This window comes from Ranitomeya imitator, chromosome 3 (genome assembly GCF_032444005.1).
Source record: "Ranitomeya imitator isolate aRanImi1 chromosome 3, aRanImi1.pri, whole genome shotgun sequence".
Lineage (NCBI taxonomy): Eukaryota > Metazoa > Chordata > Amphibia > Anura > Dendrobatidae > Ranitomeya > Ranitomeya imitator.
In genome coordinates this window covers 399,822,865-399,894,953 of record NC_091284.1, presented here as the reverse complement: position 1 = coordinate 399,894,953, position 72,089 = coordinate 399,822,865, and the positions used below count along the sequence as shown (strand labels likewise).

Here is a 72,089-nt window from a genome sequence, read left to right as displayed (position 1 = left end):
CAACCCTAACCCCAACACACCCCTAACCCTAACCACAACCCTAATTCCAACCCAACTCTAAGGCTATGTGCCAACGTTGCGGATTCGTATGAGATTTTTCAGCATCATTTTTGAAAAATCCGCGGGTAAAAGGCACTGCGTTTTACCTGTGGATTTACCGTGGATTTCCTGTGTTTTTTGTGCGGATTTCACCTGTGGATTCCTATTGAGGAACAGGTGTAAAACGCTGCGGAATCCGCACAAAGAATTGGCATGCTGCGGAAAATACAACGCAGCGTTCCCGCGCGGTATTTTCTGCACCATGGGCACAGCGGATTTGGTTTTCCATATGTTTACATGGTACTGTAAACCTGATGGAACACTGCTGCGGATCCGCAGCGGCCAATCCGCACCGTGTGCACATAGCCTAATTCTAAAGGTATGTGCACACGCTGCGGAAAACGCTGCGGATCCGCAGCAGTTTCCCATGAGTTTACAGTTCAATGTGAACCTATGGGAACCAAAAATCGCTGTACACATGCTGCGGAAAAACTGCACGGAAACGCAGCGGTTTACATTCCGCAGCATGTCACTTCTTTCTGCGGATTCCGCAGCGGTTTTACAACTGCTCCAATAGAAAATCGCAGTTGTAAAACCGCAGTGAAATGCGCAGAAAAACCGCGGTAAATCCACGATAAATCGGCAGCGGTTTACCACTGTGGATTTTTCAAATCCGCTGCGGAAAAATCCGCATAGGACCAGAATACGTGTGCACATACCGAAACCCTAACCCTAGCCCTACCCCTAACCCTACCCCTAACCCTACCCCTAACCCTACCCCTAACCCTACCCCTAACCCTACCCCTACCCCTAGCCCTAACCCTACCCCTAACCCTACCCCTAACCCTAACCCTACCCCTAACCCTACCCCTAACCCTAACCCTAGTTCTTACCCCAACCTTAGTGAAAAAAAAAAAAATTCTTTATTTTTTTTATTGTCCCTATCTATGGGGGTGACAAAGGGGGGGGTCATTTACTATTTTTTTATTTTGATCACTGAGATAGGTTATATCTCAGTGATCAAAATTCACTCTGGAACGAATCTGCCGGCCGGCAGATTCGGCGGGCGCACTGCACATGCGCCCGCCATTTTGGAAGATGGCGGCGCCCAGGAAAGAAGACGGACGGACCTCGGGCGGCCAGGTAAGTATAAGGGGGGGGAGATCAGGGCACGGGGGGGCGTCGGAGCACGGGGGGGGGGGGTGGATCGGATCATGGGGGGGGTGGATCGGAACACGGGAGGGAGGATTGGAGCACGGGGAAGGATTGGAGCACGGGGTGAGGGATCGCTGTGCGGGGGGGGGGTGGATCGGAGCACGGGGGGGATCGCTGTGCGGGGGGGTGATCGGAGTGCGGGGGGGTTTGATTGGAGCGCGGGGGTGGGATTGGTGCACGGGGAAGCGGACAGGAGGACGGGGGAGCGGAGCACAGGACGGAGGGGAGCGGACCACAGATCGGGGGGCTGGGGGGGCGATCGGAGGAGTGGGGTGGGGGCACATTAGTATTTCCAGCCATGGCCGATGATATTGCAGCATCGGCCATGGCTGGATTGTAATATTTCACCAGTTTTTTAGGTGAAATATTACAAATCGCTCTGATTGGCAGTTTCACTTTCAACAGCCAATCAGAGTGATCGTAGCCACGAGGGGGTGAAGCCACCCCCCCTGGGCTAAACTACCACTCCCCCTGTCCCTGCAGATCGGGTGAAATGGGAGTTAACCCTTTCACCCGGCCTGCAGGGACGCGATCTTTCCATGACGCATATGCTGCGTCATGGGTCGGAATGGCACCGACTTTCATGACGCAGCGTATGCGTCAAAGTTCAGGAAGGGGTTAAACATTGCAAAAATTCTTGTGAAACACCTGAAGGGTTAATAAACATCTTGAATGTGGTTTTGAGCACCTTGAGGGGTGCAGTTTTTAGAATGGTGTCACACTTGGGTATTTTCTATCATATAAACCGCTCAAAGTGACTTCAAATGTGATGTGGTCCCTAGAAAAAATGGTGCTGTAAAAATGAGAAATTGCTGGTCAACTTTTAATTATAACTCCCTAACAAAAAAAATTTTGATTCCAAAATTGGGCTGATGTAAAGCAGACATGCGGCAAATGTTGCTTATAAGTATTTTGTGTGACATATCTCTGTGATTTAAAGGCATAAAAATTCAAAGTTGGAAAATTGCGAAATTTCCAAAATGTGCGCCAAATTTCCATTTTTTTTCACAAATAAACGCAGGTAATATCAAATAAATATTACCACTATCATGAAGTACAATATGTCACGAGAAAACAATGTCCGAATCATCAGGATCCGTTGAAGCGTTCCAGAATTATAACCTCCTAAAGGGACAGTGGTTAAAATTGTAAAAATTGGCCTGGTCATTAACGTGCAAACCACCCTTGGGGGGTTAAGGAGTTAATATAATATAAAACAATAATTATTAATAATTGTATGAGTTAATATTGAGCAAAATTAAGTATTACCCACCCACCCCCTACATATAATATCATCCCCCAAATAGTCCCCTTAATCAACAACCTAAAGCCATCTTGACTGGCCCAGCCAGAGCCCTGACCTAAACCCCATTGAGCATCTCTGAAGAGACCTGAAAATGGCTGTCCACCAACGTTCACCATCCAACCTGACGGAACTAGAGGGGATCTGCAAGGAAGAATGGCAGAGCACCCCCAAATCCAGGTGTGAAAAACTTGTTACATCATTCCCAAAAAGACTCATGGATGTACTAGCTCAAAAGGGTTCTTCTACTCAATACTGAGCAAAGGATCTGAATACTTATGACCATGTGATATTTCAGTTTTTATTTTTTAATAACTATGCAAAAATTTCTACATTTTTGTTGTTTTTTTCAGTCAAGATGGGGTGCAGAGTGTCCATTAGTGAGAAAAAAATGAACTTTTTTTAATTTACCAAATGTCTGCAATGAAACAAAAAGTGAAAAATTTAAAGGGGTATGAATTCTTCCCATACAAACTGTAAATATACACAATACAATCAGGGGCAGATTATAATAGGGTCAATCTGGGCGGTAGCCCATGGCCCAGCGGTGTAGGGGGGCCCGGGGCTACCGCTCAGATTGCCCGCCGCCATCAGGGCATTACTGCCCTGACTGGCGTATGGGCCCGGTGGGCAGATGGGGCCCGCATCGGGCCCCATCTCATCTGCTCACCGGGCCCCTACCAGCGCTGTCGCAGTTGAACGCTATTGATGTGCGGGCGCAGTGAATACTGGCACTTATAGTGATAGTATTGTGTTTTGGGTTTTTTTTCTTGTTTTTTTTTTCTTCCTAGCTGAAGGGTAAATTGACTAGATCAATGGATGTTTGACAGGTTATAGTATCACACAGCAACTATTTTTCTGGAATAATCTGGTTCAGGTATATGATGACCCCGTCACATGACCCCATCACATGACCCCGTCACATGACCGGGGGGCCCACAGTGTCTGTACGGCCCAGGGCCCTGGCTACCCTGAATACAATCTAAATATTAGTGGGCTGAGGAGTGTATATACTGCCGTTCAAAAGTTTAGGGTCACTTAGAAATGTCCTTATTTTTTAAAGAAAAGCTAACATTAAATGATTCAGAAATACACTATACATTGTTAATGTAGTAAATGACTATTCTAGCTGCAAACGTCTGGTTTGTAATGCAATATCTTCATAGGTGTATAGAGGCCCATTTCCAACAACCATCACTCCAGTGTTCTTATGGTACTTTGTGTTTGATAACTGTGTAAGAAGGCTAATGGATGGTTAGAATACCCTTGAAAACCCTTGTGCAAGTATGTTAGCACAGTTGAAAACAGTTTGGCTGATTAGAGAAACTATAAACCTGACCTTCCTTTGAGCTAGTTGAGAATCTGGAGCATTAAATTTGTTGGTTCCATTAAAGGGAACCTGTCACCTGAATTTGGCGGGACCAGTTTTGGGTCATATGGGCGGGGTTTTCGGGTGTTTGATTCACCCTTTCCTTACCCGCTGGCTGCATGCTGGCTGCAATATTGGATTGAAGTTCATTCTCTGTCCTCCATAGTACACGCCTGCACAAGGCAAGATTGCTTTGTGCAGGCGTGTACTATGGAGGACAGAGAATGAGCTTCAATCCAATATTGCAGCCAGCATGCAGCTAGCGGGTAAGGAAAGGGTGAATCAAACACCCGAAAACTCCGCCCATATGACCCAAAACCGGTCCCGCCAAATTCAGGTGACAGAGTCCCTTTAAACTCTCAAAATGGCCAGGAGAAAAGAACTTTCATGTGAAACTCGACAGTCTATTCTTTTTCTTAGAAATGAAGGCTATTCCATGCGAGAAATTGCCAAGAAACTGAAGATTTCCTACAACGGTGTGTACTATTCCCATCAGAGGAGAGCACAAACAGGCTCTAACCTGTAGAAAGAGAAGTGGGAGGTCCCGCTGCACAACTGAGCAACAAGACAAGTACATTAGAGCCTGAAGTTTGAGAAATTGACACTTCACAGGTCCTCAACTGGCAGCTTCATTAAAAAGTACATGCAAAACCCCAGTGTCAACGTCTACAGTGAAGAGGCAACTTCGGGATGCTGGCCTTCAGGGCAGAGTGGCAAAGAAAAGAAATGTCTGAGACTGGCTAATAAAAGGAAAAAGATTAATATGGGCAAAAGAAGACAGACATTGAACAGAGGAAGATTGGAAAAAAGTGTTATGGACAGACGAATCCAAGTTTGAGGTGTTTGGATCACACAGAAGATCTTTTGTGTGACACAGAACAACTGAAATGATGCTGTAAGAGTACCTGACGCCATCTGTCAAGCATGGTGGAGCTAATGTGATGGTCTGGGGTTGCTTTGGTGCTGGTAAAGTGGGAGATTTGTACAAGGTAAAAGGGATTTTGAATAAGGAAGGCTATCACTCCATTTTGCAGCGCCGTGCCATACCCTGTGGACAGTGCTTGATTGGAGCCAATTTCATCCTACAACAGGACAATGACCCAAAGCACACCTCCAAATTATGCAAGAACTATTTTGGGAAGAAGCAGGCAGCTGGTATTCTATCTGTAATGGAGTGGCCAGCGCAGTCACCAGATCTCAACCCCATTGAGCTGTTGTGGTAGCAGCTTGACCATATGGTACGCAAAAAGTGCCCATCAAGCCAAACCAACTTGTGGGAGGGGCTTCTGGAAGCATGGGGTAAAATTTCCCCAGATTACCTCAGCAAATTAACTACTAGAATGCCAAAGGTCTGCAACGCTGGAATTGCTGCAAAGGGAGCATTCTTTGACGAAAGCAAAGTTTGAAGGAGAAAATTATTATTTCAAATAAAAATCTTTTTTTCAAACCTTGTCAATGTCTGGACTAGATTTTCAATTAATTTGGCAACATGCCCCCACATAGCCCCAACATACAATATTAGACCCACACAACCCTGTCCATACAGTTTGGATCGCCCTACCTTGTAGGGCAGTGGGGTACTCGGTATCGGGCCCTTCGGTTCTCAAGGGGGATGTCACGGTGGCTGATCCGGTCCGTGGCCCTAGGGGACGTCCGTTGATAAATGGGGGGAAAAGTCTTTAACGGGATAATGTTCGTGAAGCCACCTGTGGTATCCGGTCAGGGTGACCGACGCTGCTTAGGGGTCCGCTGGGGTGATGTTATGGCAGCTAGATGGTATACCTTCCCACAGGTGAAGTGTATGCCCAGGGCTTCCCAGAGTGTAGATGGTGAATGGTGGATGTTGTAAGGCGCAGTGAATAACGAGGACACAAGGTTGCAGTCTCTTTACCTTTACTGAAGGCTTCAGCGTCCACAGTCCAGAGCACCAGATCACAGGATAGGCAGAGTCCGGCCAGTCTGAAGGCAAATCCAGAGTCCCCTTATCCAGGTGGAAATCAGTAGCCTTCCTCTAGCGCCTGAGTGTTGTAGTCCCTCCCTGCTGAGCTTCTCGGTGAGGTCCTCACAACTGATGTTGGTGTTCTAGATGTTCTGTCTCTTTCTCTCTCTGTCCCCCAGATGGTATGGCTAGGACACACCCGTATGACTGATGGCCTGATGCTTTTTACAGGGACCCTACGACGCCCCAGCCCCCACAAGTTGCCACCGTGCTCCTGGGTATGGGTCGGGCAACTAATATGGAACTAGCTGTCCTGCCAGTCTCTGAAGAAAGGCTTGGAGACGATTGCTCCCTCGGTGTTCTGGCTACCGGCTTTTGTGCCTCAGAAGGAGGCAGCTTTTACAGGGCAGAACTCCTTCTGGTTTTCTCTCCTTTTGCTATGACTTCGTTTCTCACTCTCAGCAACGCAATTCCCTTCGTGTCCTTTCTTAGGATGCTGCCGCACGTGGGGCAGGTGCAGCTCCGTGGCCTTCTATCTAGGCCTCTGACAGGATACCACCACTGTCAGGGACCTCTCTGTCTGCAATGGTTTGATGTTCCTCCTTTTCCCTGTCTGCCTGACAGGTGCTGCCTGGGTGAAGCCCAGTCAGCTTCTGACTTGGTCAATCCCCAGCCAGCTTCTGCCTGGGTCAATGCCCATTCAGCTTCTGCCTCACTTCCTATCCAAGCCACCAGTTTTACCCAATTGTGGGGAGTGCCCTAATAGATGGGAGCATAGCTCCCCCTGGTGGAATGGAGTGTGAAGTGTGTTGTGTGGTTTGTGATACCTGGTAAGGTGATCTCCTTTATTGACATCAGACATAACATCACTCCCTCTGGTGGAAGAATGACATTACTGCAACAACCAGGACCCTGGGGCGCTGCAGTATGAATCCACACAGCCCACTACATACGAGTCGACACACAGCTCCTTACATACAGTATGAGCCCCCACATACCTACCTATATATAGTACAGTATAAGCCCTAACATACAGTAGCTCCCTATATACAGTATGAGCCCTCATATAGCTACCTAAATACAGTACGAGCATTGACATAGCTCCCTATATACACATAGCTTCATACAGTATGAGCCACTATATAGACTCCTATATATAATATGAACCCCTATATAGCCCACTATATGTAGTATGAGCCCCCACAGCCTCCTATATAAAAGTATGAGCCAATACATAGCCTTCTATATGCAGTATGAGCCCGCACATAGCTTCCTATATACAATATGAGCCCACACATAGCCCCCTATACAGTATGAGCCCACACATAGCTTCCTATATACAGTGTGAGCCCGCACATGACCTCCTATATACAGTATGAGCCTGCACATAACATCCCATACAGTATGAGCCCATACATGGCCTCCTATATACAGTATGAACCCGCAAATAGCCTCCTATATACAGTATGAGCCCATACATAGCTTTCTACATATAGTATGAGCCCACCCATAGGCTGCTTTATACAGTATGAGCCCGTACATAGCCTCCTATATACAATATGAGCCCACACATAGCCTCCTATCTACAGTATGAGCCAGGGCCAGACTGGGACTAAAATTCAGCCCTGGCATTTGAAGTCACACAGGCCCACTTGTCACATGGTGACTGTATAATATCTTTGTACACTTGTAGGTTACAAGAAGTGAGGGGAGTGTAACACGACTATATAACATATAATTACAGCTGTATCCAGCATTACAGCTCAGCCCCCATAGAATGTAATGCAGCCAGTCCCCATAGAATGTAATGCAGCACAGCCCCATAGAATGTAATGCAGCACAGCCCCATAGAATGTAATGTAGCCAGTCCCCATAGAATGTAATGCAGCCAGCCCCCATAGAATGTAATGCAGCCAGTCCCCATAGAATGTAATGCAGCCAGCCCCCATAGAATGTAATGCAGCCAGCCCCCATAGAATGTAATGCAGCCAGTCCCCATAGAATGTAATGCAGCCAGCCCCATAGAATGTAATGCAGCCAGCCCCCATAGAATGTAATACAGCCAGTCCCCATAGAATGTAATGCAGCACAGCCCCATAGAATGTAATGCAGCCCAGCCCCATAGAATGTAATGCAGCCAGCCCCCATAGAATGTAATGCAGCACAGGCCCCATAGAATGTAATGCAGCCAGCCCCCATAGAATGTAATGCAGCCAGCCCCCATAGAATGTAATGCAGCCAGCCCCCATAGAATGTAATGCAGCCAGCCCCCATAGAATGTAATGCAGCCAGTCCCCATAGAATGTAATGCAGCCAGCCCCCATAGAATGTAATGCAGCCAGTCCCCATAGAATGTAATGCAGCCCAGCCCCATAGAATGTAATGCAGCCCAGCCCCATAGAATGTAATGCAGCCAGCCCCCATAGAATGTAATGCAGCCAGTCCCCATAGAATGTAATGCAGCCAGCCCCATAGAATGTAATGCAGCCAGCCCCCATAGAATGTAATGCAGCCAGTCCCCATGGAATGTAATGCAGCACAGCCCCATAAAATGTAATGCAGCCCAGCCCCATAGAATGTAATGCAGCCAGCCCCCATAGAATGTAATGCAGCACAGGCCCCATAGAATGTAATGCAGCCAGCCCCCATAGAATGTAATGCAGCACAGCCCCATAGAATGTAATGCAGCCAGGTCAGCCCCCATAGAATGTAATGCAGCACAGACCCCATAGAATGTAATGCAGCCAGTCGCCATAGAATGTAATGCAGCACAGCCACCATACAATATAATGCAGCGCTGCCCAGCCCCATAGAATGTAATGCAGCCATGCCATGTAATAATAATAAAAAAAAAACACTGACTCTACTCACCTTTCCTCTTGCCCCGTGCTGCTCCTGGCTCCGGTCTCAGCAGCTGCAGTCTGCCCGCCCGGTCACACAGCAGGTGCGCGATAATATGACGTCATCGCGCACCCGCAGTGTAAGCGGCAGACAGAGCAGGGAATGATGGGAGAGGGAGAGGGAGCGACATCAGACTCTCTCTCCCCATCATTGCATTCAACTGTACCAGCGTCTATGACGCCGGTATAGTTGAATGCGGGGCCGGGAGTGTGCCGACAGCGGGGGGAGTGTGCCGACAGCGGCACACTCGAGCGGCCCACTACTGCCATTGGCCCTTCTGGCATTTGCCAGAACTGCCCGATGGCCAGTCCGGCCCTGGCATGAGCCCTCATATAGCCTCCTATATACATTGTGAGCCCGCACATAGCCTCCTCTATACAGTATGAGCCCGCACATAGCCTCCTATATACAGTGTGAGCACGCACATAGCCTCCTATATACAGTATGAGCCTGCACATAGCCCCTTATACATTATGAGCCCATACACAGCTTCCTATATACAGTATGAATCCGCACAAAGCCTCCTATATACAGTATGAGCCTCACATATCCTTCTGTATGCAGTATGCGCCACCATATAGACTCCTATATATACTATTAGCCCCAATATACAGTATGAGCCCACACATATCCTCCTGTATAAAGTATGAGCCCCTATATGCCCTCCTATATATAGTATGAGCCTCCATATAGCCCCTACTGTATATACAGTATGAGCCAGCACATAGCATCCTGTATACAATGTGAGCCCCATATAGCGCACTATATACAGTATGAGCTCACACATAGCCTACTGTATACAGTGTGAGTCAGCACATAGCCTCCTATATATAGTATGAGCCCCCATATAGGCTCCTAGACAGTGGGGAAAAAAGTATTTAGCCAGCCACCAATAGTGCATGTTCTACCTAAAAAGATGAGAGAGGCCTGTAAGTGACATAATAGGTAGACCACAACTATGAGAGTCAAAACTGATAAAACAAATCCAGATATTCACCTTGTCTGATTTGGCAAGATTTATTTTGCAAATTATGGTGGAAAATAAGTATTTGGTTAACAAAAGTTCATCTCAATATTTTGTTATATATCCTTTGTTGGCAATGACAGAGGTCAAATGTTTTCTGGAAGTCTTCACAAGGTTGGCACCCACTGTTTGTGGTATGTTGGCCCATTCCTCCTACAGTCCCCACTAAGCGGTCAGCGCTCCTCCATTCCCTACTAAGCGGTCAGTGTTCCTGCAGTCCCCACTAAGCGGTCAGCGCTCCTACAGTTCCCACTGAGTGGTCAGCGCTCCTACAGTCTCCACTAAGAGATCAGCACTCCTACAGTCCCCACTAAGCGGTCCGCGCTCCTACAGTCCCCACTAAGCGGTCCGCGCTCCTACAGTCCCCACTAAGTGATCAGCGCTCCTACAGTCCCCACTCCCAGTAAATGGTCAGAGCTCCAACATTCCCCACTAAGCAGTCCGCGCTCCTATAGTCCCCAGTAAGCGGTCAGCGCTCCTACATTCTCCACTAAGCGGTTTGTGCTCCTACAGTCCCCACTAAGCGGTCAACGCTCCTACAGTCCCCAGTAAGCAGTCCGCGCTCCTACAGTCCCCAGTAAGCGGTCAGAGCTTCTACAGTCCCCAGTAAGCAGTCCGCGCTCCTACAGTCCCCAGTAAGCGGTCAAAGCTCCTACATTCCCCACTAAGCGGTCTGTGCTCCTACAGTCCCCACTAAGCAGTCAGAGCTCCTACAGTCCCCTCTAAGCGGTCAGAGCTCCTACAGTCACCACTAAGCGGTCAGCGCTCCTACAGTCCCCAGTAAGCAGTCAGAGCTCCTACATTCCCCACTAAGCGGTCAGCGCTCCTACAGTCCCCACTAAGCAGTCAGCGCTCCTCCATTCCCCACTAAGCGGTCAGCACTCCTACAGTCCCAACTAAGCGGTCAGCGCTCCTACTGTCCCCACTAGGCGGTCAGAGCTCCTACATTCCCCACTAAGCGGTCAGCGACCCTATAGTCCCCACTAAGCGGTCAGAGCTCCTAGAGTCCCCACTAAGCGGTCAGCACTCCTCGATTCTCCACTAAGCGGTCAGCGCTCCTACAGTCCCCACTAAGTGGTCAGAGCTCTTCCATTCCCCACTAAGTGGTCCACGCTCCTACATTCCCCACTAAGCGGTCAGCGCTCCTACAGTCCCCACTAAGCGGTCAGAGCTCCTACATTCCTCACTAAGCGGTGATCGCACCTACAGTCCTCAATAAGCGGTCAGCGCACCTACAATCCCCACTAAGCGGTCTGTGCTCCTACAGTCCTAACTAAGCGGTCAGCCTCCTATATATATTATGAGCCCCCATATAGCCTCCTAGACAGTGGGGAAAAAAGTATTTAGCCAGCCACCAATAGTGCATGTTCTACCTAAAAAGATGAGAGAGGCCTGTAAGTGACATAATAGGTAGACCACAACTATGAGAGTCAAAACTGATAAAACAAATCCAGATATTCACCTTGTCTGATTTGGCAAGATTTATTTTGCAAATTATGGTGGAAAATAAGTATTTGGTTAACAAAAGTTCATCTCAATATTTTGTTATGTATCCTTTGTTGGCAATGACAGAGGTCAAATGTTTTCTGGAAGTCTTCACAAGGTTGGCACCCACTGTTTGTGGTATGTTGGCCCATTCCTCCTACAGTCCCCACTAAGCGGTCAGCGCTCCTCCATTCCCTACTAAGCGGTCAGTGTTCCTGCAGTCCCCACTAAGCGGTCAGCGCTCCTACAGTTCCCACTGAGTGGTCAGCGCTCCTACAGTCTCCACTAAGAGATCAGCACTCCTACAGTCCCCACTAAGCGGTCCGCGCTCCTACAGTCCCCACTAAGCGGTCCGCGCTCCTACAGTCCCCACTAAGCGATCAGCGCTCCTACAGACCCCACTCCCAGTAAATGGTCAGAGCTCCAACATTCCCCACTAAGCAGTCCGCGCTCCTATAGTCCCCAGTAAGCGGTCAGCGCTCCTACATTCTCCACTAAGCGGTTTGTGCTCCTACAGTCCCCACTAAGCGGTCAACGCTCCTACAGTCCCCAGTAAGCAGTCCGCGCTCCTACAGTCCCCAGTAAGCGGTCAGAGCTTCTACAGTCCCCAGTAAGCAGTCCGCGCTCCTACAGTCCCCAGTAAGCGGTCAAAGCTCCTACATTCCCCACTAAGCGGTCTGTGCTCCTACAGTCCCCACTAAGCAGTCAGAGCTCCTACAGTCCCCTCTAAGCGGTCAGAGCTCCTACAGTCACCACTAAGCGGTCAGCGCTCCTACAGTCCCCAGTAAGCAGTCAGAGCTCCTACATTCCCCACTAAGCGGTCAGCGCTCCTACAGTCCCCACTAAGCAGTCAGCGCTCCTCCATTCCCCACTAAGCGGTCCGCACTCCTACAGTCCCAACTAAGCGGTCAGCGCTCCTACTGTCCCCACTAGGCGGTCAGAGCTCCTACATTCCCCACTAAGCGGTCAGCGACCCTATAGTCCCCACTAAGCGGTCAGAGCTCCTAGAGTCCCCACTAAGCGGTCAGCACTCCTCGATTCTCCACTAAGCGGTCAGCGCTCCTACAGTCCCCACTAAGTGGTCAGAGCTCTTCCATTCCCCACTAAGTGGTCCACGCTCCTACATTCCCCACTAAGCGGTCAGCGCTCCTACAGTCCCCACTAAGCGGTCAGAGCTCCTACATTCCTCACTAAGCGGTGATCGCACCTACAGTCCTCAATAAGCGGTCAGCGCACCTACAGTCCCCACTAAGCGGTCTGTGCTCCTACAGTCCTAACTAAGCGGTCAGAGCTCCTACATTCCCCACTAAGCGGTCAGAGCTCCTACAGTCCCAACTAAGCGGTCAGCGCTCCTACAGTCCCAACTAAGCGGTCAGCGCTCCTACAGTCCCAACTAAGCGGTCAGCGCTCCTACAGTCCCAACTAAGCGGTCAGCGCACCTACAGTCCCCACTAAGCGGTCAGAGCTCCTAGAATACCCACTAAGCGGTCAGCGCTCCTCCATTGTCCCACTAAGCGGTCAGCAATCCTACAGTCCCCACTAAGCGGTCAGAGCTCCTCCATTCCCCACTAAGCGGTCAGAGCTCCTACATTCCCCACTAAGTGGTCAGAGCTCCTCCATTCCCCACTAAGCGGTCAGCGCTCCTCCATTCCCCACTAAGCGGTCAGAGCTCCTCCATTCCCCACTAAGCGGTCAGAGCTCCTACATTCCCCACTAAGCGGTCAGCGCTCCTCCATTGTCCCACTAAGCGGTCAGCAATCCTACAGTCCCCACTAAGCGGTCAGAGCTCCTCCATTCCCCACTAAGCGGTCAGAGCTCCTACATTCCCCACTAAGTGGTCAGAGCTCCTCCATTCCCCACTAAGCGGTCAGAGCTCCTCCATTCCCCACTAAGCGGTCAGAGCTCCTCCATTCCCCACTAAGCGGTCAGAGCTCCTACATTCCCCACTAAGCGGTCAGAGCTCCTACATTCCCCACTAAACGGTCAGAGCTCCTCCATTCCCCACTAAGCGGTCAGAGCTCCTACATTCCCCACTAAGCGGTCAGAGCTCCTACAGTCACCACTAAGCGGTCAGAGCTCCTACAGTCCCCACTAAGCGGTCAGAGCTCCTCCATTCCCCACTAAGCGGTCAGCGCTCCTCCATTCCCCACTAAGCGGTCAGCGCTCCTCCATTCCCCACTAAGCGGTCAGAGCTCCTCCATTCCCCACTAAGCGGTCAGAGCTCCTACATTCCCCACTAAGCGGTCAGAGCTCCTACATTCCCCACTAAGCGGTCAGAGCTCCTACATTCCCCACTAAGCGGTCAGAGCTCCTCCATTCCCCACTAAGCGGTCAGAGCTCCTCCATTCCCCACTAAGCGGTCAGAGCTCCTCCATTCCCCACTAAGCGGTCAGAGCTCCTCCATTCCCCACTAAGCGGTCAGAGCTCCTCCATTCCCCACTAAGCGGTCAGAGCTCCTACAGTCACCACTAAGCGGTCAGAGCTCCTACATTCCCCACTAAGCGGTCAGAGCTCCTACATTCCCCACTAAGCGGTCAGAGCTCCTCCATTCCCCACTAAGCGGTCAGAGCTCCTCCATTCCCCACTAAGCGGTCAGCGCTCCTACAGTCACCACTAAGCGGTCAGAGCTCCTACAGTCCCCACTAAGCGGTCAGAGCTCCTCCATTCCCCACTAAGCGGTCAGCGCTCCTCCATTCCCCACTAAGCGGTCAGAGCTCCTCCATTCCCCACTAAGCGGTCAGAGCTCCTCCATTCCCCACTAAGCGGTCAGAGCTCCTCCATTCCCCACTAAGCGGTCAGAGCTCCTACATTCCCCACTAAGCGGTCAGCGCTCCTCCATTGTCCCACTAAGCGGTCAGCAATCCTACAGTCCCCACTAAGCGGTCAGAGCTCCTCCATTCCCCACTAAGCGGTCAGAGCTCCTACATTCCCCACTAAGTGGTCAGAGCTCCTCCATTCCCCACTAAGCGGTCAGAGCTCCTCCATTCCCCACTAAGCGGTCAGAGCTCCTCCATTCCCCACTAAGCGGTCAGAGCTCCTACATTCCCCACTAAGCGGTCAGAGCTCCTACATTCCCCACTAAACGGTCAGAGCTCCTCCATTCCCCACTAAGCGGTCAGAGCTCCTACATTCCCCACTAAGCGGTCAGAGCTCCTACAGTCACCACTAAGCGGTCAGAGCTCCTACAGTCCCCACTAAGCGGTCAGAGCTCCTCCATTCCCCACTAAGCGGTCAGCGCTCCTCCATTCCCCACTAAGCGGTCAGCGCTCCTCCATTCCCCACTAAGCGGTCAGAGCTCCTCCATTCCCCACTAAGCGGTCAGAGCTCCTACATTCCCCACTAAGCGGTCAGAGCTCCTACATTCCCCACTAAGCGGTCAGAGCTCCTACATTCCCCACTAAGCGGTCAGAGCTCCTCCATTCCCCACTAAGCGGTCAGAGCTCCTCCATTCCCCACTAAGCGGTCAGAGCTCCTCCATTCCCCACTAAGCGGTCAGAGCTCCTCCATTCCCCACTAAGCGGTCAGAGCTCCTCCATTCCCCACTAAGCGGTCAGAGCTCCTACAGTCACCACTAAGCGGTCAGAGCTCCTCCATTCCCCACTAAGCGGTCAGAGCTCCTCCATTCCCCACTAAGCGGTCAGAGCTCCTCCATTCCCCACTAAGCGGTCAGAGCTCTTACATTCCCCACTAAGCGGTCAGCACTCCTCCATTCCCCACTAAGCGGTCAGAGCTCCTACATTCACCACTAAGCGGTCAGAGCTCCTACATTCCCCACTAAGCGGTCAGAGCTCCTACATTCCCCACTAAGCGGTCAGAGCTCCTCCATTCCCCACTAAGCGGTCAGAGCTCCTCCATTCCCCACTAAGCGGTCAGAGCTCCTCCATTCCCCACTAAGCGGTCAGAGCTCCTCCATTCCCCACTAAGCGGTCAGAGCTCCTACAGTCACCACTAAGCGGTCAGCGCTCCTCCATTCCCCACTAAGCGGTCAGAGCTCCTCCATTCCCCACTAAGCGGTCAGAGCTCCTCCATTCCCCACTAAGCGGTCAGAGCTCCTCCATTCCCCACTAAGCGGTCAGAGCTCCTCCATTCCCCACTAAGCGGTCAGAGCTCTTACATTCCCCACTAAGCGGTCAGCGCTCCTACATTCCCCACTAAGCGGTCAGAGCTCCTACATTCCCCACTAAGCGGTCAGCGCTCCTACATTCCCCACTAAGCGGTCAGAGCTCCTACAGTTCCCACTAAGGCTACTTTCACACTAGTGTCGGTACGGGGCCATCACCATGCGTCGGCCTGACGCAAACTGTGAAAAAATGAACAACGGGGGCAGCGGATGCAGTTTTACAACGCATCCGCTGCCCCATTGTAAGGTCTGGGGAGGAGGGGGCGGAGTTCCGGCCGTGCATGCGCGGTCGGAAATGGCGGACTCGACACAAAAAAACGTTACATGTAAAGTTTTTTTGTGCCGACGGTGCGCCAAAACACGACGCATCCGTCGCATGACGGATGCGACGTGTGGTGATACGTCGTAATGCGTCGCTATTGAAAGTATATGGAGAAAAAAACGCATCCTGCAGGCAACTTTGCAGGATGTGCTTTTACTCCAAAACGATGCATTGCGACGTACGTCAAAAAACGCTAGTGTGAAAGTAGCCTAAGAGGTTCGTGGTCCTACAGTCCCCAGTAAGGTCAGAGCCCCTCCATTCCACCCAGTGCTGTCATATCACTTTTTACAACATACACATCCGCCAGTAAGCTGCTAAGGCACTTCAGCTTTCTGCACATGCTCCGTGACCGTACTAGGGCGTGGTTTTGAGGCTCCATTTGACAATATGACAGCACGTATTTCCCACTGCCCTTCTTTCGCGCATGGCTCTTGTATCGCGCAGGGCGTCGTATTCGCAAGCTGTACAGGACGACAGGGCGCGCAGGCGCAGTCCATACCCGGACTCTGATCACTTCCTGGTTTGTAGCTCTCGGTGCCCGTACCATGACAGAGGGCTCCGCGGAGCCTCCCCCCTGCCCCGGGGCCCGGCGCCGACGGCTTCTCCTGTCTTTGCCCAGTGTGTTCCCCGGACGGACTAGAGCAGTTCCCGAGCCTTCGGTCCCCTCTCCACCCCCGTCTCCACCTCCTCCACCGGCAGTACCGGCCTGTCCTCCCCACCCCCCGTCTTCCCCAGGAGGACAGGACTCGCTCCTCGAGTGCCCGTTATGTCTGGTCCGTCAGCCGCCCGAGGAGCTGCCCGAGCTACTGAGCTGCCGACACCGCTCCTGCCTGCGCTGTTTGCGGCAGTACCTCCGCATCGAGATTACCGAGAGCCGGGTGAACCTGCGGTGCCCGGAGTGCGCGGAGCGGCTCAGCCCCCAGCATGTGCGGGCCATCCTGAGGGACCCCCAGCTCACCCGCAAGTACGAGGAGTTCCTGCTGCGCCGCTGCCTGGCTGCTGACCCGGACTGCAGGTGGTGTCCTGCCCCCGACTGCGGGTGAGCCTGCCTTTATGGTGGTCCTGCTGGGGTGTGTGTGTGTATTATGGTGGTCCTGCTGGGATGTGTGTGTGTATTATGGTGGTCCTGCTGGGATGTGTGTGTGTATTATGGTGGTCCTGCTGGGGTGTGTGTGTGTATTATGGTGGTCCTGCTGGGGTGTGTGTGTGTATTATGGTGGTCCCGCTGGGGTGTGTGTGTGTATTATGGTGGTCCCGCTGGGGTGTGTGTGTGTGTATTATGGTGGTCCCGCTGGGGTGTGTGTGTATTATGATGGTCCTGCTGGGGTGTGTGTGTGTATTATGGTGGTCCTGCTGGGGTGTGTGTGTGTATTATGGTGGTCCTGCTGGGGTGTGTCTGTATTATGGTGGTCCTGCTGGGGTGTGTCTGTATTATGGTGGTCCTGCTGGGGTGTGTGTGTGTATTATGGTGGTCCTGCTGGGGTGTGTGTGTGTATTATGGTGGTCCTGCTGGGGTGTGTGTGTATTATGATGGTCCTGCTGGGGTGTGTGTGTGTATTATGATGGTCCTGCTGGGGTGTGTGTGTGTATTATGGTGGTCCCGCTGGGGTGTGTGTGTGTATTATGGTGGTCCCGCTGGGGTGTGTGTGTGTATTATGGTGGTCCTGCTGGGGTGTGTGTGTGTATTATGGTGGTCCTGCTGGGATGTGTGTGTGTATTATGGTGGTCCTGCTGGGGTGTGTGTGTGTGTATTATGGTGGTCCTGCTGGGGTGTGTGTGTGTATTATGGTGGTCCTGCTGGGGTGTGTGTGTGTATTATGGTGGTCCTGCTGGGATGTGTGTGTGTATTATGGTGGTCCTGCTGGGGTGTGTGTGTGTATTATGGTGGTCCTGCTGGGGTGTGTGTGTGTATTATGGTGGTCCTGCTGGGGTGTGTGTGTGTATTATGGTGGTCCCGCTGGGGTGTGTGTGTGTATTATGGTGGTCCCGCTGGGGTGTGTGTGTGTATTATGGTGGTCCTGCTGGGGTGTGTGTGTATTATGGTGGTCCTGCTGGGGTGTGTGTGTGTATTATGGTGGTCCTGCTGGGGTGTGTGTGTGTATTATGGTGGTCCTGCTGGGGTGTGTGTGTGTATTATGGTGGTCCCGCTGGGGTGTGTGTGTGTATTATGGTGGTCCCGCTGGGGTGTGTGTGTGTATTATGGTGGTCCCGCTGGGGTGTGTCTGTATTATGGTGGTCCTGCTGGGGTGTGTGTCTGTATTATGGTGGTCCTGCTGGGGTGTGTGTGTGTATTATGGTGGTCCTGCTGGGGTGTGTGTGTGTATTATGGTGGTCCTGCTGGGGTGTGTGTGTGTATTATGGTGGTCCTGCTGGGATGTGTGTGTGTATTATGGTGGTCCTGCTGGGGTGTGTGTGTGTATTATGGTGGTCCTGCTGGGGTGTGTGTGTGTATTATGGTGGTCCTGCTGGGGTGTGTGTGTGTATTATGGTGGTCCTGCTGGGGTGTGTGTGTGTATTATGGTGGTCCTGCTGGGGTGTGTGTGTGTATTATGGTGGTCCTGCTGGGGTGTGTGTGTGTATTATGGTGGTCCTGCTGGGGTGTGTGTGTGTATTATGGTGGTCCTGCTGGGGTGTGTGTGTATTATGGTGGTCCCGCTGGGGTGTGTGTGTGTATTATGGTGGTCCTGCTGGGGTGTGTCTGTATTATGGTGGTCCTGCTGGGGTGTGTGTCTGTATTATGGTGGTCCTGCTGGGGTGTGTGTGTGTATTATGGTGGTCCCGCTGGGGTGTGTGTCTGTATTATGGTGGTCCTGCTGGGGTGTGTGTGTGTATTATGGTGGTCCTGCTGGGGTGTGTCTGTATTATGGTGGTCCTGCTGGGGTGTGTGTGTGTATTATGGTGGTCCTGCTGGGGTGTGTGTGTGTATTATGGTGGTCCTGCTGGGGTGTGTGTGTGTATTATGGTGGTCCCGCTGGGGTGTGTGTCTGTATTATGGTGGTCCCGCTGGGGTGTGTGTCTGTATTATGGTGGTCCTGCTGGGGTGTGTGTGTGTATTATGGTGGTCCTGCTGGGGTGTGTGTGTGTATTATGGTGGTCCCGCTGGGGTGTGTCTGAAATATGGTGGTCCTGCTGGGGTGTGTGTGTGTATTATGGTGGTCCTGCTGGGGTGTGTGTGTGTATTATGGTGGTCCTGCTGGGGTGTGTGTGTGTGTGTGTATTATGGTGGTCCTGCTGGGGTGTGTGTGTGTATTATGGTGGTCCTGCTGGGGTGTGTGTGTGTATTATGGTGGTCCTGCTGGGGTGTGTGTGTGTGTATTATGGTGGTCCTGCTGGGGTGTGTGTGTCTGTATTATGGTGGTCCTGCTGGGGTGTGTGTCTGTATTATGGTGGTCCTGCTGGGGTGTGTGTCTGTATTATGGTGGTCCTGCTGGGGTGTGTGTCTGTATTATGGTGGTCCCGCTGGGGTGTGTCTGTATTATGGTGGTCCCGCTGGGGGGTGTGTCTGTATTATGGTGGTCCCGCTGGGGGGTGTGTGTGTATTATGGTGGTCCCGCTGGGGGGTGTGTGTGTATTATGGTGGCCCACCATCAGGAATTGCTGCAGGTTTGACGCTGTGTATTTATGCAGCACCATACCTGCTCCATCCAGATGTTACAGCATAGTGGTTGGTATTTCTAGAAATCCTGTGCCCACTATGCATGTGCACCTGTGGATCACCCACGGACACTGACATGTGGCTCGTCTTTCAGGACCGCAGCATGTCAATTTCTCTTTCAGAGACACTAGTGTCCGCAACAGAAATGACCTCAATAGAATGTACTGGACGCGGTAAATGGTTCCGAGATCACATACAGATTTACCTGCGTTCACTAGAAGGCAACACTTTGGATACAACGAACATACAGTGCGTTCAAAACGCTGCCAGTTCTGGAATGTGGCACATAGCTTTAGCACTGGTCCCGCTAGATCGAGATCTAAAATTTCATCCGCATCTTGCTTTTCTCAACCTGTGGTGTGTTACTTTATTTTTTTAAGATTAACACTATTGAGAGCCAAATGCCTGCGCCATTAAAAACACAAACGTTTGATCAAAATGCATTGAAAAAATGCATGTATTTTTTACTGCGGGTTTTCTATTCTAGCCCCAATTTATTTTTTTTTGTTTACACACAAATATTTTTTTCCCTAGCATAAAATGAGCAGAGCATTGGCAAACTTATGCATACACTTACGTGTGTTTTTTTTTATGCGTGCTAGTCATGCCACTCTCCTCCCTTGAATAATGCAAAAAAAAACAAAAAACGCAATAAATACCTACCGTATATAGTTAAGCTCTAAAAAAGCTTGAAAAATCCATGTAATCTTTCAACTTTTTTTATGCGTTTTTTTGAAGACCCCTGTTAATTTCAATGTGTAAACAACACAGAAAATATACTGAAAGAATTCACAGCAGCTTACATGTTTTTCTTGGCTTTTTCAAAATGTAATATGGGCATGAGACTTCACCCATTCTCTCACTTATTTTACTGCCAGTGCTGCTCTAAAATTCAGCGTTTTTACAAATGTATGTGGAAAAAATGCGTTGAATATGCAACATGTGAACAAACCCTTAACCCTTTAGTGGCCACCCATGTCTTTTTACTGACCTTACATATCAGACAATCACATCTCCCGGCTAATGAAAATGCAGCCATTGTTGACTGTACACTATATCTGACAGCTTTGATTGATTGTTGGCACCGACCATGGCTTTTGAACCCCTTTAGATGCTGCTATCAACATTCACTATAGCATCTAAATGGTTGAGCGTGTGGGGTTCCCTCTTTAACTTTATTGGCACCCAGAGATCTTGAGTGGGGTCCTGATGTTTGCGATGGCAATTCACAGCCAAATAACAGCCTTGGAGTCTGATGGGTATAGCGATCTGTTCAGAAGTTAGCGACATTTAGGTGGTCAAAGTAACATTGTTCCTTCCTGTCATGTCACTTTGCATTAATTCCTGAAAAGCCCCCATCTGGTTAAAGGGAACCTGTCACCCCCAAAATCAAAGGTGAGCTAAGCCCACCGGCATCAGGGGCTTATCTACAGTATTCTGCAATGCTGTAGATAAGCCCCGATGTATCCTGAAAGATGAGAAAAAGAGGTTAGATTATACTCACCAGGGGCCGTCTGATCCGATGGGTGTCGCGGTCCAGTCCGGGGCCTCCCATCTTCATCAGATGACGTCCTCTTCTTGTCTTCACGCTGCGGCTCCGGCGCAGGCGTACTTTGTCTGTCCTGTTGCGGCAGAGCAAAGTACTGCAGTGCGCAGGTGCTGGGCCTCTCTGACCTTTCCTGGCACCTGCGCACTGCAGTACTTTGCTCTGCCCTCAACAGGGCAGACAAAGCACACCTGCGCCGGAGCCGCAAAATGAAGACCAGAAGAGGACGTCATCGTAAGAAGATGGGAGGCCCCCGACCGCGACGCCCATCGGATCAGACTGCAGCGGGACCGCCCCTGGGTGAGTATATTCTAATCTTTTTCTCATCTTTTAGGATACATCGGGGGCTTATCTACAGCATTACAGAATGCTGTAGATAAGCCCCTGATGCCGGTGGGCTTACCTCACCTTCGATTTTGGGGGTGACAGGTTCCCTTTAATAAAGTAACTGACAACAGTTTTAAATACGTTGAGGGGTGCAGTTTTTAACCCCTTCATGACCTTGGGATTTTCCGTTTTTCCGTGTTCGTTTTTCGCTCCCCTCCTTCCCAGAGCCATAACTTTTTATTTTTTCCGTCAATATGGCCATGTGAGGGCTTATTTTTTGCGGGACAAGTTGTACTTTTGAACGACTTCATTGGTGCGGTGAAATTGCAAAAAAAAAAAAAGTGCAATCCCATGCGTGTTTTTTGTTTAAAATAAGAAAAATGTCCAGCTTCACCGAATCCATGAAGATAACATTTCTTTATTCACAAACTTGTAACATAGAGGGTACAAACTTCAGCACAAACCATGTGGGTGTGAATCTCAACGCCTTTCTGGAGAATAAGCTCCCTTAATCTTGACATTCGGTGAAGCTGGACATTTTTCTTCTTTTGGACTTTATACGTTTGGACACAGTGGGTCCGTGCTCTCGAAGCTCAACTAATGCATCACGAGTAAGCTGGTTTATTTTTCTTTTCTTTAAAGTGTTTTTTGTTTGGCTTTTTTGCTTGCTTCACTAAATACTAAAACTGACCTGCCATTATGAATCTCCAGGTCATTTCGAGTTCATAGACACCAAAAATGTCTAGGTTATTTTCTCTTCGCCACGACAGCACCCACTTGAGAGAGGGGATCCGCCCCCAGGAACAGGAAACCCTATGGAGAGAATAAAAGGGGCGGTCCCCCTCGCTCCCACAGTTGGTTTCCTGTTCCTACGGGAGACACCTGGAGAGAAGAGGATTCCCAGCCTGGATGCCGCTTGCGCAGTTTACCTTAGAGGGACGGCAAGGGCTCCAGAGCTGGAAGCGGCGTCGGGGGTTCTATGGCAGCTTCCCCCCTCTGCCGGCAGGTACCGTGAGGCCAGGATCGGGGAGTCGCCTGGCTCACGGAAGAATCATCCAGCGCACCTGCAGGGACCGGACCGCTGGGTAAGACCCTGTGTCGCCATCTTCGGGAGGCGCACAGGCAGCGTGTGGCCCATGGTTTCTCCCCCGGAAGTATTGCTACAACTTCCGGGGTGACATAGGAGGAGGACGGCGCCTGCGCGATTGCTGGGTGGAGGCGCAGGCGCGCACAGCAGAGCCGCAACCCGGATGTAGTGGTCACTTCCGGGTGCGGCAGGAAGAGGATGGCGGCCCCCAGCTACAAAAGGACGCCGGCGCTGATACCCGGCGTCCATCATGGCATCTCCCCAGGACACAGCGTTGCCTTCAGCTGAAGTCACCGCTATTACTCCTGGAAGCCGGACTAGCAGCAGCCGCAGATCATCCTCCAAGAGCACCAGGGAAAAGAGATCGGATCGGTCAGCTCCTCCATCTGTGCCTCCGTCTCCTCCTCTCCAGCCGGTATTATGACTAAAGCTTCAGGGGTGAGTGTTTGTCTACCCTATTTAAGCTGATTACAGTCCCCTCTTTTATCTAATTTCTTAGGTTAAAAGAACAGGGAAATCTAAACATAAGCAATGTGCCTTATGCTCTCAGCTGCTCCCGGACACCTATTTAAAAAAGTTGTGCCATTCATGCATCGAATCCACCTTACGTGAGGAGTCTTCTGTAAGGTCGGAAGATATACGTAGCATGATTAGGGAGGAATTACGAGCCTTTAGAAGCTCGGATAAAGTTCCTGAGAGTAGGAAAAAATATAGTTCTCCTAGATCTGAACAGTCATCTGAGGTGGAGGATAAGGATTCGGACGATTCCCAAGAGGTTATATCCTCGGAAGGTGAACAGGATACATGTTTCCCTACAGACAGTATTGACAATCTAGTTAGATCAATACGTAATACTATGGGTATGGAAGATACTATAGCCCCCAAGACACCACAGGACGTGATGTTTGCCGGCCTGTCTGAGAAAAAGAGACGTCTGAGAAAAAGAGACCTTCCTTTCCTGTTATCCCAGCGATAAAGGACTTGGTCAAAAAGGAGTGGGAAAGCCAGGGGCAAAAAGGGTTGCCGTCTTCCTCAAAACGTCGCTATCCCTTTAACGATGATGATTTCTCCAAATGGTCGAAAGCCCCAAAAGTGGATGCGGCGGTGGCATCCACTTCTAGGAAATCTCTACTACCTGTAGAAGATTCTGGATCCTTGCAAGACCCACTTGATCGGAAAGCGGATTGCCTTTTAAAAAGAACTTGGGAATCTTGTACAGGAGCTTTAAAACCGGCTATCTCAGCCACATGTACGGCAAGGTCCATGTTGGTCTGGTTGAATGACCTTGAAGAAGGCTTGAAAGGTGGCCTTTCCCGCAATAAAATCATATCATCTATTCCGTTGATTAAAGGAGCTACGGCCTTTCTAGCTGATGCTTCAGCTGATTCCATCCGCTTGGCAGCCAAATCAGCAGGTCTGACCAACGCGGCATGCCGCGCCTTGTGGTTAAAAGGGTGGAAAGGAGATCCACAAACGAAATCGAAGTTATGTGGTCTGCCATGCCAAGGTGAGTACCTATTTGGTAGTTAGATGAAATCCTTACCAAAGCGGGTGAGAGGAAGAAAGGGTTCCCCAATAACACTTACCTTCCATCCTATAGGAGAGCGTTCCGAAAGCCCATGTTCAATAGAAGACGGGACTATAAAAACCAGGACCGTTTGGCAAATAAAGACTTTAAACAAAAAGGAGCCTTCTTCGGAAAACGCCCTTTCAAACCTGAGGATAGACCCCGTTAGGACAGATCTACCCGTTGGTGGTAGGTTGTCCTTCTTCTCCATACAGTGGCTGACAATAACCTCTAATCCATGGGCAACTAGCCTCATTACCACGGGCCTAAAATTAAAATTTTCCCAAGTCCCCCCGGACTCATTTTGTCTGACTTCCTTAAAGTCAACATCACAACAAGAAGCCTTGGAGCAGGAAATAATAACTCTCCTGTCCAAAGGAGTTTTGGTGGAAGTCCCCTGTCATCAAAAGGGAAGGGGATTTTATTCCCCTTTATTTTTGATTTCAAAACCTGATGGGTCATATAGAACAATAATTAACCTTAAGAGGCTAAACGTCTTCTTAGAGAATCAAACTTTTAAAATGGAATCTATTCGGTCAACTATTAAGCTTCTATTTCCCCATTGCTTCATGGTTGTTCTTGACCTTAAAGATGCATATTATCATCTTCCAATCTTCAGTGAACATCAAAAATATCTACGGGTGGCAGTTATGGTCAAAGGTCAGGTTCAGCACTATCAATACACAGCAATGCCCTTTGGTCTATCAATAGCCCCTAGAGTTTTCACAAAACTAATGTCAGAGGTAATGTCATATTTGAGGTTAAAAGACACCCTCATAATACCATATTTAGACGACCTACTGATAGTCGGGAACTCTTTCTCAATGTCATCAACGTTTAACTGATTAAATTTCGTCCCTACAGGGGTTAGGGTGGTTAGTAAATTGGGAAAAATCAAGATTGTCCCCCACAACTAGGCAAAAATTTTTAGGAATTATTCTAGATTCTGCAAATCAAATGTGCTTTCTTCCTGAGTCAAAACAAATAACAATCATAAACAAAGTACAATCAGTGATTAACCACCCTCTAATTTCCCTAAGAGAAGGTATGTCCCTTCTCGGTTCATTCACTTCCTGTATTCCAGCTGTTCCGTGGGCCCAATTCCATAGCAGGAGATTACAATATACAATTCTTCGTGAGGAAGAAAGATTACATGGCCGACTGGATAGTCGTATTCCCTTACCATCAGATGTAATACAATCTCTCACTTGGTGGTTGAATCTGGATCATTTTACCAGTGGGGTTCCCTGGGTGGTTAAACCATCAAAAACTATCTTCACTGATGCCAGTCCTAGTGGTTGGGGAGCACACTTAGAAGATCAAATAGTGCAAGGTCTGTGGTCTCCTAGAGAATCGGATGGTTCTTCTAATAAGAAAGAACTAAAAGCTATCTATCATGCCATATCTGAATTTCTTCCGCAGCTACACGGAACGCATACAAGAGTCTTTTCAGACAACATGACAGCGGTAGCATACATAAACCACCAAGGAGGAACAAGATCAGAAGCACTCATGTCTATAGCCAACGACATTCTAGCCATAGCAGAGGAGCATCTTCTGTCCCTGTCAGCACTGCATGTGAGGGGAATCGACAATTCGAGAGCAGATTTCCTCAGTCGCCACACTCTCCACCACGGAGAATGGGTTCTAAGTCGTCGTATCTTTTGCATGATAGTAAAAAAATGGGGCACTCCCGAGATAGATCTCTTTGCGACAAGACAAAACAGGCAAGTAAAAAAGTTTGCATCATTGTTCCGATCCGACAATCCAGATATCTTCGACGCCCTTCAAGTGCCATGGGTATTCAAGAAGGCATATGCCTTTCCCCCGCTGATATTACTTCCGACAGTGATCAGGAAGATAAGAGAGGACAGAGCAAACGTGATCTTAATAGCTCCATTTTGGCCCAAGAGGCCATGGTTTTCCTGGCTGAGAGCCATGTCAATCTCAGACCCGTGGATCCTCCCGGAGGATCGGGATCTTCTCTTCCAGGGCCCCTTCAACCACCCTCAGGTGAAGGGTCTTCGATTAACAGCCTGGAATTTGAGAGGCAGCTGCTAAACATGAGAGGATTCTCAAATAAAGTGATTGACACTCTGCTATTAAGTAGGAAAAAATCCACTACCTCCATCTACGTAAGAGTGTGGAAAAAATATTTAAACCTCTACCCAACGGCCCTATCAAATGAAATTCATATTCCCATGATTCTAGAATTTCTTCAAAAAGGGCGCGATCTAGGTCTGGCGGTCAGTACCTTAAAAGTGCACATTTCTGCGCTAGGGGCTTTATATGGTCACGATATCGCAGGTAATAAATGGGTAGCCAGATTTATTGCAGCATGCCAGAGGTCAGAGACAGTTCGAACTCCCCATGTACCACCTTGGGATGTTAATTTAGTTCTCGAAGCTCTTAGACCATCCTTTTGAGCCTCTACATTCAGCTCACATAAAATGTCTCCCTCAAGACAGCTCTTCTCGTCGCCTTAGTGTCAGCAAGAAGAGTAAGTGACATACAGGCACTATCGATAGATCCTCCCTTTATGTCAGTCTTCCCAGACAGAGTTGTCCTTAAAACAGACCCTTCATACTTACCCAAAGTATGCACTAAATTTCACAGAACACAAGAAATTTACCTTCCCTCCTTCTATGATAACCCTACAAGTCAGGAAGAACAAAAATACCACACATTAGATGTGAGGAGAGCCATATTAGCCTATTTGGATAGGACTAGCGCCTGGAGGAAGAGCAGGGCTCTCTTTGTTTCGTTCCAGGGTCATAGAAAAGGAGCTGGAATTACGAAGGGTACTTTATCTCGGTGGATTCGAGATGCAATATGTCTGGCCTATTCATCCAAAGGGGAGAATCCGCCTGAGACCGTAAGAGCACATTCCACCCGGGCGATTGCATCATCCTGGGCTGAACGAGCGGAGGTTCCGTTAGAACAGATATGTAAGGCCGCAACCTGGTCTTCACCTACTACCTTCTATAATCACTATAGATTAGATCTATCTGCCTCATCTGACTTGTCCTTCGGTAGATCAGTCCTTAACACTGTGATCCCTCCCAAATGACTATCTCTGAAAGTCTCTCAAGTGGGTGCTGTCGTGGCGAAGAGAAAACACCGGATTACGTACCGGTAATGCTCTTTTATAGAGCCACGACAGCACCCCTTCACTTCCCACCCTTATAGGTTTTTATTTAGAAGCACGGTTAAGGGTGTTTGGTTCTTATAGTTAGCCATGTTTAAGTTAACTAATTATAAATGATGATATTGAATGACCTACTAAAGTCTGGTGGGCGGTTCCTCGCAATCTCTGTAAACCCAACTGTGGGAGCGAGGGGGACCGCCCCTTTTATTCTCTCCATAGGGTTTCCTGTTCCTGGGGGCGGATCCCCTCTCTCAAGTGGGTGCTGTCGTGGCTCTATAAAAGAGCATTACCGGTACGTAATCCGGTGTTTTTTTTATCTAAGTGGTGAAAAAAAAAGTTCCCAACTTTGCTTAAAAAAACAAAACAAAACAAAAAAACGTCATTTTCCGATACCCGTAGCGTCTCCATTTTTCGTGATCTAGGGTCGGGCGAGAGCTTACTTTGTGTGCAGAGCTGACGTTTTTAAGGATACCATTTTGGTGCAGATACGATCTTTTGATCCCCCGTTATTGCATTTTAACCCCTCTCTGACCTTAGACGTGCTATCCCGTCGAGGTGCCCTGGGCCTATCTGACCCTCGACGGGATAGTACCTCATAGCGATCGACCGCGCTCACGGGGGAAGCGCGGCCGATCGCCGCCGGGTGTCAGCTGCCTATCGCAGCTGACATCCGGCACAATGTGCCAGGAGCGGTCACGGACCGCCCCCGGCACATTAACCCCGGCACACCACAATCAAACATGATCACGGTGTGCCAGCGGTATAGGGAAGCATCGCGCAGGGAGGGGGCTCCCTGCGGGCTTCCCTGAGACCCCCGCAGCAACGCAATGTGATCGCGTTGCTGCGAGGGTCTCCCTACCTTCCTCCCTGCTCCAGGCCCGGATCCAAGATGGCCGCGGCATCCGGGTCCTGCAGGCTCAGAACAGGCGCTTGGTAAGCCTGCAGCACTGTAAGTCAGATCGTTGATCTGACAGAGTGCTGTGCAAACTGTCAGATCACCGGTCTGTGATGTCCCCCCCTGGGACAAAGTTAAAAAGTTTAAAAAATTTTTTCCAAATGTGTAAAAAAAAAAAAAATATATATATATATATATATATATATATATATATATATATATATATATATATATATATATATATATATATATATAATCCCATAAATACATTTCTTTATCTAAATTAAAAAAACACAAAAGTACACACATTTAGTATCGCCGCGTCCGTAACGACCCCTCCTATAAAACTATATCACTAGTTAACCCCTTCAGTGAACACCCTAAAAAAAAAAGAGGCAAAAAACAACGCTTTATTATCATACCGCCGAACAAAAAGTGGAATAACACGAGATCAAAAAGACAGATATAAATAACCATGGTACCGCTGAAAACTTCATCTTAACCCGCAAAAAACGAGCCGCCATACAGCATCATCAGCGAAAAAATAAAAACGTTATAGTCCTCAGAATAAAGCGATGCAAAAATATTTTTTTCTATAAAATAGTTATCGTATAAATGCGCCAAAACATAAAAAAATGATATAAATGAGGTATTGCTGTAATCGTACTGACCCGAAGAATAAAACTGCTTTATCCATTTTACCAAACGCGGAACGGTATAAACGCCCCCCCCCAAAAGAAATTCATGAATAGCTGGTTTTCAGTCATTCTGCCTCACAAAAATCGGAATAAAAAGCGATCAAAATAATGTCACGTGCCCAAAAATGTTTTCAATAAAAACGTCAACTCGTCCCGCAAAAAACAAGACCTCACATGACTCGGTGGACTCAAATATGGAAAAATTATAGCTCTCAAAATGTGGTAATGCAAAAAAATATTTTTTGCAATGAAAAGCGTCTTTCAGTGTGTGACGGCTGCCAATCATAAAAATCCGCTAAAAAACTTGCTATAAAAGTAGATCAAACCCCCCTTCATCACCCCCTTAGGGAAAAATAAAAATTTTTTAAAAAATGTATTTATTTCCATTTTCCCGTTAGGGTTATGGTTAGGGTTGGGGCTAAAGTTAGGGTTTCAGTTATAATTGGGGGGTTTCCACTGTTTAGGGACATAAGGGGCTCTCCAAACGCGACATGGCGTCCGATCTCAATTCCAGCCAATTCTGTGTTGAAAAAGTAAAACGGTGCTCCTTCCCTTCCGAGCTCTCCCGTGCGCCCAAACAGGGGTTTACCCCAACATATGGGGTATCAGCGTACTCAGGAGAAATTGTACAACAACTTTTGGCGTCCAATTCCTCCTGTTACCCTCGGCAAAATACAAAACTGGGGGCTAAAAAATAATTTATGTGGGAAAAAATTTTTGTTTTATTTTTACGGCTCTGCATTATAAACTTCTGTGAAGCCCTTAGTGGGTCAAAGTGCTCACAACACATCCAGATAAGTTCCCTAGCAGGTCTACTTTCTAAAATGGTGTCACTTGTGGGGGGTTTCAATGTTTAGGCACATCAGTGGCTCTCCAAATGCAACATGGCGTCCCATCTCAATTCCTGTCAATTTTGCATTGAAAAGTCAAACGGCGCTCCTTCCCTTCCGAGCTTTCCCATGCGCCCAAACAGTGGTTTACCCCCACATATGGGGTATCGGTGTACTCAGGAGAAATTGTACACAACTTTTGGGGTCCATTTTCCCCTGTTACCCTTGATAAAATAAAACAAATTGGAGCTGAAGTAATTTTTTTTGTGAAAAAAAAGTTAAATGTTCATTTTTATTTAAACATTCCAAAAATTCCTGTGAAACACCTGAAGGGTTAATAAACTTCGTGAATGTGGTTTTGAGCACCTTGAGGGGTGCAGTTTTTAGAATGGTGTCACACTTGGGTATTTTCTATCATATAGACCCCTCAAAATGATTTCAAATGAGATGTGGTCCCTAAAAAAAAATGGTGTTGTAAAAGAGAAATTGCTGGTCAACTTTTAACCCTTATAACTCCCTAACAAAAAAAAATTTGGGTTCCAAAATTGTGCTGATGTAAAGTAGACATGTGGGATATGTTACTTATTAAGTATTTTGTGTGACATATCTCCGTGATTTAATTTCAAAGTTGGAAAATTGCGAAATTTTCCAAATTTTTGCCAAATTTCCGTTTTTTTCACAAATAAACGCAGGTAATATCAAAGAAATGTTACCATTACATTAAGTACAATATGTCACGAGAAAATGTCAGAATCACCAGGATCCGTTGAAGCGTTCCAGAGTTATAACCTCATAAAGGGACAGTGGTCAGAATTGTAAAAATTGGCCTGGTCATTGACGTGCAAACCACCCTTGGGGGTAAAGGGGTTAATGTAATGTCGCAGTGACCGAAAATGCGTAATTTTGGCGTTTTAAATTTTTTTTCTCTCGCTACGCCGTTTAGCGATCAGGTTAATCCTTTTTTTTTATTGATAGATCGGGCGATTCTGAAGTCGGCGATACCAAATATGTGTAGGTTTGATTTTATTTTTATTGTTTTATTTTGAATGGGGTGAAAGGGGGGTGATTTTAACTTTTATATTTTCTTTATTTCAGATTTTTTTTAAAACATTTTTTTTTTTTTACTTTTGTCATGCTTCAATAGCCTCCATGGGAGGCTAGAAGCTGGCATGGCCTGATCGGCTCTGCTACATAGCAACGATCATTAGATCGCTCCTATGTAGCTGAATTACAGGCTTCTTATGAGCGCCGACCACAGGGTGGTGCTCACAGCAAGCCGGCATCAGTAATCATAGAGGTCTCAAGGAGACCTCTAGTTGCTATGCTGACGCATCGCTGACCCTCGATCATGTGACGGGGGTCGGCGATGAGCGCATTTCCAGCCGCGTGGCCAGAAGCGGTAGTTAAATGCAGCTGACAGCGTTTGACAGCGGCATTTAACTAGTTAATAGCGGCAGGTGGATCGCGATTCCACTCACCGCTATTGTGCGCACATGTCAGCTGTTCAAAACAGCTGACATGTCGCGGCTTTGATGTGGGCTCAGCGCCGGAGCCCGCATCAAAGCAGGGGATCTGACCTCTGACGTACTGTCCCATCCGAGGCCAGAAAGGGGTTAAAATGGTCTCACTTTTGGTGATTTTACGACATGTAGGTCCGCCAAAGTCACTTCAAAAGTGAATAGGTCCCTAAAAAAAAAAGTACCTATTGTAAATTTCCTTGAAAAAATGAAAAATTGCTGCAACAGTTTTAAGCCTTCTATCATCCTAACAAAATAAAGGATATTTTAAAAAGTGTGCTGATGTAAAGCAGACATGAGGGAAATGTTGTTCAGTTACTATTTTATGTGGTATGACTGTCTGGATTAAAGGGATAATCGTTCAAAGTTTGAAAATTGCTAATTTTCGTAATTTTTTTGACAAATTTCTGATATGTTTACAAATGACTGCAGAAAAGATTGACATAAATTTACTATTAACATAAAGTACAACTTGTCACGAAAAAATTGTCAAAATCAATGAGATCTGTTGAAGTGTTCTACAGTGATTACCACATAAAATAACACTGGTAAGATTTGAAAAATTTGGCCCGGTCACTAAGGGGTTAAGGGTACGTGCCCACGATCTGGAGTTGCTCTTTACTTGTGCAGTGTCAAACCTGCAGCTTCCAGATGTTACAGTGTAGTGGATGGGATTTCAAAAAATCCCATGCCCACACAGACGCCTGCGGAGATGGACATGAGGGGCGTCTCTCCAGATCGCAGCATGTCTATTTATCTTGTGGAGATGCGAGTCTCTGTAAGAGAAATAACATCAACCTGACACTGTAGGTTACTGTGCGCCATCCTGCTGACAGGTTCCCTTTAAGTAGACCCCTCCGGTACTTCATCTCGCTGTAACTACACAAGAGCATCCTGTGTTGCTAAGCAGTGGACTGAACAGATTTAGAATGCCTCTTGGCAAATGGCAGCGCTCGGAGACCTTCACTGGGGAGCTTCCAGTGGGAGGATTTCTATTACAAGTGTAGAAGTGGTGATGACATACATATTGCCTTTAATATCTCAAACATTGTTTATTACGAGCGGCTAGAAATAAAGATCACAATTGTTAAAGGGGTTATTCCAGAATTTATTATTTCTTCAAGCTCCCTGTTGTCTTATAACCCCTCTAATGTAATCTGGTCATGCCCTCAGATCCACACTGACTAATTTCTTATAACTTTCTGGATCTAGCTAGGGTGGCGTTTGGGTTGGCCATGTGTTGGGGTTAGGGCTGTGCTAGGGTTGGAGTGAGAATTGGGGGGGTTCCACTGTTTAGGTACATCAGGGGTTCTTCAAACGTAACATGGTGCCGCCATTGATTCCAGCCAATTCTGAGTTCAAAAAGTCAAAACGGTGCTCCCCTCCTTCTAATCCCTGCCATGAGCCCAAACATTGGCTTTCCCCACATACGGGGCATCGGCGTACTCAGGAAAATTTGAACAACAAATTTTGTGGTCCACTTTCTCCTGATACCCTTGTGAAAATAAGTGTTTGGGTCCAAATTAAATTTTTGGTGAAAAAGTAAAATGTTCATTTCTTGCTTTTTCCTCATTGCTTTAGTTCTCGTAAAGCAACTGGAGGGTTATTAACTTGAATGCGGTTTTGTGCACCATGAGGGGTGTTGTTTTTACAATCGTGTCACTTTTGGGTGTTTTTTGTCATATTGACCCCCCCCCCCCCCCCCCCCCCCCCAACTCCAAAAGTGAGGTGGTCCCTAAAAAAAAAAAAAAAAAAATTGTAAATTTTGTTGGAATAATGAGGAATCGCTGGTCAACTTTTAACCCTTATAACGTCCTAACAAAAAGAATTGTTTCCGAAATTGTCCTGATGTAAAGTAGACATGTGGGAAATGTTGTTTTGTGTGACACGACTCTGATTTAAGGGTACAAAAATTAAGTTTGAAAACTGCAAAAATGTTGCAGAATTTGTTTTTTTTTTTTTTAAATAAACTCAAGTCTTATGGAAGAAATTTTACCACTAGATCATGAAGTACAGTATGTCGCGAAAAAACAGTCTCAGAATCTGTTGGATACGTTCAAGCGTTCCAGAGCTATAGCCTCATAAAGACAGTGGTCAGAATTGTTAAAATTGTCCTGGTCATTAAGGGGTTAAACAGTGTTTCCTGTTTCAGCACATCACAATTGATGTGTGTGAAGGGGCTGGTTGATTTCTCATTTCAACAGTTAAGCCAGACTCCTCATGTCTATGCATCACCTGTGACTCAAGGGGGCTGACTTGGCTATTAAAACGAGTCTGCCAGCCCCCTTCACACACCACTTATCATTTGCAGACCTACAAAGCTCTATCTTGACTACAAGCAAGAAGTAGAGTTGCTGCAATTAATAAAAAATGAAGTACGTAGAGCGAGGGAGTGCCATGCAGTACGGGTTTCATGACCATTGTCATAAGTGGAGTTATACAGATCAAAGGCTCAGGGTACAGGATCGCTGCCTGCACCTCACCTCTGTCAACCGCTAATTAAAGTAGGTTATCTGATGTCGAAGAGCAGATATAGAGTATGTATACCGAGTAATTTACCGGTTAGCTGTCAATGTTGCATAACCATCTGGGCCAGCAGATGTGTCCCTTTACGTCTCCACTGGAGCACAGGTGTCAAATGCTGGGGCATCATTGCTTTCACATTAAGGCTGTGCACACGTTGCGGATTAGCCTTAGGAATTTCTGGTGCGGATTCTGCCTCTCCAGACAGAAAACGCAGCTGCGGGTTTTGTGCGGATCCGTAGCGTTTTTGCTGCGGTTTTTCTGCGTTTTTTTGCGATTTGCTGTGTTTTTTACCCCTGCGGATTTCTATAATGGAATGGGTACAAAAACGCAGATTCGCAAAAAAAGTGACATGCTACTTCTTTTAAACCGCAGCGTTTCCACGGCGGATTTTTCCCTTCACCATGACAGCACCGCACGTGAGAGATGGCATCCGCCCCCAGGAACAGGAAACCTGTAGCAGAGATATAAGAATGGGGCGGCCCCTCTCTCCTCAGTTTGGTTTCCTGTTCCTGCAGGTGGACGCCTGTCGCAGAGCTCCTACCTCCGGAGGGATGTCCCTCTGATGAGTCCGGTCCGGAGGCCGAGGTCCGCGGGGGGGCCAGCCGTACTCGGCAGCATCGCGTGCGGTGCTGTCCGGTGTCAGGCTGCTGGGTCCGCGCCTTCCCCTTCCCTCGCTGGACTCCCCGGCGACCGCTCTGTGCAGGAGGCCGGTCCGGGGATAATGGGGCGTGTCCTCCACTGACGCTGGCGCCGAAGTGAAGGGGGACGGCTTCCGGTCGCACAGGAAGTGACGTCACACGCCGAAGGAGCCGGTGTGCTGGACACTTCCGGACGGAAGCTGATCCAGTGGCGCGCACACCGCTCCTCTATAAAATACAGCAGCAAAGAGGAGTCGCTGGTCCTACTCTTCAAGCGATTGCGGGAGATGACCGAACCAGCGGTAGATCCGGAGCTGCTGATGCCTGCACCCAGAATGTCGGAAGACACTCAAGCTGCAGCGGTACCCAGGGTCCTGGAGGGGTGAGTGCCTTTGTAAGGCAAACCACACACACACTGATACCCTGTACACTGTGTCTTATAGGAAGGAAAAGCCACCTCCAAGCAAAAAAATAGGGCCTGCCCACTATGTAAAGAAAAGCTCCCTAGGCTATACAGCAAAAAAATCTGCCAGCCCTGTATCGACAAAACAGTTGCGGAGGAATCTTCTTCCCTATTACAAAACATTAAAACAATTATACGGGAGGAAGTTAAAACTACAGTTAAAGAACAGTTGAAACATCATACAAAGGAGACCCCCCCCTCCCCCAACAAGTGAACAAGGGTCGGATATAGATTCAGGGGATGAGCCGGGAGCCTTAACCCCCTCTGAGGCCTCAGATTTAGACTCTTCAGATGAGGAGTATGGCCACCCATGTTTTCAGTCGGAGGACATTGGCAAGCTGCTTAAACTTGTCAGAACGACTATGGGGGTAGAGACCCCTAGAGAACCACGGACAATCCAAGACACCATGTTTAGCAATTTGGAGGAAAAGAAGCGGAAGTTTTTTCCCTTCCATGATAACATAATCAAATTAATAAAACGTGAGTGGAAAAAGCCTAAAAAAGATGTCCATCCCTCAGGCTTTAAAGCGCAAATACCCCTTTGATGAGGAAGTCTGTGATGAGTGGGATAAGGCTCCTAAGCTAGATGCAGCCATCGCTAGCACCTCTAAAGGGGTTGCGTTACCATTTGAAGACATGGGAGCCCTGAGGGACCCCCTCGACAAGAAAGCAGATGCTTTTCTAAAGTCGGCTTGGGAGGCAGCGACATGGTCTTTTAAACCCGGGGTTGCGGCCACTTGCACGGCACGTGCTATGATCAAGTGGTTAGAGGAGTTAAGTGACCAAATCAAAAACAAATGCCCGAGAGAGAGACTTCTAGAAGCATTGCCCTCTCTACAAGGCGCCGCGAGATTCCTAGCAGACGCCTCAATACATTCGGTTAGAAGTGCCGCACGTGTATGTGCGTTGTCCAATTCAGGAAGGAGAACATTATGGCTGAAAAATTGGACGGCTGACTTCCAATCAAAGGTCAAACTCTGTGGAGTACCCTGTGAAGGGCAATACCTTTTTGGCAAAGCCCTAGATGAAATCCTTGAAAAAGCGTCGGACAAAAAGAAGCGGTTTCCACCTCCTTCCTTTCCCAGGCGCCGATGGGATGCCTCTCGATCGTCCTTTCGTGGATCTGGATATAGAGGGACCCGCGGCCGATCAGATGACAGGTCTAGTCGAGGCAGACCCTGGAGGGAGCGGAAAGAAAGGGGATTCCTTTTCAACAAACCTCCCCCCAAGCCTGATCCCAAAAGTCAGTGACGCCAGCATTCCGGTGGGGGGAAGACTCCGGCGGTTTGTCCATCACTGGGCAGCGCTGCCGGCTTCTCAATGGGTAACAAATTTGTTATCAGAGGGTCTAAAGTTCAAGTTCTCCAACCTCCCACCAAATCGTGTAAAAATGACCCAGGTGGCAGGAAAAAATCAGGCCATATTAGAAAGAGAAATTCATCTGCTCATGCAAAAAGAGGTGTTAGTAAAAGTACCCCATCAAGAGATAGGCAAAGGGTTCTACAGCACTTTATTTCTAACGCCAAAACCAGACGTCTCGCAAAGAGTAATATTCAACCTAAAGGCCATAAACCATTATATTCAAATAGACAAATTCAAGATGGAAACTTTGAAGACTGCAGTGAAAGTACTCGACCCAAACTGTTACATGGTAGTGATCGATCTTACAGATGCTTACTACCATGTGCCAATCGCTGTCCAACACCAACAATATCTAAGATTAGTGGTAAATCTGGAAAAAAACCCTGTCCATCTACAATATCAGTGTCTTCCTTTTGGGGTAGCCATAGCGCCCCGTATATTCACAAAAATTATTTCCGAAGTAGCATCTTTTGTCAGAAAAGAAGACATAATGTTGGTACCCTATTTGGACGATTTCTTGATAATAGCAAAAAACAAAGAAAGTTGCGAAAAAGCGGCCGCAAGAGTACTAGAGGTGCTGACCAGTTTAGGATGGATGATAAACCGGAAAAAATCAAGACTTGTCCCAACGCAAACTCAAGAATTCCTCGGAATCGTGTTAGATTCAGTCAAGCAGGAGTGTGTCCTCCCACAGAGGAAAGTTCAATCTATTCAACAGAGTACAGTCATTCCAACTGCAACAGACTATCTCTCTGAGGAATGCAATGTCGCTCTTAGGAGTCCTAACGGCAACAATCCCAGCAACGCGATGGGCACAAAGCCACACACGAGAGTTACAATGGCAGATACTAGTCGAACAAGAAAGAAATCCATACAATCTGAATCGGAAAATTCTTCTATCACCAAAGGTTCAAAACTCATTAGAGTGGTGGCTGAAAAGAGAAAATCTAACCAAAGCAGTGCCATGGTCAGTACGGGATCCAGTAGTCATTACTACCGATGCGAGTCCGTGGGGTTGGGGGGCACACTTAGAAGATCAGGTCCTACAGGGTCAATGGGAGAGCCCAATGACAACAGCGTCCTCCAATCTGAAGGAATTATCTGCGGTAAGGCTAGCATTTCTTCATATAGGAGAAAGGATTCTAGGAAGACATGTGGTGGTGTTGTCCGACAACAACACAACGATAGCTTATATAAACCACCAAGGGGGCACAAGATCAACATCCCTTATGGCAGAGGCCAAAGAACTTTTTATATGGGCCGAAAACAACCTTCTTGCACTAACCGGAACATACTTAAAAGGGTCAGAAAATCAAGTAGCCGACTACTTGAGCCGTCACACGTTACATCAGGGGGAGTGGTCCCTGAACCAGCGAGTATTTGGGAAAATATGTGCCAGCTGGGGCGTTCCAGACATAGACTTGTTCGCCACAAAAGAAAATCGGAAGGTGAAGAGGTTCTATTCTCTGAACCCGAGAGAACACCCGGAGGGGGTAGACGCGTTCCTTTATCGGTGGAACTTCCATCTAGCATACGCATTCCCCCCAATACCATTAATCCCGACAGTCCTCAGAAAAATTCGGGAAGACAAAGCACGAGTGATCCTCATAGCTCCTTTTTGGCCGAAAAGAGCATGGTTCACGTGGCTCAGGCGCATGTCTATCTCGGACCCGTGGATCTTTCCGGATGCCCCGGATCTCCTACACCAGGGGCCAGTTCAACATCCCCAAGTTCACAGGTTGCATCTCACCGCATGGAACTTGAAAGGGGACTTCTGTTAGCAAAAGGATTCTCAAACCCTTTGGTGACCACATTGCTCGCTAGCAGGAAAAAGGTCACCTCAGACAAATACCAAAAATCTGGCAAAAATTCCTAGATTTCTCGGGGCGACCATTGTCTAACTCGAGTCAACAAGTCCCGGTAAAAGAAATTCTTGAATTTCTCCAAAAAGGGTTGGAAAAAGGTCTGTCTACTAGCACCTTAAAGGTGCAAGTCTCTGCCCTGGGTGCACTGTTTGATCATAAACTTGCTGACCACCCTTGGGTCTATAGGTTCATTCGAGCCTCCTTTACTTCCAGACCCTCAAAATTATTACCTAAGGTGGCTCCCTGGGATTTGAATTTAGTTTTGAAGGCTCTAACAGTTTCCCCCTTTGAACCTCTTGATTCTATATCAATAAAATCCTTGACTCTAAAAACGGTTCTCCTAGTTGCCTTAACGTCAGCCCGCCGTACTTGTGAGCTGCAAGCTATGTCGGTGAACCCTCCTTACACTACTTTCCATGATGACAAAGTGGTTATTAAAACCGACCCTGCCTTTCTTCCGAAGGTCAACTCAAAATTTCATAGAGACCAGGAAATTATTCTGCCCTCTTTCTGTGCCCAACCAAAATCCCAGGGGGAGCAAACCTTCCATTGTCTCGATGTCAGACGCTGCCTCCTTCAATACTTAGAGGCCACAAAATCTTGGCGTCAGTCATCGGCCCTTTTTGTCTCCTTTCAGGGGACAAACGGGAAAAAAGGCCTCAAAGGCAACTATTGCACGGTGGTTGCGTACGGCTATTTCACTTTCATATTCTTTTTCGGGTCAAGTTCCCCCACAGGGTGTTACGGCTCACTCCACACGTGCTATTGCCACTTCCTGGGCGGAAAGGGCAAACGCCTCGGTAGAACAGATTTGTAGAGCGGCAGTATGGTCCTCACCCTCTACCTTCTTCCGACATTATAGGTTAGACTTAGGTCTATCAGACTTGTCTTTTGGGAGAAAGGTGTTGTCTGCTGTCGTCCCACCCTAGGAATCTTCTATTTCTTCCTCTCACGTGCGGTGCTGTCATGGTGAAGGGAAAAATGATAATTACTTACGGGTAATTTGATTTTCCAGAACCATGACAGCGCCGCATTAATTCCCGCCCTATCTTGGTGATGGTTGTGTGATTCACAAAAAAAAAAAAAAAAAAAGCTTATTGTATATAAGTAAATGTATATATGCAAAACATGTGTGTAGACCGAAACTAACGAAAGATTATACGGATGTAAATATGATACGTAACTGTGTACTAACAAAGCGGTCATCTTCTATACTCTGGAAACAAACTGAGGAGAGAGGGGCCGCCCCATTCTTATATCTCTGCTACAGGTTTCCTGTTCCTGGGGGCGGATGCCATCTCTCACGTGCGGCGCTGTCATGGTTCTGGAAAATCAAATTACCCGTAAGTAATTATCATTTTCCGCAACGTGTGCACGGCTTTTTTTTTTCTCATTGTTTTACATTGTACTGTAAATCAATTGCTGATCTGCAGCGTTTCTGCACTGCAAAAAACGCTGCGGATCCGCAGAGAATCCGCAACGTGTGCACATACCCTTAGCTGTGTATGTACACAGGACAAGGTAAAACAATATTTTAAGAAGTTTTGATTTTATTTTAATTAGAATCTTAGTTTTATAGAATCTATGAATGGACAGCATATTTGTATCTGTGGGTAAGACTGCAAAAGTTTTGGTAGCTGACAACCCACAAGAATGCAATATCTCCCTGAATTGTCGCTATATCATATGCATGTGTGATATGTATAGCATGCTTGAAAGATGTTCATTAAAATGACTGCAGTATTGTTTCTCTAAGGCTACTTTCACACTAGCGGTTTTTGACGTACGTCGCAATGCGTTGTTTTGGAGTAAAAATGCATCCTGCAAAGTTGCCCGCAAGATGCGTTTTTTTTTTCTCCATAGACTTTCATTAGCGACGCATTGCGACGTATCGCCACACATTGCTTCCGTCGTGTGACGGATGCAACGTGTTTTGGCGCACCGTTGGCCCAAAAAACGTTACATGTAATGTTTTTTTTTGTGCGTCGAGTCCGCCTTTTCTGACCGCGCATGCGCGGCCGGAACTCTGCCCCCTCCTCCCCGGACCGTACAATGGGGCAGCGGATGCGTTGTAAAATTGCATCCGCTGCCCCGTTGTTAGTTTTTTTTTTTTTTTTCTCGCAGTTTGCGTCGGTACGCTGGGCCGACGCATGGCAACGGCCCGGACCGACGCTAGTGTGAAAGTAGCCTAAGAGGTTCCTGGTTGGAAATATGACCCAGAGCAGAAATGAGGGCTAAATCTGGATTAGAATCGAACCTAGTCATCCGTTCCCCCCTCTTAACTCAACAGAGTGAGGGGTCTGGTGAGACCCTTTATAACATATCATCTAAGGAATATTCATGTCACATCCCAGGAGAAGCAACAAGTATTTCAGATCTGTTCATATTTCCTGTGGTGGTGTCCTCCACCACAAGCTTTCACAGATCCAATTAATTAGACATATCTATATGTTTGTCCCTTTTTAATTTATGCTGTTTTTCTGTATATGTCTTTTTATGATTTCACCTTTTGTAACCTTTTTTAAGCACTGTACATCATTCTGTTTGTATATTAAACCCAAAATAAGTTTCCCTTTTTGCTCTAACATACTTGCAATTTTGAGTAGAGAAAACAGCTTGGTTGTATTACCTTGTAGCTAGAGTCCAAGTAGTTAATCGTTCAGGAGCTTGGGAGGACTAGGGGTGCTTATCGACCAGTGTGTTGTCCGTGGAGACATCTCGCTGGACTGGTAAAATGGCGAGTGGCAGTGTAAAGCATGGCGTGGATGTGAGGGCCGTATGTGGGGAGCACTTGGCTTATTGTGATAGGTGAGTGGCGAGCGGAGACCCCCATCATGGTCGCATCCGAGGCACGTGCGTCATAAGCAAGTGGTGGTGACATCCATGTATTGTCTTGTTTCAGGTATGCAGTTATTGCCTATGGCTGTGCCAGCTGCCCCAGACTGGTTTGTGAGAGAGAAGGTTGCCAAACAGAATTTTGTTATCACTGCAAACATGTGTGGCACCCAAATCAAACCTGCGACATGGCACGCCAGCAGCGGGCGCCTTCATTTGGGGTGCGCAGGAAGCACCCATCTGGGATCAGCTATGGTCAGGAATCTGGTTCAGGTATGTATTTCTCTGATTTATCTGGAACATATTGTTTAGGCAAGATGTGAAGTTTATAGGAACATGTAAAGCTGGAAGTTATGGTTGAACCTTCTATTCTGACCTTACGACAAACTGCCAAATATTGCCTCTTCCCAGCCGATGACATGAAATCATGCCCTCGATGTAGTGCGTACATCATAAAGATGAATGATGGGAGCTGTAATCACATGACCTGCGCTGTGTGTGGCTGTGAGTTCTGCTGGCTCTGTATGAAGGAGATCTCTGATCTACACTACCTCAGGTAATCCGTTTAAGTTATGAAGCTCTCAGGAGCTTAATTTTAGTTGATCGCATTGAAATCTCATTAAAATTATTCTCTTACAGCCCCTCAGGTTGTACATTTTGGGGTAAAAAGCCATGGAGCAGGAAGAAGAAAATTATTTGGCAATTGGGAACTCTGATTGGTGCTCCCGTTGGCATTTCCCTGATTGCTGGTATTGCCATTCCGGCTATGGTCATAGGGATTCCAGTTTACGTGGGAAGAAAGGTTTGTTTGCTTTTCCTCATAGTAATAGTGTGTACATTTACCAGGATCCTTGCTGTCTTTTATTTGCCTCACATTTTCATCATTAGATTTACTGATGCAAATGCTTTAATAAGGAAATGTTTTCTCAAGAATGAACTGTGAGACTTATTTATCAAGTGTCTGGGAAAGAGCCAATCGGGGCTCATTCTTCATTTCTTATCAGTAGAAGCTGTGTTGTGATTATTGTCGACAGCAACCAAGGACATGTTTTCTGTTTTAATGTACATTCAGGTTGGCCTCTTAACGGAACAGATTAGACATGCAGAATCTATGTGCAACACAGATCAGTTGTATAGCTGATGCAAAGTGGCACCATTGATTGATTTATAATGTGGTCTTTCTGGATTTCAATTTGTGTCTGAGCAGAATATGCTCTTTTCTAAAAACACAGACCTCATAATTAATGGGGTGCTTCTGCACAAGTTTGTATTAGTTATGCATCATACCAATTTTTACAATACTTCCTTTAAATGGAACAAACATGTGGAGACAGAAATGTGAACTTAAGTGTTCTCAGAGAATGGGATTAAATTGACCAACATCACATATTTCATACTGATGAAGTAGGAGGGGGAAAAAAAAATCTGAAGTTACCATATTTTTTTCGGACTATAAAACACACTTTTTTTTCTCTCAAAATGTGGAGGAAAATGAGGGGTTTCATCTTATAGTCCAGATGTACTCTGTCTGTGGTAGGGAGGTGGGCGAGCGGCAGCGATGGAGCAGCAGGTCACAGGAGGCAGTAGACTGCAGCTCACTGCAAAAGGTAAATGAATATTCACTGTGTTCCATGCCCATGGGCGAGGAAGGCCGTGAATATTAAGGTCTGTTTAATAGCATCCCGGTATGATTGACCTCCATCCCCATCTTGGTATGCAGGGCCCCATCAGAAAAAACATTAAAAAAACACAAAATCATTACACTTACCGTCCTCCGCTCCCTCGCAGCGTCTTTTTCCGAAGCCAGAAGCTGCTTTATGCTTGTAAACATTGCATAGCAGATACGTCATGCACTGCTTACAAGCCGAAGGACACCTGCTGGAATACTCACTGCTCCCCATACCGGGACAATGTGCGTGGATGGCAGTGAGTATTCATTGCTCTTTAGTAGCGTGCACAGTATTAGCCGCAGGCTACTGCAGTTGCCGGCGGTCACTTGTCCCCCCTACTCAAGGGAATGATTATTCAGTGCTCAACACTCCCATAGGCATGGAATGCAGTGAATATTCATTCCCTTTAGTAGCAGCACACGTGACCAGACGGAGTCCAATTACATTTTCAATATTGGCAGCATCTCTGAATTTCTGCTGATATTCACTGTAATCATAAAAACATTCCTACCCCCTTCTTTTCATGGCACAACCTTTATTTTGAGACTAATTCTATTCTCACTTTGCTATTCATGAGACTTAAACTATATATTCTTGAATATTCCCTGTGTAAATATCTGAAATATGTGATTCAGATGGAGCCCCTAATGGAAGATTCCCGATAATGAGGCAGATGGAGACACAGTGGATGCCATCTGGCCTATGATCCAGCGGCGTTCATCTTTTTAGGCGTGCATAAGGCTATGTGCACACAATGCGGATTTGCTGCGGATACGCAGCGGATTTTACCACGCAGAAACGCTGCAGATCCGCACTGTGATGTACAGTATAACGTTAGTCTATGGAAAAAAAAAAGCTGTGCGGAATTGCTGCGATTTCAAAGAAGTGCATGTCACTTCTTTTGTGCGGATCTGCAGCGGTTCTGCACCCCTCCATGTTAAAAATTCCACAGTGGCCCAAAACCGCTGAAAATCCGCATCAATTCCGCATAAAAACTGCACAAAATCCGCATAAAACCGCGGCAAATCCGTGGCTGCGGATTCGGCCAGGAGATGCGGATTTTGTGCAGAAAATTCTGCACCTCTTTTCCTACGTGTGCACATACCCTAAAAGTGCAATCAGCCACAATTTTCTACACTTCTGAAAAAGACGCCTCTGCACAGACGGAGTCCAGAGTAACTCTGCTGCCTCCATTATAGTGAATGGATCCCGTGTGATTCCAAATATGTAAAATATTCCCAACAAAAGCTTCAACTCAGTCCACAAAAAAAAAAGTAAGTCCCCACTTGGGACCGTCACCTGTTAACGGAAATATAGGGGGCTTCCACGTTACTGGTAGCGCAAAGGCTCTGGAAAAGCACTATGGTTCCCCGCTCCCCTACCCCGAAATAAAATCCAGCAAATTCTGCGCTCTCAAATCCGCCCTCCCCCCTTTCTCAGCCCCAGTGTGCCTAAACCACATTATTTCTCATTTTTCCAACAAAATTTACAAAACCAAATTATTTTTTTTAGGGACCACATCAAATTTGCAGTGACTTTGGATAGCCTATATATGACTGAAAATACCCCAAAGAGACACCATCTTAAAAACTGCACCCCCTCAACACCACATTCAAGATGCTTATTAAACCTTTATATATTTTACAGGAATTAAAGCAATATTGCTCTAGCCCCAAATTTAGCATTTTCAAAAGGATATCCGGAGAAACTGCACAACAAACTGTGCGGTCCTTTTTCTCCTGAGTACACTGCTACCCCATATGTGGTGGAAAACTACTATTGGATGCATACTTTTGAATAGTAACATAGTAACATAGTTAGTAAGGCCGAAAAAAGACATTTGTCCATCCAGTTCAGCCTATATTCCATCATAATAAATCCCCAGATCTACGTCCTTCTACAGAACCTAATAATTGTATGATACAATATTGTTCTGCTCCAGGAAGACATCCAGGCCTCTCTTGAACCCCTCGACTGAGTTCGCCATCACCACCTCCTCAGGCAAGCAATTCCAGATTCTCACTGCCCTAACAGTAAAGAATCCTCTTCTATGTTGGTGGAAAAACCTTCTCTCCTCCAGACGCAAAGAATGCCCCCTTGTGCCCGTCCCCTTCCTTGGTATAAACAGATCCTCAGCGAGATATTTGTATTGTCCCCTTATATACTTGGTTATTAGATCGCCCCTCAGTCGTCTTTTTTCTAGACAAAATAATCCTAATTTCACTAATCTATCTGGGTATTGTAGTTCTCCCATCCCCTTTATTAATTTTGTTGCCCTCCTTTGTACTCTCTCTAGTTCCATTATATCCTTCCTGAGCACCGGTGCCCAAAACTGGACACAGTACTCCATGTGCGGTCTAACTAGGGATTTGTACAGAGGCAGTATAATGCTCTCATCATGTGTATCCAGACCTCTTTTAATGCACCCCATGATCCTGTTTGCCTTGGCAGCTGCTGCCTGGCACTGGCTGCTCCAGGTAAGTTTATCATTAACTAGGATCCCCAAGTCCTTCTCCCTGTCAGATTTACCCAGTGGTTTCCCATTCAGTGTGTAATGGTGATATTGATTCCTTCTTCCCATGTGTATAACCTTACATTTATCATTGTTAAACCTCATCTGCCACCTTTCAGCCCAAGTTTCCAACTTATCCAGATCCATCTGTAGCAGAATACTATCTTCTCTTGTATTAACTGCTTTACATAATTTTGTATCATCTGCAAATATCGATATTTTACTGTGTAAACCTTCTACCAGATCATTAATGAATATGTTGAAGAGAACAGGTCCCAATACCGACCCCTGCGGTACCCCACTGGTCACAGCGACCCAATTAGAGACTATACCATTTATAACCACCCTCTGCTTTCTATCACTAAGCCAGTTACTAACCCATTTACACACATTTTCCCCCAGACCAAGCATTCTCATTTTGTGTACCAACCTCTTGTGCGGCACGGTATCAAACGCTTTGGAAAAATCGAGATATACCACATCCAATGACTCACCGTGGTCCAGCCTATAGCTTACCTCTTCATAAAAACTGATTAGATTGGTTTGACAGGAGCGATTTCTCATAAACCCATGCTGATATGGAGTTAAACAGTTATTCTCATTGAGATAATCCAGAATAACATCCCTCAGAAACCCTTCAAATATTTTACCAACAATAGAGGTTAGACTTACTGGCCTATAATTTCCAGGTTCACTTTTAGAGCCCTTTTTGAATATTGGCACCACATTTGCTATGCGCCAGTCCTGCAGAACAGACCCTGTCGCTATAGAGTCACTAAATATAAGAAATAATGGTTTATCTATTACATTACTTAGTTCTCTTAGTACTCGTGGGTGTATGCCATCCGGACCCGGAGATTTATCTATTTTAATCTTATTTAGCCGGTTTCGCACCTCTTCTTGGGTTAGATTGGTGACCCTTAATATAGGGTTTTCATTGTTTCTTGGGATTTCACCTAGCATTTCATTTTCCACTGTGAATACCATGGAGAAGAAGGTGTTTAATATGTTAGCTTTTTCCTCGTCATCTACAACCATTCTTTCCTCACTATTTTTTAAAGGGCCTACATTTTCAGTTTTTATTCTTTTACTATTGATATAGTTGAAGAACAGTTTGGGATTAGTTTTACTCTCCTTAGCAATGTGCTTCTCTGTTTCCTTTTTGGCAGCTTTAATTAGTTTTTTAGATAAAGTATTTTTCTCCCTATAGTTTTTTAGAGCTTCAATGGTGCCATCCTGCTTTAGTAGTGCAAATGCTTTCTTTTTACTGTTAATTGCCTGTCTTACCTCTTTGTTTAGCCACATTGGGTTTTTCCTATTTCTAGTCCTTTTATTCCCACAAGGTATAAACCGCTTACAGTGCCTATTTAGGATGTTACATTTGGAGAGCCTCTAATGTCCCTAAATAGTAGAAATCCATCCCCCCTCCCCCAAAAGGGAGGCAATTTTGGAAACTAAAACCTGCAAGAAATTTATCTATAGGTGTTGTGCTTCACAGAATTTTATAACTTTGAGCTGTCAAAATGAAAAAATGCTTCTCTCGCAAAAATTTTGCTATAGCCCCGAATTTAGCCCGGGTTAGGGCTAGGGTTAGGGGTAGGGTTAGGGTTTCGGTATGTGCACACGTATTCTGGCCCTCTGCGGATTTTTCCGCTGCGGATTTGATAAATCCGCAGTGCTAAACCGCTGCGGATTTATGGCGGATTTACCACGTTTTTTTCTGCGCATTTCACTGCGGTTTTACAACTGCGATTTTCTATTGGAGCAGTTGTAAAACCGCTGTGGAATCCGCAGAAAGAAGCGACATGCTGCGGAATGTAAACCGCTGCATTTCCGTGCAGTTTTTCTGCAGCATGTGTACAGCGATTTTTGTTTTCCATAGGTTTACATTGAACTGTAAACTCATGGGAAACTGCTGCGGATCCGCAGCGTTTTCCGCAGCGTGTGCACATACCTTTAGAATTAAGCCATGTGCACACGGTGCAGATTTGGCTGCGGATCCGCAGTGGATTGGCCGCTGCGGATTCGCAGCAGTGTTCCATCAGGTTTACAGTACCATGTAAACCTATGGAAAACCAAATCCGCTGTGCCCATGGTGCGGAAAATACCACGCGGAAATGCTGCGTTGTATTTTCCGCAGCATGTCAATTCTTTGTGCGGATTCCGCGGCGTTTTACACCTGTTCCTCAATAGGAATCCGCAGGTGAAATCCGCACAAAAAACACTGGAAATCCACGGTAAATCCGCAGGTAAAACGCAGTGCCTTTTACCCGTGGATTTTTCAAAAATGGTGCTGAAAAATCTCACACGAATCCGCAACGTGGGCACATAGCCTTAGGGTTAGGGTTGGAATTAGGGTTGTGGTTAGGGTTAGGGGTGTGTTGGGGTTAGGGTTGTGGTTAGGGGTGTGTTGGGGTTAGGGTTGTGATTAGGGTTACAGCTACAGTTGGGATAAGGGTTAGGGGTGTGTTGGAGTTAGAATTGAGGGGTTTCCACTGTTTAGGCACATCAGGGGTCTCCAAACGCAACATGGCGCCACCATTGATTCCAGCCAATCTTGTATTCAAAAAGTCAAATGGTGCTCCCTCACTTCCGAGCCCCGACGTGTGCCCAAACAGTGGTTTACCCCCACATATGGGGTACCAGCATACTCAGGACAAACTGCGCAACAATTACTGGGGTCCAATTTCTCCTGTTACCCTTGTGAAAATAAAAAAATGCTTGCTAAAACATCATTTTTGAGGAAAGAAAAATGATTTTTTATTTTCACGGCTCTGCGTTGTAAACGTCTGTGAAGCATTTGGGGGTTCAAAGTGCTCACCACATATCTAGATAAGTTCCTTGGGGGGTCTAGTTTCTAAAATGGGGTCACTTGTGGGGGGTTTCTACTGTTTAGGCACACCAGGGGCTCTGCAAATGCAACGTGACACCCGCAGACCATTCCATCAAAGTCTGCATTTCAAAAGTCACTACTTCACTTCTGAGCCCCGACGTGTGCCCAAACAGTAGTTTACCCCCCACATATGGGGTATCAGCGTACTCAGGACAAACTGGACAACAACATTTGGGGTCCAATTTTTCCTAATACCCTTGGCAAAATAGGAAATTCCAGGCTAAAAAATCATTTTTGAAAAAAGAAAAATTATTTTTTATTTTCATGGCTCTGCGTTATAAACTTCTGTGAAGCAGCTGGGGGTTTAAAGTGCTCAATATGCATCTAGATAAGTTCCTTGGGGGGTCTAGTTTCCAAAATGGGGTCACTTGTGGGGGAGCTCCAATGTTTAGGCACACAGGGGCTCTCCAAACGCAACATGGTGTCCGCTAACAATTGGAGCTAATTTTCCATTCAAAAAGTCAAATGGCGCGCCTTCCCTTCTGAGCCCTGCCGTGTGCCCAAACAGTGGTTTACCCCCACATGTGAGGTATCGGTGTACTCAGGAGAAATTGCCCAACAAATGTTAGGATCCATTTTATCCTGTTGCCCATGTGAAAATGAAAAAAATGAGGCTAAAAGAATTTTTGTGTGAAAAAAAGTACTTTTTCATTTTTACGGATCAATTTGTGAAGCACCTGGGGGTTCAAAGTGCTCACTATGCATCTAGATAAGTTCCTTGGGGGGTCTAGTTTCCAAAATGGGGTCACTTGTGGGGGAGCTCCAATTTTTAGGCACACGGGGGCTCTCCAAACGTGGCATGGTGTCCGCTAAAGAGTGGAGCCAATTTTTCCTTCAAAAAGTCAAATGGCGCTCCTTCCCTTCCAAGCCCTGCCGTGCGCCCAAACAGTGGTTTACCCCCACATATGAGGTATCAGCGTACTCAGGACAAATTGGACAACAACTTTCGTGGTTCAGTTTCTCCTTTTACCATTGTGAAATCAAAAAAAATGTTGCTAAAATATAATTTTTGTGACTAAAAAGTTAAATGTTCATTTTTTCCTTCCATGTTGCTTCTGCTGCTGTGAAGCACCTGAAGGGTTAATAAACTTCTTGAATGTGGTTTTGAGTACCTTGAGGGGTGCAGTTTTTAGAATGGTGTCACTTTTGGGTATTTTCAGCCATATAGACCCCGTAAACTGACTTCAAATGTGAGGTGGTCCCTAAAAAAAATGGTTTTGTAAATTTCGTTGTAAAAATAAGAAATCGCTGGTCAAATTTTAACCCTTATAACTTCCTAGCAAAAAATTTTGTTTCCAAAATTGTGCTGATGTAAAGTATACATGTGGGAAATGTTATTTATTAACTATTTTGTGTCACATACCTCTCTGGTTTAACAGAATAAAAATTCAAAATGTGAAAATTGCGAAATTTTCAAAATTTTCGCCAAATTTCCGTTTTTATCACAAATAAACGCAGAATTTATTGACCTAAATTTACCACTAACATGAAGCCCAATATGTCACTAACATGAAGCCCAATATGTCACGAAAAAACAATCTCAGAACCGCTAGGATCCGTTGAAGCGTTCCTGAGTTATTACCTCATAAAGGGACACTGGTCAGAATTGCAAAAAACGGCAAGGTCTTTAAGGTCAAAATAGGCTGGGTCATGAAGGGGTTAACAACGTTAAAAATGAGCCCTCAACCAACTCAAAATCACGAAAAATGGAGATGCTACAGGTGTCGGAAAATGGCGCTATTTTTTTAAATTTTTTAATTTTTTTTTTATTATACATGTTTGGTGTCTATGAACTCGTAATGACCTGGAGAATCATAATGGTAGGTCAGTTGTTTCATTTAGTGAACCTAGTAAAAAAAGCCAAACAATAAACAACTGTGGTATTGCACTTTTGCAATTTCACTGCACTTTGAATTTTTTTTCCTGTTTTTGAGTACAAGACATGGTAAAACCAATGGTGTCATTCAAAATTACAACTCGTCATGCAAAAAACAAGCCCTGACATGGCCATATTGATGTAAAAATAAAAAAGTTATGACTCTTCGAAGTAGGGGAGCAAAAAATTAAAATGCAAAACCAAAAATACCTCTGGTCTTTGAAGGGTTAATGTACCCCCTCTATGGGACTTTAATTTTCATTACTTTGATCACTGGTATAATGCATGGCCATGTACCAGCACTGCAGTGCATTATACCTGTCAGTATTACACTGACAAAAGCCTCTTAGGCTATGCTCCTGTGTAAGCAGGCCACCGTCGCTGACAGACTAGGAGGTCTCTCCTAGCATCCCAAATGCTGCGATGGATAATGGTCATGACATTTAGGGGATTAAACAGCTCTGAGCAGTGTGGGCACAGCTCCTGTGCCACGCATGATTGACGTGATGCAGCTGTACAGCAAAGGTCTGGAACCCCTACCCGACCATGACATATGGATATGTCAAAAGTTATGAATGGGGTTAATGTATCTTTTGAGACCTATACCCTTTGCCTGAGTGATTAGCCAATTTATTCTTGCCCATGTGTTTTCTATATATAGGTTTTTCATCAAGGGTGTATGGCACCTCCTGTTTTCTGGCTACTACTAGTTTTTCACACTTTCATAACTACAGGCTATATCTACAACAAAGAGTCCTATGGGTAATGTCCCCTTGTAAAGATCTTAAAAATTAGCAGCAAATAAAAAGGCTGATATTTCTGGAACTACCGTATATGGTGGATTTAATAAAATAAAAAAATAAAAGCAATGGAATACTCAAGGGAGCAGCAAGGATAAAATAAGCGTGAAAACTGGTCCCTTTTTGACCTGGTGACCATTCCTATGTAAGTTCTGCTCCTGTTGCTAGTGACCAAGTTCGGTTTTATGTCCAGGCTTCATTACAGACTTGTCCCAACAGCAATAGCAGGCTCAAGTGAGGCGGTAGAGTCCCTTAAGAACATATCCTCCATATTATAGTAGTTTTCTCTTTTTGTTGCATTCCCACAATGAGCAATAGGGCTCGCAGTCATCTGTGTTTAAAGCATCGCTCCGATGTCGATCCAGAAAAGCAGGACGAGTGCCATGCGATTTTTCTCACATGACATGCATTTTTTTTCTCTGCAACTATTATGCTACAATCCTTTTATTAGAAGCATATGCAGTGTTTTATGCTACAGAATGGTAACATATCTGTAAAAATCGAATGCCATATGAATGGTCGGTGTGCCATCATTTTTTTTTTTTTTTTCTTCCTTTGAGTTGCATTGGGGAGTCTCGTTCGATATTCGCAGCTACTGGCAGCATATTGGGATATTTCTTTTTTTCTCAGCTTAGAAAAAAAATAGCAGATAAGCACTAAATCAGTGAATAACACTAGTCGAATGCTGTACTCGTCTGATTTTATATGCAGATAAGTATGAGCTTTTTGATGCAGAAAATCTGCGACCGCAAAAATGCATCAATTATGTAAATTGGGTTACTTGCATCATTTTTCATTGCATTTTTAGTGCATCTTTTAATGTATTTTTTTATTGTGCTTTTGATGCAGTGGTTTTTGTCTTTTTAGTCACACATTAAATATAGCTGCTTGGATTTTAATACCTCCTGGTATAACATTAAGACTTTATTGATGGTCATGTGCAGATTATATGTGGTTTTTACCCACGGATTTACTGTATCTACTGTACTGTATGTACAATTCTGTGGGTAAATCTGCAACAAATCTCAGCATCTTCGCAAAAGGAAAATAACATGTTATGGATTTAAAACACACCGCAGGTCCGTTTATGCTGCATAAAATGTAAAAGGCTGCCATGGACTTCAGCAGTGCCGATCCTGTTTTTACAACATAATGCACTGCCGAACACTATTTTGTGAAACACAAAAGGTTATTTCACCCAACCAACAAGCTTTTTTTTAATGTTTCTGTGAGCATGTTAATCAGGTAACATGCACTCATAGGTAAGCTCATTCACGATAATTGTTTAGTGAAAAGGGGCCTTTAAAGCCATGTAGATCTGAATGCGCACTAATTTCTGCTATTGGCTTAATCACTTGCTGCCTGTACTTTATTACGGTTTCTATCAGCAGGTGCACTTATCTGGATGAGAGCTATATGCTAAATACATTGCTTTCTCCTGTTTAAAATGATTCCGATTCCTGTTTAATAGCTATTGCTAGGATATGCATTCGCTTTTCAGGATGCTAAAAATCCCCAACTGACAGTAATCCATGTTCATGATCAGTGAGATCCACTGCTGTGAGCATCTCCAATTTTGAGAATGAGACTTTGGATAATGAAACTCGTGCTCTGCAGACCCCTGTCATGAATGGGCAGAGGTGCTCATGTTCCATCTTCGTTCCTTTCATTGTCTATAGGACTCGCAGATATGGCTGCACACTTTACTCTGCTTTCTCCAGTAATACCGTAGTCTGGGCATGTGCACCTTGGCCACATTCAAGTCAAGATGGGAGTTCGGCAGAGACTACTCCTTCTCAAGATCACTGAGGGACTTCTCCACTATTGTATGGATGAAGAAAACTCGCTTATAGGAATAACCCTTTTAATGAATGTCTGAAATAAATAGGTCTTTGCCACAATCGCATTTCTTTTTTTCTCTTTTTTTTTCTTTCTATTTATGGTAATTCGTAGTAGTAGTAACAACATTCACAGAAGGAGACTTGCGTATCTCACCTTTTTACCTGTGACTTCTCTACAGATTCATGGCCGCTTTGAGAACAAAAAAACCTCTAAACACAAGAAAAATTTGGCTGTGACTGGAGGAGTTATCTTATCTGTAATTGCATCTCCAGTGGTGGCAGCAGTCAGTGTTGGTAAGTATAAGTGACCAGGAAAAGTAATTTCAGCCATGTATTATTATGGTTCTGACTTGTGTCCCTGTTCTGTATGTCTTTAGGGATTGGTGTTCCCATCATGCTAGCGTATGTGTATGGAGTAGTGCCAGTTTCATTATGCCGCGGTGGAGGATGTGGCGTTAGCACCGCTAATGGCAAAGGGGTCAAAATTGACTTTGAAGAAGATGGACCAATTACAGGTAATTTGGCATTGTACTTGTGAGATGTGTACTTTAAATCGGACGTCTTTAGGTGACTGTTTATGGCGTGTAAACGGATTTGTTGGGCATGTTATATATGTGCTGATGCTTATTTTCTGTTTTTAGTGGCAGATGCTTGGCGGGCACTGAAAAACCCAAGTATTGGGGAAAGCAGTATGGAGGGCCTTACTAGCGTCCTGAGCACTAGTGGAAGCCCAACAGACGGCCTTAGTGTTCTGCAAGGAAACTACAGTGAAACTGCTAGCTTCGCAGCTCTCTCTGGGGGTACTTTAACTGGTGGGACATTAACTGGTGGCATGCTCAGTGGAGGAAGAGCCAAGTACTGCAGGTACTTGTTAATGTATATTTTAGGAAAGCACTTTGGATAAATGAGGCATCAAGCATTTCACAAACTGGAACAAGGAAACTTTTTGCAGTTATCAACCAATAACATTGCATCTTTTTTCCCAGAACAGTTAAGAGATGAGCAAGGAGGGTTTTTCCTGATGTATTCTTGTTAAATTACACCCGTGTCCTTAACCCCTTCAGGACCTGGCAACACTTCCAGGACTTAGTAACTTTTTTCTTCGCTCCACTTTTTCCAGGACACATACCTAATATTTTTTTTTCACCACACAATGTACTTAATTGCGGTTAAAAAGATGCAAAGTGAGGTGAACTTGGGGCAATCCCTCCGTAGACTTTAGCATTTAGTTTTTACAACTTTTTTTCTATGATAAAATTTACCTAATTGTATTATTCTACAGGTCAGTACGATTACGGGGATGACGAACCTGCATGGTTTTTTTTTTTTGTTTTGTTTTTTTACAATTTAACTACATGTGGGGGGGGGGGAGGGGGTTGTGGGGGGACGGTTGCCAACATTTTCTGGGACTTCTAAAGTGTTTACTTCTACGTAGTGCAGTATATAGTGAAAATCTTGTTCTCCTTTAAAGTTCAAATGAGTACCAAGGTGGCAGCAACGGGGCCTTCAGTAGGCCCCCAGCTGTCATTCATTAATTTTTTTTAGTCAATTACCGTATATACTCGAGTATAAGCCGACCAGAGTATAAGCCGACCCCCCTAATTTTGCCACAAAAAACTGGGAAAACTTATTGACTCGAGTATAAGCCTAGGGTGGAAATGCAGCATTTACCGGTGAATTTCAAAAATAAAAATAGATCATTATTTCCCCATAGCTGTGCCATATAGTGCTCTGCACAGTTCATATTGCCCCATAGATGCTGCACAGATGCCCCATACAGTGCTCTGCACCGTTCATATTGCCCCATAGATGCTGCACAGATGCCCCACAGTGCTCTGCACCCTTCATATTGCCCCATAGATGCTGCACAGATGCCCCATACAGTGCTCTGCACCGTTCATATTGCCCCATAGATGCTGCACAGATGCCCCATATAGTGCTCTGCACCGTTCATATTGCCCCATAGATGCTGCACAGATGCCCCATATAGTGCTGTGTGCCGTTCATACTGCCCCATAGATGCTGCACAGATGCCCCATATAGTGCTGTGTGCCGTTCATACTGCCCCATAGATGCTGCACAGATGCCCCATATAGTGCTGTGTGCCGTTCATATTGCCCCATAGATGCTGCACAGATGCCCCATATAGTGCTGTGTGCCGTTCATACTGCCCCATAGATGCTGCACAGATGCCCCATATAGTGCTCTGCACCGTTCATATTGCCCCATAGATGCTGCACAGATGCCCCATATAGTGCTCTGCACCGTTCATATTGCCCCATAGATGCTGCACAGATGCCCCATATAGTGCTGTGTGCTGTTCATACTGCCCCATAGATGCTGCACAGATGCCCCATATAGTGCTGTGTGCCGTTCATATTGCCCCATAGATGCTGCACAGATGCCCCATATAGTGCTGTGTGCCGTTCATATTGCCCCATAGATGCTGCACAGATGCCCCATATAGTGCTGTGTGCCGTTCATACTGCCCCATAGATGCTGCACAGATGCCCCATATAGTGCTGTGTGCCGTTCATACTGCCCCATAGATGCTGCACAGATGCCCCATATAGTGCTGTGTGCCGTTCATATTGCCCCATAGATGCTGCACAGATGCCCCATATAGTGCTGTGTGCCGTTCATATTGCCCCATAGATGCTGCACAGATGCCCCATATAGTGCTGTGTGCTGTTCATACTGCCCCATAGATGCTGCACAGATGCCCCATATAGTGCTGTGTGCCGTTCATACTGCCCCATAGATGCTGCACATAAATCTGTGCCATGGCCGCTGCTGCTGCTGCTGCAATAAAAAAAAACAAAAAAAAAACACATACTCACCTCTCTTGATTGCAGCTCCCAGCGTCCGGTCCCGGCGCCTCCATCTTACCGGCGTCTCTGCTCTGACTGATCAGGCAGAGGGCGCCGCGCACACTATACGCTTCATCGCGCCCTCTGCCTGAACAGTCAGAGCGGAGGCGCCGGGGAGATGGAGCGGCGCCCGGCGGCTGGAACAGGGACAGGTAAGTATGATATACTTACCTAGTGCCAGCGATCCTGACGCTCCCCGCCTTCCTCCCCGTCTTCTGTGCTGCAGCCTCTTCCTGTCAGCGGCCATTGGCACCGCTGATTAGAGAAATGAATAGGCGGCTCCGCCCCTATGGGAGGTGGAGCCGCCTATTCATTTCTGTAATGAGCGGTCCCACGTGACCGCTGAAGAGGGGAAAAGCTGCAGCACAGAAGCCCGTGGGACGGCAGGGACAGCGCGAGGATCGCTGGGACTAGGTAAGTATACCTCAGCGACCTCTCCCCCTCACCCGCCGACCCCACCGCTACCGTGACTCGAGTATAAGACGAGAGGGGCACTTTCAGCCCAAAAATTTGGGCTGAAAATCTCAGCTTATACTCGAGTATATACGGTAGATGCCGCTGTCAATATCCTTAAGTTATGTCACAGCTGCAGCCAGAACTCTGCTTCGTCCGCAGCTGTTAGAAACAGATAACTGTAGCTGGTATCTGACTTGTGTGTGGAGACACTTGCGCCACCCCAGCCAGTCCATACAGCTACTAATATTTGTATAAAAGGAGTTAAAGGAACACTCCAGATTTGGTTTGCCTACACTTTTAATTTGTCCACCTTAAGTGTAACCATAACCGGTTTGTTTTTGCTCCCTTTTAATTAATCTTTTAATTACTATTACTGTTGCTACAGGCTAGAAGTTCAGGCAGATGTGCAGAAAGATACTTGCCAAAAAGATTCTGTCAGCCTTGGAGCCGCAAGTGATAGTGCCAGCACTAGGGCAATGGCTGGCTCAATCATAAGCTCATACAACCCACAGGAAAGGTAAGTCTTTGTTGTTCAGAAAACGTTTGCTTCTTTCCTTGTGCTATTTATAATTCCACTTACTGTATATACTAGAGTATAAGCCGACCCCCCCCCTAATTTTGCCACAAACTGGGAAAACTTATTGACTCGAGTATAAGCCTAGGGTGGAAAAAGCAGCAGCTACCTGTGAATTTCAAAAATAAAAATAGATGCTCCATACCGTTCATTATTGCCCCAAAGGAGGTTCCATATAAAGCTGTGCCATATATAATGCTCCATACCATTGATTATTGCCCCATAGATGATCCATATATAGCTGTGCCATATAGAATGCTCTGCACCGTTCATTATGGCCCCATAGAAAGCTGTGCCCCATATATAATGCTCTGCACCGTTCATTATGGCCCCATAGATGCTCCTTATAAAGCTGTGCCATATATGCTCTGCACCGTTCATTATTGCCCCATAGATGCTCCACATAAATCTGTGCCATATATAACGCTGCTGCTGCTGCAATAAAAGAAAAAAAACATACTCGCCTCTCTTGCTTGCAGCTCCTCAGGGTCCCGTCTCGGCGTCTCTCCGCACTGACTGTTCAGGCAGAGGGCGCCACGCACACTAGTAAGTCATCGCGCCCTCTGACCTTAACAGTCAGTGCAAGTGGACGGGAAGACTGAGCGGCGCCCGGCGGGTGGAACGTGGACAGGTGAATATAAAATACTCACCTAGTCCCGGCGCTCCTGACGCTCCCCTTGCCTGTCACACTGTCTTGGGGTGCCGCAGCTCTTCCTCTGTCAGCGGTCACTGGCACCGCTCATTAGAGGAATGAATATGCGGCTCCACCCCTATGGGAGTGGAGTCCATATTCATAAGTTTAATGAGCGCTCCCACGTGACCGCTGTACAGGGGAAGAGCTGCGGCACCCAGAGACCATAGGACAGGCAGGGGGAGCGTCAGTAGCGCTGGGACTAGGTGAGTATGCGACAATCCTCTCTCCCCCTCACCCGCCGACCTTGCCACAGACCGTGACTCGAGTATAAGCCGAGAGGGGCACTTTCAGACCAAAAATTTGGGCTGAAAATCTCGGCTTATACTCGAGTATATACGATATTTAGATTCACTTGTGTAGAAAAAATAGCTTGTTCCTTTCATGGGACTGGCCATGTACTCAATGTATGGAAAGGTTGGTGGGCCACCATAATGTTGTCATAAGAACCTGGCACGGAGACTTAAAGAAGTAGTCTAATCGAGTTTATTTTATTCAACAATTTTACCTAATTAATTTATATAATGGTGTGTGTGTATTAAAATCCTTACCTATCATTGTCTTCCCCAGTTTCCAGTGGTGCTCCGATCCTCTTCTGGCCCTCGTGACCTGAAACCGGGTTAACTGGCTCACACAGAGATTTATGTATGGGCTGGATGTTTTTCTCACTGCAAGTCTATGAAGCCTCACTCTAAGTCTCCTAGACTTAAATGGAATCTGTGAGCAGGTTTTTGCTATGTAATCTGAAGACCGCAGGAGATAGAGGCTGAAACACAGAATTCAGGGATGTGTCACTTGTCAAAGCGTGTACTGTTTACAGACTGAAAGATTTATCACAAAGAGATTAGTATTGCTAGTCCATAAGCTAAGCACCTCATTGTTTATGGACTTTGTACATAGAGAGCCTGGTGTGGGCGGGCTTAGCTTTATCAGCTCTGCTTCATTCTAAATCTAAAAGTTCTGATTGTATCAGAACTGCTGCACCCAGTCATGTAAGGTGATACATTGTTAGATTCAGCTTCTCTTTGCCTACAATACGCTGCTCTCAGATGAGGTACAAAAAACCTGCTGACAGAATCCCTTTAAATTGGAAATCGGCACCATACTATATGAGCTTCAGAGAGCGATGACATGGGACCGGAGCAGCAATGGAAACAAAAGATGATGCTCTGTAAGGCTATGTGCACACGTTGCGGATTTACTGCGGATCCGCAGCGTTTTTTCTGTGCAGAAGTGCTGCAGATCCGCAAGTGATTTACAGCAGGGGTGTCAAACTGCATTCCTCGAGGGCTGCAACCAGGTCATGTTTTCAGGATTTCCTTGTACTGCACAGGTGATAATTTAATCACCAACTCACATAATGATTGCAGCACCTTGTGCAATGCTAAGGAAATCTTGAAAACACGCATGGTTTGCAGCCCTCGAGGAATGCAGTTTGACACCCCTGATTTACAGTACAATGTAAATCAATGGAAAAAAATTGCTGTGCTAATAGTGCGGAAAATTCCGCACGGAAAACGCTGCGGATCAAAAGGAGCATGTCATTTATTTGTGCGGGTCTGCAGCGTTTTTGTACCCATTCCATTATAGAAATCCGCAGGGGGGGTGAAAATGCATGAAATCCGCACAAAATGCGCACCTGCGTTTTCTGCCAAGAGATGCAGAATCCGCACAAAAAATTCCAGAGGCAAATCCGCAACGTGTGCACATAGCCTTAGTATTTTATTACGCTGACACACATTGCATTGGTTATTAAGAGATATTAGGAGTTAATTTTGAGAGGTGACTTATTTCAGTTCATGTTGCTAATAATGCTTACACTGTTACTTGAACAATACATTAGATGGACCCCTAAGCACCGGTTTCCCTGTTCACAGGTTGGCCCTAAAAGCTAGGCTAATTGCATTCATGTGATGGATGGCTCCGTTTTTCCCAGTTTAATACAGTGTTCTCACAATTCACAATATGTTACAATTCCCAATGAGAAGCGGATGTAGGAGACATGGCTGCCACTCTACTTGGGAATAAGTGCTGGTTTTTCTGCAGGGTAAATAAACCATTACACATACTCTATGGAATTTGATAGACTGGTGGTGTAATGTACACGGATGTGACCCATTCTATGCACTGACTCTCTCCCCCTCTGGCTGAGCAAGGACATGATTGCCAAACTCATTCAGTTGCCACCATGCTGACTGACAGGATGGAAGGGGTGAAAGCTATTGAAAATCTCTGACCTGCTTAACGAGGACATGGTGAAAATGTGTCCTGTTTTAGTTCCTATTTTATTCTTGCTGCTACCTTGATTATTCTGTTTGTTTGTTTTTTTACCATGGCTCAAAGGATTATCTGGGACTGTGTGTTTTTAGGCCCATTCACATGTACTATTTTTCCACGTACGAGAAAAATCCATTATTTTGATCAGACTTTGCTTAGTGTGGTCTGAGTGTCATCTGTTTCTTGTATATGGAGAAATAAAAATGTTTCTCCATCTTTTCTCTTCTGACAGTCTATTATAACCCCTTTCCGACATCGGGCGTAATAGTACACCGATGTTGGACACCCTCCCTTTGATGTGGGCTCCGGCGCTGAGCCCACATCTTTTCAGGCACAAGTCAGCTGTTTTGAGCAGCTGACATGTGCCTCTAACAGCCTTGGGTTGAATCGTGATCCATCAGGGGCTGTTAACCCGTTAAATGCTGCTGTCAAACTCTGACAGCGGCATTTAACACGCGCTTCTGGCAAGCGCGCCGGAACTCCCACCCATCAGCGCCCGTGTCACATGACCGTGGGTCAGCACGACAACTTGAGGTCTACAGCAGACGTCTATGGTTGTCACTACCGGATGGCTATGTGCGCCGCCCGGGGGTCAGCGCTCATAGCAAGTGAGCAATTCAATGCTACATACAGGCCATCTGATCAATGCCTTAAATGTAGCAGAGGCGATCAGGTTATGGCAGCTTCTAGTCTCCCATGAAGACTATTGAAGCATGCCAAAAGTAAAAAAAAAAAAGTTTTCAAAATACATTTCACTAAAATTCAATAACGGATGATCAAAAGATTGTATCTGCACCAAAATGGTATCTTCAAAAACCTCAGCTCAGCGGCCAAAAAGCCCTCACCCAAACAGATCAAGAAAAATGGAGACGACTATGGGTATTGGAAAATGGCACAATTTATTTATTTTTTTTTTCTTCAAAGTTTGGAATTTTTTTTCATCATTTAGATAAAAAAGAACCTAGACATGTTTGATGTCTATGAACTCGTAATGACCTGGAGAATCATAATCGAAGGTCCGTTTGAGCATTTAGTGAACATAGTAAAAGAGCCAAGAAAAAAACAGTTGTGGAATTTTTTTTTTTTTTTTTTTTGCAATTTCACCGCATTTGGAATTTTTTACCATCTTCCAGCCCTAACTTGACCATATTGACCGAAAAATTAAAAATGTTATGGGTCTGGGAAGAGTTGGAGCAAAAAAAACAAAAAATACCTTAAAAATCGGACTGCGCTCTGATGTCAAGAGTGTAGTCTCTCTCTCCCCCCCCCCCCCCCCTCCCCTCTTACAGACCCAAAATTGGTCATGTCTCCACGATTTTCTGCAGATTTCTCTCGGTCCCTGAAAATTGATATTTGAATTGCCCAAGATACTATCACAGGAACGAATGCTATCCGTGAAAAACATGGACATGTGAATGAGCCCTTAGGGTATGTGCACACGATGCAGATTTAGTGCAGAACTGCAGCAGATTTTTCTGCAGAACTACACTGTGATCACAGTACAATGTAAATCAATGTGAAAAAAAAAAATCTGTGCACATGGTGCAGAAAAATCTGCGCAGAAACGCAGTTCTGCAGCGTTTCTGCACCCCTCCATAATAGAAATCTGCAGGTGCGTTTTTTATGCGTTTTTTTGTGCTCAAAAAACGCATCAAAAACACACCTGCAGATTCTGCCAGGAGATGCAGATTTAGTGCAGAACTGCAGCAGATTTTTCTGCACCAAATCTGCATCGTGGGCACACAGCCTAAGGCTGTTCAGCATTGTTGCTCATTGAGCGAAACATCCTTGGTTAATGAAAAGACCCGTGTCTCTGGAACCATATATCAAATTTAAAAAGTTTGTTTATATAATAGATTCAAAATTTGTAATGGAATAATCAGGGGAGCAGCAGCAATAAAATAGGAACAAAAGCTGGTCACTTTTGAGCTGCTGACCGTTACTTTTTTATTTTTTTGTGGAAAAACATCAGGTGTCACTATATGTATATTATGTATATTATGTAACTATGATAAGAATATAGCAAGGATTTATTATAAAAAAACATTGTTCCCAGTACATGGTTCGCTAATACTGGGAAGGTTTCTATCTAGGGACGGCAATCTATGCAAACCTAATGTAAGCCGAGGTGTATTGGAGCTGTTAATAAAGATTTATTAGGCAATTGTTATTCTCCGAATCGTTCCCTTTACAGTCGGCAATGTTATAATGGCACACAGCAGCAGGGCTTTCTAATTCCCCTGAGCCTCCCAGTTAGCAGGTTACAAAGTTTCCCAGTGATTTATAAGATTATGACGTTATAATACACCTGGGTTCTAATGCATTTTTATATAAAAATATAATTATAAGAAAAGATTAAGTTGCACCCTGAATTGCTAAGAATGATAAACTTAGAAAATTGGGACTGCTTTACTGCCATAGAAAATCACTACATTATGTACATATGGAATATTGGAAAAATGAAACTGCAATATTGCATTGAAGCTGAAAGCGTTTCCTGACCTGATGCTATTTTCACACTGTTAGTTTGTAACACTGTATCTGTTCAAGCAATCCGTAACCATAGCAGCTGCATAAATCCGTCTCCTAGCCCTCCACTCTAGATTGATCGTGCTTGCCTCCGTTAATAAAGTGTAGCAGTCTATAGCTACTTAAAATGCCAAAGCTACTTTCAAAGTGTATCGGTCTCCAGATTTCGTTATACAGACCTCATACATTACGTAGATCTCATGGCCTTGCTTTGAAAATCCGTGGCAGAATTGCTGTATACTGCAGCTATTATTTAGAACCAACAAAAAGCATTATAGACCCCTATAAATGAACTTTTATTGATATACTCAAAGTCCACGTTATACTTAACCCCTTAATGACGGAGCCCTTTTTCTTTTTTGCTTTTGTTTTTCGCTCCCCTTCTTCCCAAGGCCATATCTTTTATTTTTCTGTCGATACGGCCATGTGACTATTTGTTTTTTGTGAGACGAGTTGAACTTTTGAACAACACCATTGGTTTTAAAAATTCTAAATGCAGTGAAATTGCAAAGAAAAAGTGCAATTCCACAACTGTTTTTTTTTTTTATTTTTTTTTACCATGTTCACTAAATGCTAAAACTGACCTGCCATTATGATTCTCCGGGTCATTACGAGTTCATAGACACCAAACAGGTGTAAGTTTTTCTTAAGTGGTGAAAAAAAAAATCCAAAGTTTTGTTTAAAAAAAAAAAAATAAATAAAAATTGCGTCATTTTCCAATAAGTAACCCTACCTGTCAGCGGAGATTGGCACCCTGGTTGTAGACGTGATGGTGTCCCTGCTCAACGTCGTTGGCCCTGACGGCCCTAATGCACCCTTTACATACTAAACAAAAAAACACACCTGCATACATACAAAGTCCATCAAATTTACCCCTAGTGGGGAGACAGAGTAGTCTCATGGATAAGTGATTATATAGTCGTAAAAATCTCAGTCCTATAATGCTATATGTCACCTAAATGGGATACAGCCAACATGCACAGTAGCATAAATATCAAAATATTGGCTTTTGTCCTCAGTAGTGACTAAAAAAACAGACTTGGACAAATGTAATAAATGGTTAAATAACCTAGGTAGGTTATATTTAAAAAAAAAAAAAAAAAATCCCACTTATCTGAAAAATTAGACCCCTCTTCCCAGAAGTTCAAATAAGCGTTTAGCTAGATAGACTAGGGAAGAGAATAGCACAGGTGTACTGGCAGATATAAATAGATACATATAGTAACTAGCTGAGGAGCCCGGCGTTGCCTGGGCATAGTAAATATCTGTTGTTAGTTATAGCACCTCACTTCTCTTATTTTCCCATCACGCCTCTCATTTTCCCAATCACATCTTTCATTTTCCCCCTCACATCTCTCATTTTCTCCCTCACTCCTCTCATTCCCCCCTAACACTTGTCATTTCAACCTCACATCTGTCATTTTCTGATCACTCCACTATTTTTCCTCACTCCTCTCATTTTGCACTCACACCTTTTCATTTTCACCTCACACCTCTCATTTTCACCTCACACCTCATTTTCACCTCATCACCTCAGTATATACATGTTTGTCATCTCCCTTATATATAGTCTACATCTGTATGTCATCTCCCCTGTATATAGTATATACCTGCTGTGTCATCTCCCCTATATATAGTATATACCTGAATGTCATCTTCTATATCTACTATATAAAGCTGTATGTGTGTGTGTGTGTATGTGTGTGTGTGTATGTCCGGGGTTGGCATCTGCACCGTCGCAGCTACAGCCACAAAATTTTGCACAGTCACACGTCTGGACCCCGAGAGCGTCATAGGCTATGTTGTGAGGCAAAATTTTAACCCCGTGCGTTCCAATTCACCAAACAATTTTGCCCCGATCTACATAATGGGGAAAAAAGTGAAAGGAAAAGTGTTGGAAGCGTCGCAGCTACAGCAACAAAATTTTGCACAGTCACACGTCTGGACCCTGAGAGCGTCATAGGCTACGTTGTGAGGTGAAATTTTAACCCCGCGCTTTCCAATTCACCAAACAATTTTGCCCCTATCTACATAATGGGGGAAAAGTGAAAGGAAAAGTGTAGGAGGCAAATTGACAGCTGCCAGATGTGAACAAGGGGGACTTAAAGAATGAGAGCGATGGCGTCAAAGAGTGTATACCGTACAGTTGCTAAGGTGGGGCCCCGACATGAGATACTCACCACACACGGGGATGTGAACACACACACACAAAATGCGCCACACACTACCACGTGCTTGAACACATATACCACCCTCAGCACACATTTCACCACACATACACCAACCTCGCCACATAAAAGTCGAAACACAAAAGTCGCCGCTCAAAACTCACCACGCGCAAAACTCGCCACATGCAAAAACTAGGCTCACGCAAAACTCGCCACAAGTGCAAAACTCACCTCATGGAAAACTCGCCACATGCAAAAACTAGGCTCACGCAAAACTCGCCACAAGTGCAAAACTCACCTCATGGAAAACTCGCCACACGCAAAACTTGCACACGCGGAAAAATTGCCACATGCACAAAATTTGCAACACATGCAAAAGTTGCCTCACACAAAACTTGCACATACTCAAAAGGCACCAGACATAAAACTCACCACGCGCAAAACTCGCCATGCGCAAAACTTGCTGCACACAACTTGCTACACTAACCTGTCACATGCAACTCGACACACAAAAAGTTGCTACACGCATGTTGCCACACAAAACTCAACACACAACTTGACAAACGAAACTCGCCCTAAAACACACACAAGTCTGGTATTAGCCTTCAAAAATAAAAATCTGATTAATAAGCAGACAAACTACAAGAGCAACAAATGTACCATATAGGAAATACGGCAGCACGGTGGCGCAGTGGTTAGCACTACAGCCTTGCAGCGCTGGGGTCCTGGGTTCTAATCCCACCCAGGACAACATCTGCAAAGAGTTTGTATGTTCTCTCCGTGTTTGCGTGGGTTTCCTCCGGGCACTCCGGTTTCCTCCCACATTCCAAAGACATACTGATAGGAATTCTAGATTGTGAGCCCAATCGGGGACAGTGATGATAATGTGTGCAAAAACTGTAAAGCGCTGCGGAATATGTTAGCGCTATATAAAAATAAAGATTATTATTATTATTATATTATTAGCTGTCAGTCACATGACCTGTCTATTATGTGTATGTGTGAGCTAATATGTACTGCCAGGGGGGAGGGCTTCCTGTTGGCTGGGGATCAGGCTGCCAATTTATCTTACAAATACTGAGGTAAAAATACTGAGCAAATAACGTGTTAACGAGGTCTAATACAGGAGATCACAGGTATATACTATATAGAGGGGAGATGACACACAGATATATACTATATACAGGAGAGATGACACACAGGTATATACTATATAGAGGAGGAGATGACATACAGGTACATACTATATACAGGAGGAGATGACATACAGGTATATACTATATACAGGAGGAGATGACACACAGGTACAGTGGGGCAAAAAAGTATTTAGTCAGTCAGCAATAGTGCAAGTTCCACCACTTAAAAAGATGAGAGGCGTCTGTAATTTACATCATAGGTAGCCCTCAACTATGGGAGACAAACTGAGAAAACAAAATCCAGAAAATCAGTGTCTGTTTTTTTTAACATTTTATTTGCATATTATGGTGGAAAATAAGTATTTGGACAGAAACAAAATTTCATCTCAATACTTTGTAATATATCCTTTGTTGGCAATGACAGAGGTCAAACGTTTTCTGTAAGTCTTCACAAGGTTGCCACACAGTTGTTGGTATGTTGGACCATTCCTCCATGCAGATCTCCTCTAGAGCAGTGATGTTTTTGGCTTTTCGCTTGGCAACACGGACTTTCAACTCCCTCCAAAGGTTTTCTATAGGGTTGAGATCTGGAGACTGGCTAGGCCACTCCAGGACCTTGACATGCTTCTTACGAAGCCACTCCTTCGTTGCCCTGGCGGTGTGCTTTGGATCATTGTCATGTTGAAAGACCCAGCCACGTTTCATTTTCAATGCCCTTGCTGATGGAAGGAGGTTTGCACTCAAAATCTCACGATACATGGCCCCATTCATTCTTTCATGTACCCGGACCAGTCGTCCTGGCCCCTTTGCAGAGAAACAGCCCCAAAGCATGATGTTTCCACCACCATGCTTTACAGTAGGTATGGTGTTTGATGGATGCAACTCAGTATTCTTTTTCCTCCAAACACGACAAGTTGTGTTTCTACCAAAGAGTTCCAGTTTGGTTTCATCAGACCATAGGACATTCTCCCAAAACTCCTCTGGATCATCCAAATGCTCTCTAGCAAACTTCAGACGGGCCCGGACATGTACTGGCTTAAGCAGTGGGACATGTCTGGCACTGCAGGATCTGAGTCCATGGTGGCGTAGTGTGTTACTTATGGTAGGCCTTGTTACATTGGTCCCAGCTCTCTGCAGTTCATTCACTAGGTCCCCCCGCGTGGTTCTGGGATTTTTGCTCACCGTTCTTGTGATCATTCTGACCCCACGGGTGGGATTTTGCGTGGAGCCCCAGATCGAGGGAGATTATCAGTGGTCTTGTATGTCTTCCATTTTCTAATTATTGCTCCAACTGTTGATTTCTTCACTCCAAGCTCGTTGGCTATTGCAGATTCAGTCTTCCCAGCCTGGTGCAGGGCTACAATTTTGTTTCTGGTGTCCTTTGACAGCTCTTTGGTCTTCACCATAGTGGAGTTTGGAGTCAGACTGTTTGAGGGTATGCACAGGTGTCTTTTTATACTGATAACAAGTTTAAACAGGTGCCATTACTACAGGTAATGAGTGGAGGAAAGAGGAGACTCTTAAAGAAGAAGTTACAGGTCTGTGAGAGCCAGAAATCTTGATTGTTTGTTTCTGACCAAATACTTATTTTCCACCATAATATGCAAACTTATTTTCCACCATAATATGCAAATAAATTGTTAAAAAAACAGACAATGTGATTTTCTGGATTTTTTTTTTCTCAGTTTGTCTCCCATAGTTGAGGTCTACCTATGATGTAAATTACAGACGCCTCTCATCTTTTTAAGTGGTGGAACTTGCACTATTGCTGACTGACTAAATACTTTTTTGCCCCACTGTATATACTATATACAGGAGCAGATTACCTACAGGTATATACTATATACAGGAGGAGATGACATACAGGTATATGGTATATATAGAAGATGACATGCAGGTATATACTATATACAGGAGGAGATGACACACAGATATATACTATATACAGGGGAGATGACATACAGGTATATACTATATATAGGAGGAGATGACATACAGGTATATACTATATATAGGAGATTATATACAGGGGAGATGACACACAGCAGGTATATACTATATACAGGGGAGATGACATACAGGTATATACTATATACAGGAGATGACATACAGGTGTATACTATATATAAGGGAGATGACAAACATGTGTATACTGAGGTGAAAATGAGAGATGTGAGGTGAAAATGAAAAGGTGAGAGTGCAACATGAGAGGAGTGAGGGAAAATAGTGTAGTGATCGGAAAATGACAGATGTGAGGTCGAAATGACAAGTGTTAGGCGGGAATGAGAGGAGTGAGGCAGAAAATGAGAAATGTGAGGGAGAAAATGAGAGATGTGAGGGGGAAAATTAAAGATGTGATTGGGAAAATGAGAGGCGTGATGGGAAAATAAGAGAAGTGACGTGCTATAACTAACCACAGATATTTACTATGCCCAGGCAACGCCGGGCTCTTCAGCTAGTATAGTATATACCTGTATGTCATCTCCTCCTGTATATAGTATATACCTGCATGTCATCTCCTCCTCTATATAGTATATACCTGTGTGTCATCTCCCCTGTATATAGTATATACCTGTGTGTCATCTCCCCTGTATATAGTATATACCTGTGTGTCATCTCCTCCTGTATTAGACCTTGTTCACACGTTATTTGCTCAGTATTTTTACCTCAGTATTTGTAAGCTAAATTGGCAGCCTGATAAATCCCCAGCCAACAGGAAGCCCTCCCCCTGGCAGTATATATTAGCTCACACATACACATAATAGACAGGTCATGTGACTGACAGCTGCCGTATTTCCTATATGGTACATTTGTTGTAGTTTGTCTGCTTATTAATCAGATTTTTATTTTTGAAGGATAATACCAGACTTGTGTGTGTTTTAGGGCGAGTTTCGTTTGTCAAGTTGTGTGTGTTGAGTTTTGTGTGGCAACATGTGTGTAGCAACTTTTTGTGTCGACTTGCATGTGACAGGTTAGTGTAGCAAGTTGTGTGCAGCAAGTTTTGCGCGTGGCGAGTTTTGTCTGTGGTGCCTTTTGAGTATGTGCAAGTTTTGTGTGAGGCATCTTTTCTATGTGTATTGCAACTTTTGTGCATGTGGCAATTTTTCCGCGTGTGCAAGTTTTGCGTGTGGCGAGTTTTCCATGAGGTGAGTTTTGCACTTGTGGCGAGTTTTGCAAGAGCCTAGTTTTTGCATGTGGCGAGTTCTGCGCGTGGCGAGTTTTGAGCGGCGACTTTTGTGTTTCGACTTTTATGTGGCGAGGTTGGTGTATTTGTGGTGAAATGTGTGCTGAGGGTAATATGTGTTCAAGCACGTGGTAGTGTGTGGCGCATTTTGTGTGTGTTCATATCCCGGTGTGTGGTGGGTATCCCATGTCGGGGCCCCACCTTAGCAACTGTACGGTATATACTCTTTGACGCCATCGCTCTCATTCTTTAAGTCCCCCTTGTTCACATCTGGCAGCTGTCAATTTGCCTCCTACACTTTTCCTTTCATTTTTTCCCATTATGTAGATAGGGGCAAAATTGTTTGGTGAATTGGAAAGCGCGGGGTTAAAATTTCACCTCACAACATAGCCTATGACTCTCTCGGGGGTCCAGACGTGTGAGACAGTGGTATAATGACCGGTATAAATTCATCAGATAGCCATGTAAACTAATCCCACAAAACCGTGGTACTTATCAGCCATTAGTACAACCTTTATCCCTGTTGGCCCATATTTGTGCATAGCACCATTTTTAAGTATAAAGTGGACATTTAGTACATCAATAAAAGTTCATTTTAAGGGGTCTATAATGTTTTTAGTTGGTTCTAAATAATATTGAGACCCTACTTATTCCTTTAAAGGTTTTGTTATAGTTCAGATATTAAAATTAGCACTTTATGAGATCAGTTATAGAACAAAATATCTCAAGTGCATTTACACTCAGCTCAGCCTGATTACGAGCAGCAGTTTGTACTAAGCAGTGTGAGATCGCAGCAGCAGGAGGAGGGACACTGAGGTGCTGCTAATTGGGTTAGGTGGGTGGAGATTAAGCAAACCTTCATAAAGGATTGTACAGCTGTTTTGACTGATTTACAGAGTACACCAATGTCAATTTGTCTAACATTTTCTTTTATGTAGTTTTTATGAAAACTGACAAATTTTTGTATAAATCTGTATTATTAAAGCAAGGTATACTTTGTATATATGTAAATTATGTATTATCCCCTCTATCATGTATAGTGCTAGCAATTTTCCATTTGTGTAGTAGCTATCCGTAGCATTTTTTTAGACAGTGGCCAAAGTGCTGATGTGGTCTCATGAAGACAAAATATTTCATGTCAGCTCTTTACTAGTAACTTTGCTTCCTCTTGTCCTCACTCACCCATTGGTGGCGGAGCTTTTTTAATTTATGTAAAAGGTGATGTTTTAGTGATGCTTGGATGCAACCCCCAACCTACTGCCTCCTTCCCCACCATCCTGGGGTCCTCTTCCCTCTGTATCAGTCTGTCATTGTTAGTTTGCTTACTGTAAGTGATATCTGTAACTCTGTATGTAACCCCTTCTCATGTGCAGCACCATGGAATCAATGGTGCTATATAAATAATTACATTATTATTATTTTTTTTTTTAAATTGTACCAGATATAACAGTCTTGGATGCTTGATCCTGTTTTAATTTTCCTTATGGTTTCCTAATAGGGAAGTCAATAACCTTGAAATCCAAGTTCATATAGAAGCCAAACCTTCTCGATACCAGCTGATGAGTGAAAGCAGCACAGAGGAATCCTTACATGCAGGTGCCCCTCTTGTAGAGGGGGAAGAAGATGATGCTTGCAGGGGTCAAGTGACTACTCGGGACATCACTTTAGCACAACCTGAGAGTATCCGCAGTGACCTGGAAAGTTCTGATGCTCAATCCGATGATGTGCCTGACCTGGCATCGGAGGAGTATGATTCTCCCCATGTCCTTCCACCATCTCCTCCTGAACAGCGTCATGAGAGCTCTCCTCCACCTCGCATGTGTGCGCAGCAGGAAGGGCTGTGTGCACGCGAGGAAGGCCTCTCCAAACTGGAGTTTATAGAGGTGAGAGTGTGAAGGAAGGTGCTGCTTTACTTGCCTCAGATTTCTAATTTCTCCCTTAAAAGGCTTAATGCCTCCCTGTGATTGGTCAGCCGGGCACGGGATCCAGTCCTGTTTGTGGCAAGAAATTGCAGCAGCCATTCAGATGAAGGTGGGAATGAAGCCTAAGGAGCAGTTCTCATTCTGCTATTGGAGAGCCAGTTGGTGCACTGCCCCGCCATACTCCAGAAATGCTTTTTGTCTTGGAACTTTATATACCACTGTTCTGCCTGTCACTGTGAAAGGCCTGTGTCTCGCTCCTGTAAATTTCCTTAATTTATTGACTTTGGATGTATAGAAAATTAATTTGGTTCTGTGGAACGTTAAAAGGGATTTGGTGAATCAGATTTTTTCTTTTTGTTTCCTTTGTAAGGAATTGTTGATTAAAATAAAAAAATAAAACCTTCATAAAGAAAAGCTACTTAATACACTATTTAATTCTTGAGGTTGCAGATGTTGTACTGTAGGACGTGATGTTTACATCTGATGTACTTGAAAACCCTGAGTAATGTCCAATAAACTGACTGGGTATCCTTGGCTCTCATCTGTACTAGTGTGATTGGTGATGCAAATACATACGGGAAATGCCAATATTTACAGTTTCATCAACATATGGGTTAATGTTTAATTTCCTGTTTGCAGCTGTGAAAAATCTTCTGGAAAAGCTTGAAAAGTGTACATGACAATTCCATATTGCACTGCATCTTAAGGGTGCTCTTGGCATACAATATTGATTGTTTATCTTTAGGTCTTGCACCCTACTGATCAGCTAATTAGCTCAGCCAATGGCCGGGTGTAAACTTTGAATGGAACTGTTCAGTTCAGGTTTGCTCCCTGTGTAGAAAATGCTGCTAAGAACTGCACATTAGCTCCTATTCTCTTAAATAGCTTAGTGTTAGTATAGTTCAGTGTTTAATTACGGCTGCCGCCAGAGCTAATGACAGGTAATCATGAGTGCTGGTTTTCGGAAACCCACTGCTCTGATTTTTATGACCCATCATCATATGTTTATATGCCTGTACATTCCCTTTAAGGGAAATCTGTAATCTGTGTTTTGCCTCGTAATCTGAGAGCAGCATACTGTAGAGACAGCTCCCGATGTGTCACTTATTGGGCTGCTCAGTGTAGTTTTGATAGATCGACTGCTGATAAAACAGTGATTCATTAGAGGACTAGTAAACCTCCGGCCATATAGTCCTCCATATTCATGAGCTCTGTATAACTCCGCCTCCACCACTGATTCACAGCTTTCTGTGTGCACTGTTCATGTATGACTGCCACTCGGTGGTGAGGTGCAGGTATACAGGGCTCAGTATTCAGATCACTTGTAAATCTGCTGTAAGTAAAACATGGATTTTATCAAAATGACAACAATCAGCCCAGTCACAGATCGCTGGAATCAGGGTCTCTGCTACTTCATCTGCTCTCAGATAAGGTAGCAATAACCCCGTGACAGATTCTTTTTAAAGGGACTCTGTCACCTGAATTTGGAGGGAACAATCTTCAGCCATAGGGGCGGGATTTTCGGGTGTTTGATTCACCCTTTCCTTACCCGCTGGCTGCAATATTGGATTGAAGTTCATTCTCTGTCCGTCGTAGTACACGCCTGCACAAAGCAATCTTACCTTGCGCAGGCGTGTACTATGGAGGACAGAGAATGAACTTCAATCCAATATTACAGCCAGTGGGTAAAGAAAGGGTGAATCAAACACCCGAAAACCCCGCCCCTATGGCTGAATATTGTTCCCTCCAAATTCAGGTGCCAGAGTCCTTTTAAGAACATATTTTTGGCTACAAGGCAATATTCTTTTGCCAATAGGCTGGTGGTGAATGAAAACCCATCTCTATGGTATGTGATTTCATCTTTAGAAGTTGCGAATGTAAATAAATGAGGTCCTGAAAAAAAATGATTGGCACAGTTTGATTGTATAACACAGTTGCAGGGTTTCCAATATAATACTTAATATGCTTGTACATTGTTGCCATTTTAAATATTTATATTTAGGCTTAAATCAGG

The 72,089-nt window shown here is 45.5% G+C and overlaps 1 protein-coding gene across 1 annotated transcript; it reads left to right on the top strand.

Annotated features, from left to right (window-relative positions):
* The first annotated feature begins 16,213 nt into the window (after window positions 1-16,213).
* Window positions 16,214-70,609, top strand: RNF19B (ring finger protein 19B). The gene is made up of 9 exons (XM_069757072.1): window positions 16,214-16,756; window positions 40,744-40,949; window positions 41,088-41,232; window positions 41,316-41,478; window positions 52,448-52,562; window positions 52,646-52,783; window positions 52,910-53,132; window positions 55,980-56,111; window positions 69,652-70,609. The coding sequence occupies exons 1-9, from the start codon at window positions 16,263-16,265 to the stop codon at window positions 70,046-70,048; spliced, it is 2,013 nt and encodes a 670-aa protein (XP_069613173.1). The 5' UTR covers window positions 16,214-16,262; the 3' UTR covers window positions 70,049-70,609.
* The last annotated feature ends 1,480 nt before the right edge of the window (window positions 70,610-72,089 follow it).

Excerpts from the sequence above, each read along its gene's own strand:
- RNF19B (XM_069757072.1), top strand. The coding sequence starts at position 16,263 with ATGACAGAGGGCTCCGCGGAGCCTCCCCCCTGCCCCGGGGCCCGGCGC. Across the intron at positions 16,757-40,743 it reads TGTCCTGCCCCCGACTGCGG|GTATGCAGTTATTGCCTATG; the intron begins GTGAGCCTGCCT and ends GTCTTGTTTCAG. Across the intron at positions 52,784-52,909 it reads AGAAGATGGACCAATTACAG|TGGCAGATGCTTGGCGGGCA; the intron begins GTAATTTGGCAT and ends TTCTGTTTTTAG.